Source organism: Pongo abelii, chromosome 2 (genome assembly GCF_028885655.2).
Source record: "Pongo abelii isolate AG06213 chromosome 2, NHGRI_mPonAbe1-v2.0_pri, whole genome shotgun sequence".
In the NCBI taxonomy this organism is placed as follows: domain Eukaryota; kingdom Metazoa; phylum Chordata; class Mammalia; order Primates; family Hominidae; genus Pongo; species Pongo abelii.
Genome location: NC_085928.1, coordinates 6,782,479 through 6,853,583, shown reverse-complemented (window position 1 = coordinate 6,853,583; position 71,105 = coordinate 6,782,479). Strand labels below are relative to the sequence as shown.

General features: G+C 44.2%; 2 protein-coding genes across 5 annotated transcripts; one reads left to right on the top strand and one right to left on the bottom strand.

The window, feature by feature from the left end:
- Positions 1-18,040: 18,040 nt before the first annotated feature.
- On the bottom strand, positions 18,041-37,356 carry LSM3 (LSM3 homolog, U6 small nuclear RNA and mRNA degradation associated). Its single transcript, XM_002813129.6, has 4 exons — positions 37,170-37,356; positions 34,411-34,521; positions 32,048-32,143; positions 18,041-18,361 (listed from the first exon to the last, which is right to left on the bottom strand). The coding sequence occupies exons 1-4, from the start codon at positions 37,188-37,190 to the stop codon at positions 18,281-18,283; spliced, it is 309 nt and encodes a 102-aa protein (XP_002813175.1). The 5' UTR covers positions 37,191-37,356; the 3' UTR covers positions 18,041-18,280.
- A 100-nt stretch (positions 37,357-37,456) lies between these two features.
- Positions 37,457-70,796, top strand: XPC (XPC complex subunit, DNA damage recognition and repair factor). Of its 4 annotated transcripts, none has more exons than XM_002813127.6 (16): positions 37,457-37,595; positions 42,996-43,191; positions 45,529-45,641; positions 47,699-47,822; positions 48,820-48,904; positions 50,493-50,650; positions 51,136-51,256; positions 56,253-56,342; positions 57,187-58,068; positions 59,534-59,694; positions 63,548-63,629; positions 66,994-67,128; positions 67,211-67,380; positions 67,939-68,032; positions 68,565-68,654; positions 69,786-70,796. In XM_002813127.6, the coding sequence occupies exons 1-16, from the start codon at positions 37,484-37,486 to the stop codon at positions 70,002-70,004; spliced, it is 2,832 nt and encodes a 943-aa protein (XP_002813173.3). In that variant the 5' UTR covers positions 37,457-37,483; the 3' UTR covers positions 70,005-70,796. The 4 variants fall into 4 exon arrangements, with proteins under 4 accessions (XP_002813173.3, XP_054407236.1, XP_063577755.1 ...); XM_054551261.2 differs by having other exon boundaries at positions 37,466-37,595; positions 48,799-48,904; XM_063721685.1 differs by lacking the exons at positions 68,565-68,654; positions 69,786-70,796 and adding an exon at positions 68,108-68,379 and having other exon boundaries at positions 37,466-37,595.
- The last annotated feature ends 309 nt before the right edge of the window (positions 70,797-71,105 follow it).

Below are 71,105 nucleotides of genomic sequence, written 5' to 3'. Positions count from 1 at the left end.
CGAGTCTGGACTTAGCTTTACCATCCTCTGCAAAACAGCCCTCGGGCAGCCACTATTAACCATAACTGGCACATCAGATGAAAAATCCCCTGCCATCCCAGCATCCCACACGAGTCTGTCTCCCTCTATCTGAACTGGCATGTCCTGAATCTGCCTTCAAGCCAACAGAAGAGTCCAAGTCAATGCAAAAGACCGCTGTAGAGGATGTAGCCATTTCTTGCCAGAGGCCTAAATGACGTGTGGTTTTGAGAGCCCGGAGAACAGTGGGCCAGTTGAAGACTAACGGACAAGTCAGGAAACTGAAAGAAGGCAGGAGACCAGGGTCCCAGCCCCCTGTCTGCTTCATCACCAGAACCGGCCAATCAGTGCCAGTAATTGGAAGGGGCACACGACCTGGGCTGGGCCAACCATAATGAATCCTGGGGCTTTGGTTGGCGTTTCGGGAATGAGGTAGGTGACTGAGCTGCAGAATGTCCACTGGGGGCTGCACCATCCTGTCACCACGAGGGGAACGAGGGGAGCATCTGACTGAGAACGGAGTCAATAGCAGGGTGAGCAGAGCCAAGGGACGGAGCAAGACCGATTCTTGGTGGCATCGCCTGCACTCCTGAATGCAGCCATGTCTACAGTCAGTTCCCGCTGCTCTGTTTTTTTTTCTTAAGCCAGTTTGAGGTTTTATTTTGTTGTTGTTAATTGCTAATGAAAAAGTCCTTGATACTGTCATCTATTTGTCTCCCATAACTGTTCTTTGCCTCAATTTTCACTAAAAATTATGCCTTTGGCCCAGCGCAGTGGCTCGCACCTGTAATCCCAGCACTTTGGGATGCTGAGGAGGGAGGATTGTTTTTGAGGCCAGGGGTTTGAGACCAGCTTGGGCAACATAGTGAGGCCTGTCTCTACAAAAAGTACACACACACACACACAATTAGCCAGGTGTGGTGGCACACATCTGTAGGCCCAGCTGCTTGGGATGCTGAAACTGGAGGATTGCTCAAGCTCAGGAGGCCAAGGTTGCCGTAAGCCAGCATTATGTTGTTGCATTCAAGCCTGGGTGACAGAGCCAGACCCTGTCTCAAGAAAATAAAAAAATGCCCTTCATCATTGTGGGCTGAGCATCTCTCCCTTATCTTTACCCAAATTATTACCCCCTTCTCTGCTCTTCTGCTGCATGCCGGCCTAAAGGACCTCCCGGGCTACCTGCTCCAACCACCCCCACGGCCACTTCAGGTTTATGACAGGGAGCCACCAGGTGAGCCTCTGAGTGTCTTTTAGAAAACCTCCTTCTATGTCAGGAACTTTGTATTTATTACCCCATGTTCCCTATGAAGAAATCATGGCATAAACTCCTCTGAGAGAGCAGTGCCCAGAAAATGTAGGTGCCATTATTATCCCATTTTCACAGTGGGAAAGCTGGGGCCCTGAGAGATTAAGTTGCTTGTCTAAGGTCATGCAGTTGTTCTGTGGAGCCAGGATTTAAACCCAGAGTTTCACCATTGCAGTATCCTGTCCCATTCAGTGAGGGGCCACCATCGCTGTAGTCAAGCAGCCACTCCAGCGGGCTGATGTGTGATGGCCTTCTTGTCGCTGACCACCCGCCCTTCCCGCCTTCCCATCTTCCAGCTACCCCAAATCTTCTTTATAAGGAGTCATCTACAGCTGGAGAAGAGGGAGGGTGGCCATGTTCAGCCCCTGTGCTCTCAAATGCAGGCGTGAAAACAGTCACCTGGGATGACTGGAAGTGAACTTGCTCCACAGTTATCTTTTTCAGCACACTCGGCTTCAGAATCAGCAAAACCTGGTGCAATAAAACCTGGGTCAATCTGCACTTTACTATCCTGCTATCTCTGTTAACAACCATTTGACAGTCCTACCTGGGAGGTGTGGCTGAGAGGAATCATGAACCCGGAGTTAAGACATACATCCCAGGCCTGGCCTATGGACAACTTCCGGCCACTTTCTTCTCTTTCCTCCACTGATCATCACTTTCTACATCTGTAAAATTGGGAGGTGGAGAGGTGGAGTCTGATAAGAGTTTTATTTCCCAAAGAATTTTCCATAAATTGAAAAAGAAAGAAAACATAGAAGGCTTCCCCTTCCTGGGCCAGTAATTTTGGGAATACGGTGTAGAACAAAGTTAAACAAAAGTATATTTCCTACAGGACTTCTTGGAAACCTCAGTCTGCTCTTACGCATTGTGGGTCCTAATAGGGAGGCAGACCACTTAGCACTTCCCACACTTCCGCAACAAAGGAAACCTTCCTGGGTACAGTATCCTGTGGCTGTGTGGTGTGAAACAGACTTTGGGAAAAGTTAGATGTGGTCATCTGTAGGATCCCTTTCAGCTCTGAGAAGTTAAAACTCAAAAGTGCATTATTTTGACTTAGGGCTCTGTGAGATGCTGAACTATATGTCCTAAATGATGAACAACCACAAAAATCATGGTCAGTAAAGTTAGATGAAGTTCACTTGTAATTGTAGAACTGTAGTTGCTGTGTAGCATGGATGGTAATAACCCAACAAACAGAACATTCGATGGCCTTGGGTCTTGCTGTGCAACAGGGAGCTATGCAGTAAGCCAGCCTCGCAATTCCTTTTTTGGAAATCTGAGGATATATAGATGACCCTTTCCACACCCCCAAAGCCTGGGTTGAATATAAAGTCAGAAACTCATGGTTTAATGAGGGTGCCTTAGAGACTGTCTGTTGCAAAATCAAAGAGGCTTTGAACTTTTGGAGAAGGACCAGACACAGAAAAACAAAGGTCTGTTGCTGTCCATGTTGTCTGCAGGAAAGACAAAAAGCAAAATGAGCTAACAAGCATCTCTGTGAATCCTCCTGAGGAAGAAATCAATTCCACAGCAGCCCTGATTACTAATTATAAAAATGTGCATAATGTCATTGACACTCTATTTGGGGAGTTTTCTTTATTGTTTATTTTGGTGAGTACAGAAAGTACCCATAGAAGAGAAATTAATGGATTCACTCTTGATTGAAGTCCTCCAAGTCAATTTTCACTCAAAATTGAATTTTCCCACCATGAGAGTTCCCAGGAAGCAGAGGGGTATAGGGCAAAGAGTGTGGCTTTGGAGTCAGACATTTATTCAACAAATGTGTATTCCAGTGGCCACTATGTGCCAACCACTGAGAATACAGCAGCAAACAAGAGTCAGAAATCCCAGCTGGGTGCAGTTGCTCATGACTGTAATCCCAGTACTTTGGGAGGCTGAGGTGGGAGGATCACTTGAGTCCAGGAGTTCGAGACCAGCCTGGGCAACATAGTGAGCTCCCATCTCTACAAAAAATTTTAAAAATTAGCCAGGTGTGTTGGTTCATACCTGTAGTCCTAGCTACTCAGGAGGTTGAGGCTGAGGTGTGAAGCTTGCTTAAGCCCAGGAGTTTGAGGCTACAGTGAGCTGTGGTGGCGCCACTGCACTTTAGCCTGGGCCGCAGAGCTAGACCTTGTCTAGAATTAAAAAAAAAAAAAAGTCTTTATCCTAATAGAGCTGCCACCCTGGCTCTGTTGCTCATCAGCTGTGTGAGCTTAGACAAGTCACTTGATCTCTCTGAGCCTTAGCTCATTACAGCGTGGTCACAGGATTGTCGGGAAAGCTCAATGTCAGATCTCATTTGTAGCGTGTCTGGCCCAGGGCCTGACACATAACCAGCCTTCTAGTAATGGTAGTCAGAATTCCGACTCTTGCAGCCAGAGGAGGAAAAGGGAGTTTAGATGGTTTCAGAGGGCTTCTCTCCAAAGGCTGAGCCTTTAAGGGAGGTATAGGATGAGCAGGGGCATCTGAGAACAACAGTATACCTCCATGAATAAAGCCCTGCTTTTGCTCTCTGCACCTCACCTGACCCCCCACTCTCTCCCAGGTTCACCAGCATAGACAGGTGCTGGGCTGCTGACCCCTAGGCCCCAGGCCCCTGTCCAGTTGGCTGTGCTTTCACACAGAGCCAGCTTCCCAGTCACAAGGTCAACCCCACCTGCCCTGGCCTCCTGGGTCCCCTCCAAGGTTGTGGACATGCCTCCATCCCAGCCTGGGGCAGGCATCCCTGCCAGGCGCACAGAGGCCATCAGGAGGCAGGTGGGACAGATCTGTTCCCACTATACCCAAGAGCAGCTCACTCATACCCCTGGAAGGCTGAAGACAGGGGCTCTGTGCTTGGCCTGCCACTCTCTTGCCTCCTGCCATGAGCTGCTTACCTCTACCCTCTAAGTCCAGTTCTCCATCTGTAGACAAAAGGGGTTTGATCAGACCACCCTATGGTCAGTCCCCCAGCTTCATCATTCTGCAAGGTCTAACTGCTCCTCATACAAAATGCCTGGCAGAAATTTGGAAGCAGTCAAACCTCAGTTTGCTCAGTGTTATCTCCACTGTATGAGCTCAGTTTTTCTGTCTGCAAAAAAGTGGGGTTTATAATCCCCACTTTTAAATCAAGACTATTGACACACTGGAAGGAACGTGGGTCTTGAGTCAGATAGGCTTGAGTGTGAATACTGGCTCTGCCATTTGCAAGGCAACTCTCTTTCTCTCTCTAGTGAAACTGAAGCCTCAGTTTCTTCATCTGCAAAATAGGCCTGTAATATCTCCCTTGAAGAATTGTTGAGGTAAATGAAGCAAGCTATGCATCACACCTGCACATAGCAGAGGATTAAGCCTGGGGAGCTGTTATATTGTGGTTGTAATTTACTCTAAAATGAGGGCCTGGCTAAGCTGATACCGTCCGCAGTTTCTACCACTGTGCTCACCCTCTCTGGGTTTTTGGTGCTGGGGTTCCTCCCGTCTCTCCTCAGTAACAGAGCTTCCTGTGGCTGAAAGCTACATCCAGAGGGATTCCAGGGGCTCCCAGGATTCCTTTCAGGCTACAGAGTCCATGGTCCATGCAACCCTTCCTGTTGAAAGTTCTCAAATACATATGATGTGTCCTCAAACATATAATAGCCTCCCTCCCTGTTCTCCTGGCTGTTGTGCTGTAGCAGACATAAATACCTTCTGTGTGTCATTCCAATCTCACATTTTCTCAGCCTACAGAGCCTTTTGTCCCTGCGCACTGCTGCACAGCTTGGGTTGTCTATTGAGAAGAGGATGTGGCACCAAAAGGGACTAGAATTTCTGAACCTTAGGGTTGGAGGAAAATGAGTGGTACTTAGTTGAACCCCTCTTCTGATTGAACTTTCTCTACCCCACCTTCTGACGAGGGTTTATTCAGTCTATTCTTAATTCCAAGGAAGGGGAACTCACTAAAGAGAAAGGTGGGGCATGTCATCACCCACATGGTTGCCAGTTAGCTGACTGGCTTTCTTGGAAAAATGACATTCAACAGCAACAGAAAAGCTTCTATCATGGGCAAGCCATCTGGGAATAATAGCTCCAGAGAACAATACTGTTTTCTTGTCCACCCCCTCCTCAACTCTGCACTTTGTGGTCACAAAAACATGAAGATATGACATTTTTTTCTCTAGAATAACACAACTTTGTTAATGTGTCTCTTTTATTCACCCACCCACTAAACATTCCCGTAAGGAATCTACTTCAGATGCCCACAGAGAATGCATTTCAATTCCCAACATAATGAGCCAGCTTCCAGAAGGAGGAGGAGAAGCATTTAGAGGCACAGATAAACCATACCCTCCGCCAAATACCCTTTTCCACCTTCCAACGGGGAGCTCGGAGCCATCCTGTGATGTGACTCAGTGGGGAACATTGTTTTCATTGTGCAGCTTCAGAAACTGAGGCAGAGAGGTGAAGGTCACCCAAAAAATGTGAGGTGCGAGCATGCACTAAATCCCAGGAATCTAAGACCTCCCAGCATAGTAATCCAGCCCCTAGGATAAATGTTTGTCTTGCTAGCCAGGGATATTTACTGTGGCCTTTACAGAAGGCTTCTTCAGGCTCAAGATTATAAACAGGGAAACAGGACCTGGCAATTAGTTGAGTGATTCACTGGCAGAGAAAGCTTTCAAGTAGGGAAAGGATCAATGAGGTGAAAAAAAAAAAAAAAAAAGAAACATCTTTTAAGAAGTTGTTGCCCCCCACCCCCACTACCTTACATTGTTTTAATTCTTCATGCTCGGTGTCTTCATTAAACATTTTTGAAGTGGGTTTTTATTTTGTTACTTTGTTTTGCTTTTTCTGTCAAGGTTATTTGATCTCATCTCCAAGTTAGATTACTTCTCAGGTTGAATTGAACACAATCTTTGCCCAGTGAAACAGACAGCCTTCTTGCTTACGGGAAGTATAAGCTTACGGTCCATGCAACCCTTCTTGTTGAAAGTTATATTCTCAAATACATATGATGTGTCCTCAAACTTATAATACCCTCCTTCCCTCTTCTCCAGGCTCGTGTGTTGTAGCAGACATAAATCCTTCCTGTGCGTCATTCCAGTTTCACATTTTCTCACCCCACAGAGCCCTTTGTCCCCTCCAAGAGGCCATGGAATAATAAAAAACACAACCGGAAATGGCTGAGAGACAGCGTGTTCTGTTTTGCTGCCGTGTTGAGGCCATGGACACAGGTGGGCGTGACAGCTCCGACGGAGCCACCTGAGGAGTGGCCAACTCTGCAACTTCTCTCCTTTACGCCCCTTGTTACCAGCAGTGCAGACAGCATGGGCTTCCCGGCTCTGCCATGTCCTTGCTGCATAACTTCAAGTTGGGCAAGCTTTCTGAGTCTCGGTTTTCTCAGCCAGTCCTGCTCACCAGCAGGCTCCGTGGTGGTGGGGCTGTGCCTGTGGTGCTCAGCACTGTCTTCTTAAGCGCCTAGCAGGTAACAGGCATTCGGCACGTTTCTGCTACATGAAGGAACGGAATAAGATACTCTTGCTGCTGTTGCTGGATCGTGGTGAGGATTAAATGAGAAATTATAAATAAAAGCCTAGAGTGTTTTAGATGTGCATGACACAGTAGCTCTTCCATTGCCAGATGCCTTCCTTCAGTGTCAGCACGGGGAAAAAATCCAGATGTTGCACCGAAGAGCCCCTTGTTCTGCAGATGAGCAAACGGAGCCTCAGATCTGTAGATCTGTTCATTTGTGCATTCATTCATTTCACATAGAGGGGACTATCAAGACAGAGTCTCCATGCTTATGAAGCTTACATTCTAGAGGGAGGAGACAGTAAACGAGTAGACAAATATATAAACAAGAATGGTGTCACATACTAACAAAGTGCTATGGCAAGCAAGAACACAGGGGAGTGTAATGGAGGAGGGCTGGGATTGGGGGGGTACACTGGATGGAGGACTAGGTGTGGCCTCCCTGTAGAGGAGGCATAGGATGTAAAAGTGGACCTGAATGACCAGAGGGAGAGAGTCATACCAAACTCAGGAGCAAGAGTGTTCTAGAACACTGCCTTTTGGGTGTTTGCTCTCATTGGTCTTTTTTGCAGGAAGGGGGGACATGACTTTTATTTTGACATAATTTCAGACGTACAGAAAAATTCCAAGCATAGTACAAGGAAATCTCATCTTCTCAATTCACTAATTGTTTACATTTTGCCTCATTCTCTGTCCTCTCTAAGTATACAATATACACATCACACACACACACACACACACACACACACACACACACTTTGAGAGTGCACAGTGTGAACATACTGCCCTTTCACCCTATACTTCAGTGTGTACTTCCTAAGAATAAGAACATTCGCTTACATAACCACAGTCCATATCTAATCTACAATGCATGGTTAAATGGTATCAATTGCTCCAACAATAACCTTTTTAAATTGCACATATTTTTCCAGGCCAAGGGTCACATATTACACTGAGTCCTCATGTTTCTTTAGTTTTCTTTAGTCTGGAACAGTTCCTTAGCCATTCTTTGTGTTTCTTGACCCTGACATTTTTTAAAGAGTATAGGCCAGTTATTCTGTGGGACGTCCTTTCATTTGGGTTTGCTGATATTTTCTGAGGATTAATTTCAGGTGACACCACTGTGGCAGGAACACCACAGAAGTGATGTTGTGACCCCCTTAGTGCATCACGGCAGGAGGCACGTGGTGCTGTTTGTCCCTACATTGGAGATGTTAATGTTGGTTGATTGGTTTAGGTGGTCTCCTCCGGGTTTCTCCACTAAAAAATTGCCTTTTCCCCCTTTTAATGAATGAGTGATTTGTGGGGAGGCACTTTTAGAATGTAAGTGCTCTGATCCTCACTAGTTTTAACATACTCCATCTTCTACAACTTATTACTTGCCATTGTACTGTAAGGAAGAGCCTTTCCTTCTCCCCCATTTACTTTATTTATTTATTTTTATTTTTATTTTTTTGACACAGTATCTTGCTTTGTCATCCAAGTTGGAGGGCAGTGGTGCAGTCACAGTACTCTGCAGCCTTGACCTCCTGGACTCAAGGGATCCTCCCACCTCAGCCTCCTGAGTAGCTGGGACTACAAGCACACCACCAAGCCCAGCTAATTTTTTGATTTTTTGTAGAGACAGTATCACACTATGTTGCCCAGGCTGGTCTCAAACTCCTGGGCTCAAGCGATCCTCCAGCCTCAGTCTCCCAAAGTACTGGGATTTCAGGCATGAGTCACCATGCCTGGCCCTACCCATTTATTTATATAATCATATACTTCTTTACATAACTATGAACTCATGGCTTTTTATTTTATTCATAGGTTATAATTCACTGCTATCAGACCATCTCAGATTTGACCAATGAGAGCCCTTCAGACTGGGTTCTGTGTCTTTTTACACAGCCCCACCATTCTTCAGATATTTCCTTGCCTTCTGGCACAATAAGATGTTTTGGGCTCATCTGGTACTTTCCCTACCCCAGCCCTGGAATCAGCCCTTTCTCCAATGAGCCTGGTTCTTTTGGTGTTAAAAGATATTTAGAATCCAAGATCTGGGGGCTGGGTGGGCTCCTGCCACCAGGTGTGTTACCACTTCCAGGACCTCTCTGGGGACAGAGCTAGAAAGCTTCTTGAACTCTGATGTGTATATGAGTGACTAGGAATATTGGTGAAGTGCAGATCCTCATTCACTGGGTCAGATCTGCCCACGGGGGTGCATTGGAGACTCTGCCTGTCTCACAAGCTTCCAGGGCGTGCAGATGATACTGGTCCACAAGGCTCATCTTTTGAGCACCAAGGATGTAGGACAATGGTTCTCAAAAGTTGGTGTGCATGGGAGTCACCTGGAGGGCTTGGTAAAATACATATTCCTGGGCTCTACTCCCAAAGTTTCCAATTCAATAACCTTGGGCTAGGACCTGAGAATCTGCATTTCTAATAACTTCCCAGGTGATGCTGTTCTTGCTGATCTGAGACCACACCTTGGGAACCACAAGATCTAGGACACTGGTTCCTAAAAGTGACTACACATTGGAATTCTTGGGGAGGTTTTGTTTCCGTTTTTGTTTTAAAAATGGATCTTTAAGGCCCCAGAGATAATTTAACTGGTGTAAGATGTGGCCTGGGCATTGAGAGTTTTATGACCTCCATGAGTGGTTCTGTTGCTCAACATGATTTGAAAAGATTGTTCTAGGAAGAGGTAGGAGCAAATGCAAAGGCCTTTAAGAAGAAACGAGCTCGATATTTTCAAGGAATGGCAAGGAGGCCAGTGTGGCTGGGCAGCAGTTGAGGCCAGAGAGGCCAGGGCGGGTTGAATTAGGAGGCAGTGAGATGCGTCAGGATTGTGGCTGTTACTCTGGTGAGACAGGCAGCCACCAGAGGGCTTTACACAGGGTGATGTGATCTGAAGGCCTTCACCAGGGCCTTCATCCAGCAGTTTCAAGGCCAGCTCTCCTCCTGTCAGTCAAGCGCTTTCTACCCAAAGCAGTTTGGCTTGTGATGAGTAAAGGATGAAATAGCTTCACAGCCTTCTCTAAGTGCTCCCCATACTTTAAATCTTGCCCATGGATTTTGTTCAGAGTTACTGTCCAGGGCTTTGAAACCCTTGAAGGGTAAGTTTAGGCACAGTAATAAAGTATTACATCATGGGAGAAGGACTTGTGGATGAGGGACATTCAGGAGTGCTTTGCTTTAAGAAAACTTCACATATGTTGCATAACTGTGAATATACTTAACAGTACTGAACTGCACACTAAATTTTGTTATGCATTTTTTACTATAATCAAAAATAAAAATTAAAAAATATATAGTCAATACTTTTGCCAATATCTACTATACTTCACTAACACGAAAGTGACAGAAAAAAAATATGCTGATAGTATAAAGAAGTTAAATGTAAGTTGATCAATTGATGCACATCATTTACATGTTGAACAATTCTCAAAGATGTCAAGGGGCAGGAATGATCCTTCAAGGAAAAGTAACTTAGACCAAGAGAATTTTAAAGCTTCAGGAAAGGCTGATATTCATCATGTATATGAAGACAAGCCTGCCAAGCACTGAATTCTCCAATTTGTTCATTTTTCCTTGTTCTTCAGGAAAGTCAGCATGGGTATTTCATTACCATATGGAAAACTATGTTGTACCATTAAGAATAATAGAGAATTTGGCAGGGCGCGGTGGCTCACGCCTGTAATCCCAGCACTTTGGGAGGCTGCGGTGGGCGGATCACCTGAGGTCAGGAGTTCAAGACGAGCCTGGCTAACATGCAGAAACCCCATCTCTACTAAAAATACAAAAATTGCTGGGCGCGGTGGCTCATGCCTGTAATCCCAGCACTTTGGGAGGCTGAGGCAGGAGAATTGTTTGAACCTGGCAGGCGGAGTTTGCAGTGAGCTGAGATTAGGCCACTGCACTCCAGCCTGGGCGAGTGAGCGAGACTCTGTCTCAAAAAAACAAAACAAAAAAAAAACCCAAAAATTAGCCAGGTGTGATGGCAGGCGCCTGTAATCCCAGCTACTCGGGAGGCTGAGGCAGGAGAATCACTTGAACACGGGAGGCGGAGGTTGCACCAGTGAGCCGAGATCGCGCCATTGCACTCCAGCCTGGGGGACACGAGGGAGACTTCATCTCAAAATAATAATAATAATAATAACAATAAAAATAATAGTAATAATATAATAATAAAGAATTTAAGCCAAGCCTTAAAAAAAGAAAGAATGTATAAAACTATGAGCTTGGGAAATGGAAAAAGTTGGGGACAACTATTCACTTTAACAAAATAATTCTTTCTGTGAGGCGTTGCGCCTGGTTTCATCTATGAAATAGTGTTCTTCTAGAGCACAAAAAGCACTCGACACACTGTTGCAGAAACATGACAAGCCTAGAAGAGGCCGGCTAGAGACCTTCTGCAATGCCAGGTCCAATGGTGTGATAATAGCTTGGAGATTTTGCTTATCTGCTTTATCTCCCAAAGGGCATTGCACAATATCAGTGTGCTTGGATTGGACACGGTTCATGTTCTATTTTGATTCTGGCAGTTGGTAACCTTTCTTCTAGGAAAGGGGAAATAAAACACCCCATTGGTGATATTCCGTTGTTCTGAGCATATGAGGGTGGTAAGGCTGCTGGGGGCAACTGACCAGAGGCAGGTGTGGTCCCTGGGTCATTTTTAGCCACACTCCCAGGCCCTGATATCTGGCAGGGAGGTCTGTAACCAGCTCTGTCAACCTGCCATGAGGATGACCTGCCCTTTCCCTTGGTTATTCAAGTCCCAGGTTTTTCCTGAGCGGAAGCTGACAGTGATGTCATTGTCTTGTGATATTGTCGGGGTGACCTTGTTCATGGAGATGGTTTCATCCATTTCTCTTCTACCTTGAAACTGAACTGAGAAGAACATTGCTGAGAACCACAGAGCAGGAGGGCAGAGGACCCTGCAAAGGGGAGGCTCCCCTGTTCCCTCATCTGATTCCCAAAACCTCATCATGACCAGCTGTTAGCCAACCCAGTTTGTAGCAGAACTCAGCCTGGAAAAGTCATACAGGAAAAACAATGCAAGGAGAGATCGATGAAAAATTTTTTTAAAAATGTTGTAGTAGACTCAGCAAGGCAGAAACTATGGATTCATGAAGAACAGCTTGGATCGTTGTTATAAAGACAGATAAATATTTACAGGTGGTCTTTTCAGAAAGGCATTCAGGAGGAGACGAGAAGCATCTTATTTAGAGCTGCTGGCCCAATTAAGGGAATCGAAGATGTCCTGAGCTCCGACTCCATGGCAGGACCTGAGCTCCATCCTTGATGGACATCTTTCCATCCTCAGCCCTTCTTCCTGAGGTGGGCACTGTCACTATCCCCATTTACAGAGGAGGAAACTAAGGGTCAGAGAGCTGGAGTCTGTTATTCAGCTGGGAAGCAGCAGTGCTAGGGTTCACATGCATGGCTTTTTCACTCCAAATCTGTAGGCTTTTCCTAGCACACACCAATGTCGGCTTTCAGATACTGCTACCAAGAACTCCAAACCTAGGCTCTTTTAATCAATAGCAGAGTGATCGAGCCCTTTTCCTGAAACTCACATTGTTCAAGCTCAAAGGACACTGTATAGATGAGGACTCCAAGGCCAAGAGCAGGAAAAGGGATCTGCCCAACAGGATGGCAGAATCTGGCCTCAGGCCCCAAAGAAAGCTCTGTCCACCCATCATTCAGCCACGTGCACAGAGCCAGTGCAGCAAAACCCATCTCACCTGGAGTGCGGCTTTGTTGGTGATCTCAGTTCAGCAGGATATGAGCACCACGGGAATGGTATTTTCCCTTACAACTTTCTCCCTGGGGCCTACATATTATGTAGCTATTGTGGGGTTGGAGTTCCACAAACTGGATTTCAGAGCTTGCTGGCCAGTATTAGCTCATGTTGATTGCAAAGCAAGGACTGAAGTGGAAAAGCAAAAGAGCACAGCACCACCTGGTGTTGGCAACTAAGACATGCAGGTTTAGGAGTAAAAACAACTCCCTGCATTTCCCTTCGTGTGAGGAATGGAAGCCCAGAATGGGCGAGGAGCTCGCCAAAAGTCACAGAGCACACGGTGATCGAGCTGAGTCTGACGGGTGTGATTTCCAACTCTGTGCTCCTCCCACGAGGCCTGGCCAAGGGAAGGAAAACACAGCCTTCCCCTTCCAGAATACCAGCTTGCGCAGGGTTCTCATAGCACCCGCGAACTCAGAAGACCCTTTTCTTCGAAAAGGGAAAGGACGGTGAAATGCTGGCCTGTGATCGGAAGAAGGAGACCGTGTAGCTGCAGGAGCAGCACATTGCAGGGCTCCAGAGGCTACAGCATGAGCGGCACCACTGGAGCTGGGGCACACAGTGGCCCTTATTTAGGCTTTAGAACTAGATTAGCCTGGACTCGCGGTGGCCTCAGGCAAATCTATTTCACTGTCTTGGGCTCTTCATCCCCTTCTATGAAACGAAGGTGCTGAATGACGCCTGGACTTCCGAGGTCTCAGACTTTTGGCTCAGTCTTCCCATGCTGACTGGCCTCCCTGCCGACCCTCCACCAGGAAAAGCCTCATCTTAGAGCCTCTGCGCGGCCTCCAGTTTCTGGAAGAATGCTGTTTTGCCAAATCCCCTCGGGGCCTGTTCCCTCCTGCTATTCAGATGTCCGCTCAAATGTTCTCTGCTGAGACAGACCTCCTCTGAGCCCCGTCCTCCCTCACCCCCCACAACACCATGTCACCTCCCATCTCCTCACCCACTTCAGGTCCTTCCCAGCTCTTAGCATCGTGCACATAGTTGGTCTTGCTCAGGCCTCTGTGGATAGATCCTGGCACATAGCGGACATCTGAAAATAACTTTCAATGGAACAAATCAAGTTATTTCAACTTCACCATTCTCCTGAAAATTATCTGGGGAGGAAAAGAGCAGGGACAGTTGGAATAAGCTGAAGGAGTGGCCTCCCAGTGCCCCTTCCACCTCTTTGCCTCTGACCCTGGTGTCAGTGATTTGGCAGTAACATCCCAGCACCACCCTAGCCTGCTCCTAGGGCCACTTTCCAGCCCTTACAACTGACCTTAGGACAGAAGCTATTTGTCTAGCTGGTACGTGACACAGCAGGGACTCGCAGCCAGGCTTCTCTGACCCCGCTGCACTGCTAGACCCTGTATGTTCAGTTTTCCACCTCACTAAGGGTCACTCTGGGGCTCGTGTAAACTCTCAGAGCCCAGATCCCTGCAGCATTGCAGGTGGGTGGGATGAGCACCAAGAAAACATTCCTCTGGAGTAATCAATATCAGAAACTGCAATGGGGCATGCTGCCTCCACATCCAGGACATTTCTAGAAGCAGCCAACAAAATAAGAACCTACATGCTCTGGTTTATTAAAATTGGGCAATGAATTTAAAAGGAATTTAAAGCATTTGGCCTTATCTTCCTCATTTCTTGGTATTAGTTTTCTATGTAAATTAATAACTAGTTAGGTATCTAGAGTTGGCAAATACTGATACTTTCAGGTAAATGGTAATGGGGAGGATGGCCACGAGGGTAAAAAACCGGGCAACATTGTCCAATTGTGGGAAGGAAACCACAAGTGTCTGGAAAACAACGTGCAAAGTTCACCTTTTTTCAAACTCCCATTTGAACCTTCCATCCACAGTGCTGATCACAAAGTCCTGTTGCACTAGTCTTCTTGTTATTTAAATATTCATCCAACATTTATTGAAGACAAATTCTTGGCCAGGCCCTGTGCCAGGGGTTGTGAATATGGTCTCTGCCTGTAAGCAGCAATTTGTCTCATGGGGCTTAGTGTTCTTCAGTCCACTCTGTTCAACTACCCTGCCCTCCCCAGAAGCTCTGAGGACCCCCCAATACCTACCCCCAGCTTAACAGCCCTCTTGTGTTACAGATCTCCTACCTAGACCCCTCAAGAGGACTCGGGCTACCATCAGGCCCAGTCAACCAACAAATCTGAGCTCCACCCATACTGATCCCCACATAGGTTGCTCCAGAACCTCCTGGATTCCAGAGCAATAGCTTAAAGTCATAGTGTCAGTCTGAGGTGTGTTCCAAGAAATTTGTTACTAATAGGAAAGTACCAAAGGGATTTATTTTTCTATAAGTTGGGGCAGACTAAAAGTTTTCCTGTGTAATAGGCATTGTGTCCAGCTCCATTTCCCCTTCCCTCTGGTTTCCTTTAGAGAACGACCCCTCCTTCTACACTCAGACCATACAGCTCAGGTGGGGATAACCTTGCTCTTAGTTCCAGGAATGGGCGTGTGACTGAGGCCTGGCCTATCAGAGCCCCACATTCTCATGGCCGTAAAAACCAGCCCACAGATGGGCACAGGGACCAAGCAAGGAGGATGAGACCACTTTAGCTGGAGGGCAGGTAGGCTGGAAGTCTGCATCCGCTACAGGGAAGAGCTTGCCCACGAATGAAATCCACGTAGTTCAGCAGAGCTGAGTGACAGAGAAACATCAGCTGTGCTTCTTGATCTAGCCAGGATGACTCCTGGAACTTTTATTAATTTTCTACATTGAACACAGCTGAGCATTACTCACACCTGACATCTGTTCAAACAATGGAACATTTCTCCCCTTCTGGCAGCAGGCTAAAAGCAATATGGGCAATAGCTAAGTATTATTTGAGACAGGGTCTTATTATGTTGCCCAGGCTGATCTCAAACTCCTGTGCTCAAGTAATCCTCCCGCCTCAGTCTCCTTAGTGGTTGAGTTTACAGGTGTGCGTCACTGCACCCAGTTTAGTTGATTAAATAAAAGGGTGTGGGAAACCACTTTCTGCCTCTTGGTGTGAAGAGGGATAGTACTCTAGTTTGGGCAAATCTTCAAAAATCACTATTGGAAATTTGAAAATCATCCATTTGTAGCTAATGATTAAGTTTAACTTGGGATACTCAAGTTACTTTTCATTTTGGGCACATTTCATCTCAAAGATGTGGTTCCATATTTTGTCCATTTTTCTTTGTGGGAGGCAATGGCAATTCATATCGGCCTCCCATAAAACAACCAAGACCGGGATCCAGGCATGATACTTGCTGAAGAGGCTTCCCTTAGGCTAATCTGACACCTCATTGCAGAAACCACCAGTCACCAGCTCCAGTGACCACTGGCCATCCAGCTGGCTGGAGCCGAGTGCTCTGCAGACTCAGAAGTCCAAGGCGTGGTTCCCAGGGGCCCTCACAGCATAACCCCTCAGTGGACAGCACCCCGCAGAAGAAACCTCAATGTGGACCATGGCAGGGCCCTGCTTGAGCTGTCTCTGTTGTGGATTGAGTCCCAGCTCCAAAAGGACTCACACATTGCCTCCCCTCCCTCCATTTCCTAACACATAGTTGGCTATTCTGCAGTTAACCTTTTATTGTCCCTCCCCTTGTATCTTAGCAGCTAGGAAATGAAGTGGGTTGGTATGTTTTAGTTGTGTGTGCATATGAGAGTAACGGTGTCAGATATTAAGGTTCATGGATTTTAGAAATGTGTATAATCAAGTCCTCACAGCCAAAAGTTTTAGTGTAAACTATCAGTTCCAGGAGAAAAAGGAGAAAGATAACTAAGAATGAAGAGAACAAAGTGTCCAGGAATTCAGTGTGACTATCAGAAACCACTAAAAATGAATACAGTGCTGGGGAGAACTGCAGACTGGCAGAGCGAAGCCAGATGGCCTGTCACCCCATGCCGTAGTGAACACCAGGAGCCAACAGACTGCCCAGAGCCAGGGCCTTGGCACCACACCCCCACCACAGGCTCACACAGGTAGGAGGCAGGCAGGTTCTATCTTGCTGCCACGTATTAATGACCACAGGTGGCTTGAGGTCTTTGAGGTTGTTTCTTCTAACATTCTGCAGGAGGGAGTTCATTTTTCAATAGTGAATGGGCTGCTGTAAACAGGTTATCTCCTGGGACCACTACAGCTTAAGGACAAAGCGTGGGGATGGCACAAGTGAAAGGAGGGTGTCTCTCCTGCCTCCTCACCTAAGATGAAGCCTCCATCAGCTCACCCACACTTGTTTTTCTCTTCTCCATGAACTTGCAGGGGCATGTACCATTAGTAAGGAAAATAAAACCTTTTAAATGTTTACTGAAAGCATCTTTCTTGCACAAGGCTTAAAGTACTGTGCATTTGTGAGCATATCGTGCTTGATAATGAAAATGCACACACATTCAGCTCATTTACAGACAAACCATCCACAAGTTGGATTTTCTACATTTCAAAATGGAATGACCATAGCGGAGGATTTCAGGTTCTAAGCCCTGTCTTGATAAAGTTTGAGATCGTAACACGCTTTTACTTTCTTTAGGTTTTAAGCATTATGTGCTGACTGAAGCTAGAAATAAAAATAGCTTTGCTTTCAGCCAATTTCTGCTTTACTGTGTCACTGAGACATGTTGTTTGAGACCCTCATCATTAATGGCCGGTGATCCAAGAGTGGAAAAATGGTTTGAGTCATAATTATAAGCAGGTTATGATCAAGCTGAACGTCTGACCTTAGAATTAAATCAGGCCAGAGAAAAGAGAAATCATGCTTTGCTGTCTTCTATTGCAGGGTTAATGTTTACAATGTCCCTCTGCCCCTTTCTCCCATATTTGGGTGCTCTTCCCCATGCTCCTACTATGGCATCCTGCATGTGCATGATTCTATCAGCACTAATCTTACTGCCTGCAATTGTTGGTTTAAACATCTGCCTCCCCAGAAGACTTGAGGGCAGAAAACTTTTTTTTTTTTTTTTTTGACATGGAGTCTAGCTCTGTTGACCAGGTTGAAGTGTAATGGTGTGATCTTGGCTCACTGCAACCTCTGCCTCCTGGGTTTAAGTGTCTACTGCCTCAGCCTCCTGAGTAGCTGGGATTACAAGTAGGCGCCACCACGCCTGGCTAATTTTTATATTTTCAGTAGAGACAGGGTTTCACCATGTTGGCCAGGCTGGTCTCAAATGCCTGCCCTCAGGTGATCCACCCGCCTTGGCCTCCCAAAGTGCTGGGATTACAGGTATGGGCCACTGTGTCTGGCCCAGAAAGCATTTTAATAAAACTCTGGTTCCCAGCACTCAAACCTGGTGCCTCAAACACAGTAGGTGCACTGCAAATGTGTGCTAAGTGAAGGTAAGACATGTGCTCACTTTAATTCACAAGACAGAAGACTGCACTAAAAAAAAACCTACGAGGAAACACCAATTTAAAGAAAAAAAAAATCAGTAAAATATCTGTGAGAATAATGGAGCAAAACAAGTCCTGAAAGAGTTCTGCATCTTGGTGGTCATATTTATTGGAAGAGCTTGAGAAAAATGAAAATACCATTTAGCTTAAGAAGTTGTGAGTTATCTGCAAATCAACTTATTTCAGGAGTGGAAGAATCCCCAGAATTATTTCTTAATATCAAAATGTATGCAGGTTTCTCTTGTGAATGTTTTGTACTTTTAGAGAGGCCACTGTACAAAGTCTCCCGTTTTCCATACAGGACAAATTATTTGTTTCAGCCAACTCTCAGTGGAGGGGCAACCAGGACAACGCCATCTCCCCGGACAAAGAGCATTGGAATATTCCGTTTCGTTGACTAGAAGAGAAAAAAAACAGAACATATTTATACAATTGTGTATTACTGCTTATTGTTTGTGACAGAAATGTTAAAAAATGGATTCACCATGACACAAAAAAATTGGATTAAAAAACCTGATCACTTCCCTTGGTAGCACCAAGAACCAATCTATCAACTGCTTCCTTTCGACAATTGTGGCAGAGACTGGAGCTACCCATTAAAACTCAACTCTCCTCCTCCTGGGCACACAGCTGGACTATGTTTCTTATTCTTCCTTGCAACCAGATGTAGCCATCAGATTGCTTTAACCAATGGCAAGTAAACAGAAATGACAGGACTATATCCAGACTGACCCAGAATGCCCCTCTGCAGTCGTTCCTCTAACACTAAATGAACTACGATAATGGCGAGAGCTCAGGGGATGGCAGAGCCACTGATAGGCGAAGCCTGGGTCCTTGACTTACCACCTGGAAGAAAGCTATTGTGCAGACCTAAACCCCACCAGGGCTGTCATATGGGCAACAGATCAACTTCTACTTTGCTGAGCCATCATGTGTTACTTCTGTGTGCTACTGTGGTCACACATATGGAATAGATACCTTGAAGCATGAGCTTAGTGGTCAGGCCTTGGGCAGTAGAGAAACACATGAATGTTCGAAATCCTAATATTATGCCTTGGCAAAATATTAGATAAAACTTGGAATGTAGCCCAAGGGGCTCCTAAACTTACGAGCTCTGGGAGAAGAGGCTGGAAAAGCCAAATGTTAGTAGGTGTTGCTGTTAGCCTAATGCATTTAGCAGGGCAGTAGAAGAAACAGAAAAGCTTAGGCAAGAACTAGTTGGTTTTCAAGCAGAGATGAAAAGAAACAGGATTCACAGGGTTAGAAAAGCCACTGGCTTTTAGACCCCAAGTTACAGAAATAAGTATGAAAAAAGGCTTTGAGAAACAAGGCCCAGTAAAATTTCCCAGGTAAACAAACTCAGCCCTGAGGCAAAGATCAGATTAAGGGTGTTGTCTTTCCACCCAAACTTTTGTAGCAAATGGCCTCAAAGTAGTCAACATTAATTTCAGAAAGCAGAACAGGGGTGAGAAACTGAAGAAATAAAGCAGTCCTATAAACTATGCCTAGGGAAGAGCTTAGACAGGTTACTGGCCCTTTGAATTGTTTGGATGTAAACAGCTCAGAAACCTATGTTCTAAGTTTTTAAAGAGATTGCATTGCCAAAGAAACCATAAGCCTGGCTAAAAAAAACCTTTGACTATTTGAGTCTTCCAGCATAATAGAAGTTGGCTCTGAAAGCTCTGCAGACCCCATTTAGGGTTGCCAGATTTTGCAAATAAAGATGTAGGATGCACAATTAAATTTAGTATAAGTTCCAAACATTGGATGGGACATATTTGATCTAATCGAGGGATTTCTGCTGCTACCAGGACAGGGAGCATTCACGCCTTCCCAGTGGGATTCACCACTGTTAGGGACCAGTAACTGTCTTATGTTTCTCATTCCTTCCTTCTCTGGGAAGACAGTTTTTGTGGTGGATATCCTGTCCCTGCTGTGTTTATCATGAATGTGGGAGGGGTAAATTATTCATCTTCTTTGGGGATAGGTCTCTGTACAAGTGACCACATGTGGTCTGACAGAGAGAACCGAAAGTCACGTGGCAGTCCTGCACCCTGAGCTGGATATCCTGCTTGCATCCTTTGGGGGTTGAGATGTGTTCTGTCTGGGAAGGAGGATTCTGCAACACCCACTATTGTTGATCTCTGCAGCAACTTGGCCATCAAACTCACAAAGCTCGGCCGGGCGCGGTGGCTCACACCTGTAATCCAGCACTTTAGGAGGCCGAGACGGGCGGATCACGAGGTCAGGAGATCGAGACCATCCTGGCTAACACGGTGAAACCCCATCTCTACTAAAAATATAAAAAAAAATTAGCCGGGTGTGGTGGTGGGCGCCTGTAGTCCCAGCTACTCGGGAGGCTGAGGCAGGAGAATGGCGTGAACCTGGGAGGCGGAGCTTGCAGTGAGCCAAGATTGCACCACTGTACTCCAGCCTGGGCGACAGAGTGAGACTCCGTCTCAAAGAAAATAAATAAATAAATAAACTCACAAAGCTCAAGATAGCCAAGGGCACACAGCTTTATACAAAGGAAACACAGCACATGCCAGCTGGGCAGCGACAAGTGTCTCAGAAGTCTTTACAGCATTCCACGGATTCTTCTCTAGCTACCCAAATGACTGCTTAGTTAGCAGGTGGGTGCAGGAGCCACCCTGGCTTAACTGCGCCAAGCTCCACACCAGAACCAGTATCTTTTACAGCAGTTCCATAAATGTGGCTTCACAGTCACCAAGGAGGGGACACACTCCACTACAAGGGTTGCACTGCTCTCAGGGAAGACCATTGCTATGGGCTCCTAACAGTATTCAGAGTTCATTCACAGTTCTCTCAGTTCAGATGCAGTTTACAAACCAGGGGCGCTTTTTAAAATACAGCAATATTTTTTATTAACACAGCTGACATTCCAATTTTATCTGTTTCTAGGGAAAATGAACTGGTAAGTTAACCCATGGTCATTTTTCCATAAATAATTTTTTTTTTAAAGCCCTTTGCTCACAGGTATATACAGACACTGGTTGCCAGCGGGGACAGACTATGGCAGAAACTGCTAGCTGTTCATAAAAATTCCTTCTTCCTTCCTGGGCACACAATTCTACTATATTTCCCAGGCTCCCTTACAGTTGGCTAGGGTCATATCACTGAGTTCTAGCCTAAAAAATTTAAGAAGAGGTGTAGTACCTCCAGGCTGACTCATAAACTTCTCATGTACACTCCACTCCTTTTTGCTCCCACTGGCTGGATGTGAAACGACGACAAAAGACTTAGGGGTTGGTGGAGCCACAAGACACAAGGAGTCTGGGTTCCTGAATGACTGCGTGGAGGAAACCTACCTAGAATAATTATGTCATTGAGAAACAAACTCCAGCAGTGCAGAACCACTGCACATCTGTGACTCTGCTGAGCCAGTACATGTTTAGGGGGTACCTGTTACCACAGTCTAGCCAACACGAACTAATATGCCCACAAGAGTATACTTTCAACAACCCATGTGTGAGGAATCTCCCCTGGGCTGTCTGGTCATAACACCCAGGCAGGAGATCTGGCTACAGATAAATAATTCCTGAGAAAGAAGGCGACTCTAGTACAAGGAGTTCAGTGTGTAAACTTAAGTGCTCTAGGTTAAAAAAAAAAAAAAAAAGGGATGCTATAAACTCAATATCAGAGAAAAGTATTAAATTTTCTAGTACTGGTGATGAATTTCACCCAGAATTTTTTTTTTTTTAAGTGTGCATGTGTGTCCGATAGGTGACAAGGCTTGGATCTGCAGTCCTTGCAACGAAATAGAATCTTGTGTTTAAAAATTATTGAGTCAACCTGCAATGAAATCTGAAGTCCACTCATATAAACATTTAAAGTGCCCATTATGTGTCAGGTACTATGATAGGCAGTAGACACAGAGAGATGAATAAAACATGGACTGTCCTCCTAGAATCTCCATTCTAGAAATAAAAAGAGAGGAAGTATGAATTTATTCTGCAGGTATACTCCCACATAAGAAAAAGATAAAATTGAGATTTCTCCTCTCTGGACAGGGCATCTCTGTAAAAAAGGCAGCAGCCCCAGTCAGGGGCTTATAGCAGACTTAAACGTCTCTGCCTGACGGCTCTGAAGAGAGCAGCGGACCTCCCAGCACAGCGTTCGAGCTCTGCTAAGGGTCAGTCTGCCTCCTCAAGTGGGTCCCTGACCCCCGTGTATACTGACTGTCGGCTCCCAGTTGGGGCCGACAGACACCTCATACAGGAGAGCTCTGGTTGGCACCTGGCAGGTGCCCCTCTGGGTTGAAGCTTCCAGAGGAAAAAACAGGCAGCAATCTTTGCTGCTCTGCAGCCTCTGCTGGTGATATCCAGGCAAACAGGGTCAGGAAACTCCAGCAGACTGGCAGCAGAGGGGCCTGACTGTTAGAAGGAAAGAAACAAACACAGATGTGCTAAAAAGGATTAGCACATCTACTCAAAGACTCCATCTGAAAGTCACCAACATCAAAGACTAGAGGTAGATAAATCCACAAAGACGGGGGAAAAACCAGCACAAAAAGACTGAAAATTCCAAAAACAAGAACGCCTCTCCTCCTCCAAAGGATCACAACTCCTCGCCAGCAAGGGAACAAAGCTGGACAGAGAATGAGTCTGACGAACTGACAAAAGTAGGCTTCAGAAGGTGGGTAATAACAAACAACTCCAAGCTAAATGAGCATGTTCTAACCCAATGCAAGGAAGCTAAGAACCTTGAAAAAAGGTTAGTCGAATTGCTAACCAGAATAACCAATGTAGAGAAGAACATAAATGGCCTGATGGAACTGAAAAACATAGCACAAGAACTTCGTGAAGAATAAACAAGTATCAATAGCTGAATCCATCAAGTGGAAGAAAGGACATCATGATTGAAGATCAACGTAATGAAATAAAGACAGAAGACAAGATTAGAGAAAAAAGAATAAAAGGAACAAACAAAGCCTCCAAGAAATATGGGACTATGTGAAAAGAACAAATCTACATTTGATTGGTGTACCTGAAAGTGACGGGGAGAATGGAACCAAGTTGGAAAACACTCTTCAGGATATTATCCAGGAGAACTTCCCCAACCTAGTAAGACAGGCCAACATTCAAATTCAGGAAATACAGAGAACACCACAAAGATACTCCTCAAGAAGAGCAATCCCAAGACACATAATCATCAGATTCACCAAGGTTGAAATGAAGGAAAAAACGTTAAGGGCAGCCAGACAGAAAGGTCAGGTTACCCACAAACGGAAGCCCATCAGACTAACAGTGGATCTCTTTGCAGAAACCCTACAAGCCAGAAAAGAGTGGGGACCAATATTCAATGTTCTTGAAGAAAAGAATTTTCAACCCAGAATTTCATAACCAGCCAAACTAAGCTTCATAAGCGAAGGAGAAATAAAATCCTTTACAGATAAGCAAATGCTGAGGGATTCCGTCACCACCAGGCCTGCCTTACAAGAGCTCCTGAAAGAAGCACTAAACATGGAAAGGAACAACCAGTACAAGCCACTGCAAAAACATACCACATTGTAAATAACATTGACACTATGAAGAAACTGCATTAACTAATGGGCAAAACAACCAGCTAGCATCAAATGGCAGGATCAAATTCACACATAACAATATTAACCTTAAATGTAAATGGGCTAAATGCCCCCAATTAAAAGAAACAGACTGGCAAATTGGATAAAGAGTCAAGACCCATCAGTGTGCTGTATTCAGGAGACCCATCTCACATGCAAACACACACATAGGCACAAAATAAAGGGATGGAAGAATATTTACCAAGTGAATGGAAAGCAAAAAAAGCAGGAGTTGCAATTCTAATCTGTGATAAAACAGACTTTAAAGCAACAAAGATCAAAAGAGACAAAGAAGGGCATTACATGGTAAAGGGAACAATGCAGCAAGAAGAGCTAACTATCCTAAATACATATGCACCCAATACAGGAGCACCCAGATTCATAAAACAAGTTCTTAGAGACCTACAAAGAGACTTAGACTCCCACACAATAATAGCGGGAGACTTTAACAACCCACTGTCAACATCAGACAGATCAACGAGACAGAAAATTAACAAGGATATTCAGGATTTGAACTCAGCTCAGGACCAATCAGACCTAATAGACCTCTACAGAACTCTCCACCCCAAATCAACAGAATACACATTCTTCTTGGCACCACATCACACTTATTCTAAAATTGACCACATAATTGGAAGTAAAACACTCCTCAGCAAATGTAAAAGAAAAGAAATCATAACAAACTGTCTCTCAGACCACATTGCAATCAAATTAGAACTCAGGATTAAGAAACTCACTCAAAACCGCACAAATACACGGAAACTGAACAACCCGCTCCTGAATGACTACTGGGTAAATAATGAAATGAAGGCAGAAATAAAGATGTTCTTTGAAACCAATAAGAATGAAGACAAAACGTACCAGAATCTCTGGAACACATTTAAAGCAGTGTTTAGAGGGAAATTTATAGCACTAAATGCCCACAAGAGAAAGCAGGAAAGATCTAAAATTGACACCCTAACATCAAAATTAAAAGAACTAGAGAAGCAACAGCAAACAAATCAAAAGCTAGAAGACATGAAATAATTAAGATCAGAGCAGAACTGAAGGAGACAGAGACACGAAAAACTCTGAAAAAATAATCAATGAATCCAGGAGGTGGTTTTTTGAAAAAAATCAACAAAATAGACCACTAGCCAGACTAATAAAAAAGAAAAGAGAGAAGAATCAAATAGATGCAATAAAAAATGGTATAGGGGATGTCACCACTGATCCCACAGAAATACAAACTACCATCAGAGAATAATATAAACATCTGTATGCAAATAAACTAGGAAATCTAGAAGAAATGGATAAATTCCTGGACACATACACCCTCCCAAGTCTAAGGCAGGAAGAAGTTGAATCCCTGAATAGACCAATAACAAATTCTGAAATTGAGACAGTAATTAATAGCCTACCAACCAAAAAAAGTCCAGGACCAGACAGAGTCACAGCTGAATTCTACCAGAGGTACAAAGAGAAGCTGGCACCATTCCTTCTGAAACTATTCCAAACAATAGAAAAAGAGGGAATCCTCCCTAACTCATTTTATGAGGCCAGCATCATCCTGATACCAAAATCTGGCAGAGACACAACAAAAAAAGAAAATTTCAGACCAATATCCCTGATGAACACTGATGCAAAAATCCTCAATAAAATACTGGCAAACTGAATCCAGCAGCACATCAAAAAGCTGATCCACCATGATCAAGTCAGCTTCATCCCTGGGATGCAAGGCTGGTTCAACATATGCAAATCATGTAACCCATCACATAAACAGGACCAATCACAAAAACCACATGATTATGTCAATAGATGCAGAAAAGGCCTTTGATAAAATTCAACAGCCCTTCATGCTAAAAACTCTCAATAAACTAGGTATCAATGAAACATATCTCAAAATAATAAGAGCTATTTATGACAAACCCGCAGCCAATATCATACTGAATTGGCAAAACCTGGAAACATTGTCTCTGAAAACCGGCACAAGACAGGGATGCCCTCTCACCACTCCTACTCAACATAGTATTGGAAGTTCTGGTCAGGGCAATCAGGCAAGAGAAAGAAATAAAGGTATTCAAATAGGAAGAGAGGAAGTCAAATTTTCTGTTTGCAGATGACATGACTGTATATTTAGAAAACCCCATCATCTCAGCCCAAAACCTCCTTAAGCTGATAAGCAACTTCAGCAAAGTCTCAGGATACAAAATCAATGTGCAAAAATCACAAGCATTCCTATACACAAATAACAGACAAACAGAGAGCCAAATTATGAGTGAACTCCCATTCACAATTGCTACTAAGAGAATAAAATACCTAGGAATGCAACTTATAAGGGATGTGAAGAACCTCTTCAAGGAGAACTACAAACCACTGCTCAAGGAACTAAGATAGGACACAAACAAATGGAAAAAGATTCCATGCTCATGGATAGGAAGAATCAATATCATGAAAATGGCCATACTGCCCAAAGTAATTTATAGATTTAATGCTATCCCCATCAACCTACCACTGACTTTCTTCACAGAATTGAAAAAAACTACTTTAAACTTCATATGGAACCAAAAAGAGCCCGCATAGCCAAGGCAATCCTGGGCAAGAAGAACAAAGCTGGAGGCATCACACTACTTGACTTCAAACTATAGTACAAGGCTACAGTAACCAAAACAGCATGGTACTGATACCAAAACCGCTATATAGACCAATGGAACAAAACAGAGGCCTCAGAAATAACACCACACAGCCACAACCACCTGATCTTTGACAAACCTGACATACACAAGCAATGGGGAAAAGATTCCCTATTTAACAAATGGTGTTGGGAAAACTGGCTAGCCATATGCAGAAAACTGAAACTGGATCCCTTCCTTATACCTTTTTCAAAAATCAACTCAAGATGGATCAAAGACTTAAATGTAAGACCTAGGACCATAAAAATCCTAGAAGAAAACCTGGGCAATACCATTCAGGACATAGGCATGGGCAAAGACTTCATGTCTAAAACACCAAAAGCCATGGCAACAAAAGCCAAAATTGACAAATGTGATCTAATTAAACTAAAGAGCTTCTGCACAGCAAAAGAAACTATCATCAGAGTGAACAGGCAACCTACAGAATGGGAGAAAATTTTTGCAATCCATCCATCTGACAAAAGGCTAATGTCCAGAATCTACAAAGAACTTAAACAAATCTACAAGAAAAAAAACAACCCCAACAAAAAATGGGCAAAGGATATGAAAAGACACTTCTCAAAAGAAGACATTTATGCAGCCAAAAGACATACGAAAAAAACCTCATCATCACTGTCATTAGAGAAATGCAAGTCAAAGCCACGATGAGACACCATCTCATGCCAGTTAGAATGGCAATCATTAAAAAGCCAGGAAACAACAGATGCTGGAGAGGTTGTGGAAAAACTGCAATGCTTTTACACTGTTGGTGGGAGTGTAAATTAGTTCAACCATTGTGGAAGACAGTGTGGTGATTCCTCAAGGATCTAGAACTGGAAATACTATTTGACCCAAGAATCCCATTACTGGGCATATACCCAAAGGATTATAAATCATACTACTATAAAGACACATACATATGTATGTTTATTGCGGCACTATTCACAATAGCAAAGACTTGGAACCAACCCAAATGTCCATCAATGATAGACTGGATTAAGACAATGTGGCACATATACACCATGGAATACTGTGCAGCTATAAAAAAGGAGGAGTTCATGTCCTTTGCAGGGACAAGGATGAAGCTGGAAACCATCATTCTCAGCAAAATATCACAAGATCAATAAACCAAACACCCCATGTTCTCACTCATAAGTGGGAGTTGAACAATGAGAACACATGGACACAGGGAGGGGAACATCACACACCAGGGCCTGTCGGGGACTGGGAGGCTAGGGGAGGGATAACACTAGGAGAAATACTTAATGTAGGTGACAGGTTGATGGGTGCAGCAAACCACCAGGGCACGTGTATACCTATGTAACAAAACTGCACGTTATGCACATGTAATCCAGAACTTAAAGTATAATTAAAAAAAAAAGAAAAAGATAACATTATTTACAGCAGAATAGGTTTTACTAGCAAAATATTGGAAATGGCTATCTGTCCAACAACAGGAAAATAGTTAAATTATGGTACCTCTATACAATGAAGTACCATAAAGCTAAAAATGAAAGCACAAGGAAGCTATGTATGAAAGGGAAAGAGCACTGTGATTAAAAAAACAGGGGAAAGGAGAATAATTAACATTCATTAGCATATGCGTAAAGACACGAGATTCTCAAGAAACCAGTAACAGTGCTTATGTCTGGGGGTGGGGTATAAAGATGATGAACAGAGGCTGGAGTGGAAGACATTTTACTACACTGTGTTCCTTTCTGCATTTCGTAACTTTAAGACTGTGTGAGTCTAGTATCTATTCAAAAAGTTAAATTAAAATGGAAGCAATTTAAAATGAGTAAGAAAAGAAATATGTGTTAAGTACTATATGGTGATATGGACCATATGGTCTCAGCATGGACCATAAAGAGTTAGTTCTGTATGAGGGAGCAGGTCTAGGGCTGCTCTAATATGAGTGCCACTAGTCACAAGTGGCTCATTAAATTAAAATTAAATAAAATTGAATGTTCAGTTCCTTAGTCACACCAGCATCCATTTCAAGTGCCAAATAGCCACATGTGGCTCATAGCTCCTGTAATGACAGCACAGACAGAAATTTTCACTACTGCGGACAGTTCTATTATTACAGTGCTAATCTAGAGAAAGGTCTAGAAGAGCCATCTAATGCTGTAGAAGGCCTTCGGGCAAGCAGAGGGCGCAGAGGGCTTAGTTACAAAAGGGCACAACGTCCCCAAGAGAAACTGTCTGGTGAGCCAAACTACGAGGTGTTCGGTGAAGGAAGGTAGTACACATGATGGACAGCCGAAAAAGTAGGCTGGGTCAAATAACACACACTATTCACAATCTGTAAAATGGAAACTCCAATTATGGAGGACCAAGAATCAGAAGAGTAAGACTGACTGCTTTCCATCTTCCCATTTATAAGTCAGCAGTCAAATTAATTATTTAGAAGTCAATTATGTAAATTATAGGGGGGGAAAAAAAAACCCAACAACCCGATGGCTTATGGGTCACCAAACATACTGTTTTGGTGATAACGTTGATGTTCATTAGTTATTTCAATAGACGAGAGAGACAGCAAAATGTAAAATGGGCCAAGGTAAGAAACTATTTAGTCTGGTTTCCCATCTTGGAGAGGAGTAACAAGAGCACACAGGAGAGTGAAGTAGTTGTTCTCCATGGCACTGAACCAGATGCAGACACTCTCCATAATATCACTGTCTTTCCTTTCTATGTCTATAGTTAATATACATTTACACACTAAAGTATTCTCGGTCATCCAAAGATTCAATTTTAAATGTTTTACCCAATACATCATGGCAATGTGAAAAAGAACTCATTAACTAAACAGACTTTGCTTACCGTTCTGCAGCTGCAACTCTAGGCGCAAGAGAGGCCACATGCATGCAGCACGCGGTGTTCAGGAGCTAACCAGCCCCAGTAGCCTTTCAAGGCAGCAATTAATCTTAATGGAGGTCAGTAACTACTGAGACTCTGTTATAGACACTCCACCCAGAGAAATGCACATGTGCACAGACACATAGCACCTTCAAACAGTTTCAGGAGGAACCGCACTTGGAGCAGACTACTAGGGATGACAGAGGTGGACCCTGCTGTTAGTTCACTGCAAACATGGAGTAAATGGCAGAGTTCCCTTCTCTGTAATAGACACCACAGTTGAAGAGTCATTTCTGTCACAAGCAGAATTCAAGACAAGAGAATTAAAATGCTTATGAAGAGTCTACTCTCATGGTAAAATTCTTATGTTAATAATGTTACATGAATAAAGCAGAATATTAAAGCCACATATTCCATGTTTTATCATATTTATCATTTGTAAGCTTAGTTGAGCTGAAAAAGGATAAATTTTGCCAATTAAACTATGACACAATTCTTTTTTTTATCACATCACCTGTAAGATGCAATCAGATTTTTGAGATGCTAAAATTTAAGAAAAAGTGCATTTTAGTACTTATGATTGTGTCTATGTTAAGAAAACAATAACAACCACCAAACAATAGTTACTAAATGAAATTCCTAAAGGGGAAAAAAATGCAAATTTTAAAAAATGCTATTCTTTCTTGGAGAAATAAGCCAGCAAAAATACATAAATGAAGTAAAAATTAAAAAAAAAGAAAAAAATGCTAAATGTTTACACTTAGAAGGAGAAAGAACACTAGCAAAGGAGTCAGGTGTGGTCAGAGAAAGGAGGAAAGCCAGGATAAAGCAGAACTACAAAATCCAATAAAGGCTAACATTTTAACAGTTATAACGTGCCTGTCACTAATCTGAAGGCTTTTCATGTAGCCCTCAATGAATCCTCCACAGTTGTATGAAGTGGGTCCCATTATTATTTCCATTTTACAGACAAGGAAACATATCCACAGACAGGTTAGGTGAGCTGGCTCAATTAAAAAGGTGGTAAGCAAGGGAGTCAAGATTTGAATCCATGTAGTCTTGTACTCTGAGCCCACATTTTAACCACTATGTCCTGGCAGGGTCAGAAACTGTCTTTCCAAATCTTAAAGACCTTTCTGCTACAGCCTGGCACAGTGGCTCACACCTGTAATTCCAGCACTCTGGGAGGCCAGGAGTTCGAGACCAGCCTGGCCAACATGGTGAAACCAGTCTTTACTAAAAACACAAAAATTAGCTGGGCGTGGTGGCACATGCCTGTAATCCCAGCTACTTGGGAGGCTGAGGCACAAGAATTGCTTGAACCTGGGTGGTGGAGGCTGCAGTGAGCTGAGATTGCCATTGCACTCTAGCCTGGGTGACACAGTGAGACTGTCTTTAAAAAAAAAAAAAAAAAAAAAAGACCTTTCTGACAAGATCATTGGTGATACTAATAAATGTGATTTTTTTTTAAACAATGAACAAATAAATAAAATGACTCTGCATAGCTCAGTGAACTACTATTTTCTAAAGAACCAGTGCCTGATGTAACCAAATCATGCATGAGTAAAAGATCCAGTTGAAGTGCAAGGCAGATTAATGAATTTTCACCTAACAAGAGTACGAAAAGTTTACTGTTACCGTTTCAGATTCCAGACGGCAAATAATCTTTGACTGACTACCACTTGTTCAGTTTGGGTGTAGTATCAAAGGTGGAACATCCACAAAACAAACTCCTTCCTTTCCAACTACCTATCTGTGTGGTCAGATTTGCTTCAATTACAACATCTCATGATAGATTTAACGCAGAAAAAAGATATGAGAATCTTCTAGCTGTCATCGATTAAGTGGGGCATTAAAGAGATTTGCAAAAATGTAAAACAGACATTCCTCATTAAACATTTTGTTTTAGAAAATAGTTATTGTTCATAAAAATGTTACTTACAGTAACATGTGATAGGTTTTTTTTTTTTTTTTGAGACAGAGTCTCACTCTGTCCCCCAGGCTGGAGTACAGCAGCACGATCTCAGCTTACCGCAACCTCTACCTCCCAGGTTCAAGTGATTCTCTTGCCTCAGCCTCCCGAGTAGCTGGGATTGCCGGTGCCTGCCGCCACAGCCGGCTAATATTTTGTATTTTTAGTAGAGGCAGGGTTTTGCCATGTTGGCCAAGGTGGTCTCGAACTCCTGACCTCAGGTGATCCACCTGCTTCAGCCTCCCAAAGTGCTGGTATTACAGGCATGAGCCACTGCGCCCGGCCTTTTTTTTTGAGACAGCGTTTCACTCTTATTGACCAGGCTGGAGTGCAATGGCACAATCTCGGCTCACTGCAACCTCCGCCTCCAAGGTTCAAGCAGTTCTCCTGCCTCAGCCTCCCAAGTAGCTGGCATTATAGGTATATGCCACCACACCAGGCTAATTTTTTGTATTTTTAGTAGAGACAGGGCTTCACCATATTGGTCAGGCTGGTCTTGAACTCCTGACCTCAGGTGATCCACCTGCCTCGGCCTCCCAAAGTGCTAGGATTACAGGTGTGAGCCACCACGCCTGGCCAGGTTTTTTTAATGAATAAATATTTTAAAAATTTTTCAGTTTCAGTTTCTAATAAATTAAGTATTAACAGATCAAATCCACAGAAAATGAAAGAACACTGTCCACTATTACTGTTACACACTACTATACATAGCTACCTTGCATTATTGTATCTCACTGAATCTGGGAACCCTATGAGGTAAGTGGTAGTATTCCTGTTCACCAGTGAGAAGTCAGCTAACTTAATTCCCTTGCCCAAGGTAGCCCAAGTAGGAAGTGGTCAAGCCGGTACTGGCAACCAGGTCTGTCAGATGCCAGAACCCTTGCTTTTAATTGCTGTGCTCTACTGAGTCCATAAGTAGTTGTCAAAACATGACAGGCTTCCCATAAATATGGGTTAAGCTGTTCGAGAGAGAACAGCTGATATTTGCAAAGCAATGAATAGAATTGTATGACTTACTTTATATATCTCTTCATATGTTTCTTCATCAATTTCTATAGTAGTCACAGTTTCTTCCACATCTCCCAAGATCATATTTAAATGTTGATCATAAGCCTAAAGTGGGAGGGTATAGAACCAAAAAATTTAATAATCAAATTACAAAAATGATAAAGGCTTAACAACATGCAAATTGCTCAATTACAACTAAGGCATTTGATACTTACATCACAAGCTTTTACATGCAAATAAAAAGTAATCCTACTGTACTAATATACTGTTTCTTCACAATTCATTTCAAATGATTACTTAATTGACCTGATAAAAATATAAAACTGCTTATATGGCCAAAAACAAATTTACTCCAAATCACTTGAAATTATTTTTAAAGTCTCCACCCTACTTGTTATCTAAGGCAGTCACATCATTTATAATATTTAATTATGAAAAACAGCAGATTCATCTTCATCATTTATCAGTAAACATCCTTCAATTTCACCTATAACAATGTGACAAGAAAAATACAGTAAAGAAGATAAAATCGTTTGTTTACTGGTAAGATAATGGCATTGCAGTCTTCTAAAGGCACACGGTAGACCACATGTCGCAGAGAGAAAGTAAGTAGAGCAACACCCTGCCCATTTCTAACCTATCCAGAACTTAAATGTGTTTAGTACCTGTGGGCTCAATCAATAAATGTTGCAGCTAAGATATTCAATCCAAGCTCCAAAGTTCATTCATTTTACTAAAAGGTGCACTTTCTGGGACCTTGTTCAGAACTCAATTTTACTTCTAACAACGTGTTACATGGTTCGCCTGCTCACATCAAAATAAAAGTTACTTGTCAGCCATGTGGGGAACTGCTAAACAGGGCACACTAACAAGAGCAAACATGTATAACTGGGAGGCACAAAACAAACAAAGTTGGGGCCATTTAGGATAGAGACCATCAAGTTTACACAGGGAACTGAAGAAGCCTCCAAGAGCCACAAACTTAAGTAATTAAACTCAATTCCATTTGTATTCCCAAAGCTACCACTATTCCTTTCCTGGAGTCTCTATTCCTTTAAGGCCAGCTGTAGATTGTCTCCCTGGGTCCCTATTTCCTTTCCAAGCCCAGAGGTTCTTTATCTTTAGGTTTTGTGGAAGGTGGAACCACAGTACTTAAGAGTGGGGCTCAGGTCAGACAACCTAGATTCAAATTCTGGCTCTCCCTTTACTGTCAAGTGACTGTACCTTTCTGAGCCTGAGCTTCCTACACTGCAAAGCAGGAATAATTAGTATGTATTATCATAGGGTTGTTATAAAGATTAAATGAGATATCACACACAAAATGCTTAGAATAATAGCACCTGGTCTATAATTAATGCTGAATAAATGTTAGCTATTTTTAATCACTTTAGGGTAGAGTAGCAAGACTAAAAACAACACACTTAGGAAAGTAACAAGTCATTAAGGAGAGGCAAAACCTTCAGGGTACTCTATGAACAAATGGGATTATTTCAACGGACCAATTTTACAGATATTTTGCAGATAAGCACAAAGAAATATGTAAAAAAATGCTTACTGCAAGTATTTATGTATTTGTAGCAAGAAATGAAAAAAAAATCAATCACTATCATATACAGAAGCCTAGGTAGTCATTAAAAAGAATAAAGGAAAATTAAATGCACTCATGATCAATAATTTCCCAGAAAGATTAAGTGAAAAAAAAAAGGTGCTGAAAAACACGTATGGCAAGATCCACGTTTTGTAGAGGCAGGGTGTACACAACGCAAGTATGTGCATATGTACATATATGAGTGTATATGTGTAAACATACAGAAAAGGTAACCCAATTTTTAAATTTTATTTTTTGTAGAGACAGGGTCTCTCTATGTTGCCCAGGCTGGCAACACAGAGAACTCCTGGCCTCAAGTGATCCTCCTGCCCCAGTCTCCCAAAGTGCTGAGATTACAGGAATGAGCCACTGCACCTGGCCAAGATAATCCAATTTTTAGTAGTGATTACCAGCAGAGGAAATGGGATTTCACTTTTTACTCTATATATTTTTGTGCTGTTTAACTTTTCATAATAAAACACATACTTGTGTTTTAAATTTAAAAAACATTTAAGAATGGAGGACAAATAAATATTATTTACAAATAAACAGAAGAGAAAAATGAAGGCAATAAAAATGTTCTATAATAAACGTATTTCTATTAAAAGAAAGAATGTTAAAAATGTGAATACATGCCGCTTTATTTGGCTTATGGAAATATGGGTGACTTTCCACTACCCTCTCTTCCTTCAAAATACCCTTTCACTCAGGACAGGTTTTACATTTCAAGGGAGTGGAGGTAGGAAGGAATCTGATTTCAAGGTAACTTGATAAATTTACTTACATGTAATCTGCCTCGAAGTTCTCGGTCATTTCTCATTTTCACATAAATTCGCTCATCTAAGCTGAGCCTGATAAGATCCAGGGGCTCCTCTACAGTGTTGGTAGTTTGTTGCTGATAAAAGAAATAGGCTTAGTAATGCAGTACTAGAGTTAGAGTAGTGCTTAAATCACTGCTATGCTGTGTGACCATGGGCAAGTTATTTAACCTTTTTCTGCCTCAGTCTCCTCATCTGTAAAATGGAGATAATAGTGTCTACCTAATACTGTTTTTTTGTGAGGCTTAAGTGATATACATGAAGGCTTAGAACAGAGCTTTTCACATAGTATGTGCTATATAAATGTAGGTTAAAACACACACACATGAGAAGGAGTTACACAGCAAAATAATCATGACTATACTTTGTTCCCTCAAAATCCAAACTGCCTGACCCAATTTCAGGGTATAGGGTCTCAGGGACTTTAGCTTTATCTCAAATATTATGTAATCATTAGAAAAACACTCACTTAATACGTACCATACACTAGTCAGAATGCCAAGTAGAGGTGTAGGTTTATGGGAAGATTATGAATTCAGCACAGGTTGAGTTTAGGCTGCCAACTGGCCAGTAAGATGAATATATTTAGTAGCCAGTATAGAACACTGGTTGAAAGCACTGGCTTAGCGGGACACGGTGGCATGTGCCTGTGGTCCCAGCTACTCCAAGGCTGAGGTGGGAGGATTGCTTGAGCCTGGGAGGTGGAAGTTGCAGTAAGCCAAGATCGTGCCACTGCACTCCAGCTTGGGCAACAGAGTGAGACTCTGTCTTTAAAAAAAAAAAAAAGCAAGCAAGCAAGCACTGGCTTTGGAATCAGGCAGTCCGGGTTTAACTCCTGGCTGTGACCTGACACTTATGAACTGAGATTAAAAATCAGGCCATCTGTAATTCTTAGATTCTTCATTTGTAATTGAGAAATCCACAACCTTCTTTCCGGGTTCTTATGAGGATTAAACTAGTTAATGCATTTAAAACAGTGCCAGGAAAGCAGAAAATATTAATACTTAGAAATGGTTCCTATTGGCCAGGCGTGGTGGCTCATGCCTGAATCCTAGCACTTTGGGAGGCTGAGAAAGGCAGATCACCTGAGGTCAGGAGTTTGAGACCAGCCTGGCCAACATGGCAAAACCCCATTCTCTACTAAAAATACAAAAATTAGCCGGGCGTGACGGCACACGCCTGTAGTTCCAGCTACTTGGGAGGCTGAGACAGGAGAATCGATTGAACCCAGGAGGCAGAGGTTGCAGTGAGCTGAGATTGTGCCACTGCACTCCAGCCTGGGCGAAAGAGTGAGACTCCATCCAAAAAAAAGAAAAGAACAGAAAAGAAAAGGAAAAGAAAAGATTCCTATTAATATTATATTATTAAAGAACTGCTGGAAACATTGGTTTTAGAGGTAGGGCTAGGATGACTTGGGGTCACCCACATGGAAGGGATGGTTGCAGCCGCTAAGAGTTAGAAATATTATTCAAAGAGAGCTTCTTCAGTAAGTACACAAGGCCAGTGGAGGAAGGTAACTGAATTCGTAACAGGCTCTGAAGATTCAAAAGGCCTGATGAGAGAAAAAAAATTACCTAACTCAACTGGTCCCTATGTCCCTCAGTTCAACAGGTGTTTGTTAAAGGATCAGATAACCAACTGTTAGATTACAATGATAGAAAAGTCACAATCCCCACCCTCAAAGAGCTCATTCTAATGTGGAGAGGCATACAAATAATTATAATACTGTAAGAATATGCACATGACAGAGCCCTACTGCTACCTAAGCCTCTGTCTGGGATGCCCACTGTCTGCTCTTTTCATCCTGTAGCTTTAAATATTGGCTTTTCAAAGAGGCTTCCTCTGATCATCTAACTCATTCACTCAAATATTCGTTGAGTGTTTCCAGCACTGTTCTAAACCCCAAAGACAAAAGAATGAACAAAACAAAATCCCTGCTCTTATGGCACTTACATTCTAGGGGGGAGAGATACACATTAAACAAAGATGCATACAATTGATATGAAAAAATAACACTCTATGAAGAAAAATGAGGCAGGGTAAGCAGAGTAGCGGGAGTGCTATTTGGGCAGAAGTCCTCTCTGAGGAGGTCAGATTTCAGTAGAAAGTTTAAGTTGTGGCATGATCTCCAAAGATATTTGAAGAAGAAAAAGACCAGGTGAAAAAGCTTCTAGGACCATCTGTTATTCTGCATACCAGTTCCTTGTTTCCTCCATAGCACATCACAGTTCCTGTAAGTCTTACATATTTATATTTACTTTTATCTGTTCTCCTCGCGAATATAAACTCCAAGTAATGGCAAGTATCACTTATATGTCGATGTCAGTGTCCCTGGCCCTTAGAACAGTGTCTAACCATACAAAGCTGATGTTCACTCTATCTGGTGAATGAGTAAATAATTGTTGCGCTCAGTAATGATAACAACTCCTAACTTTATTATCTGGCTTTCTATTGGAATCCTAACAGCTCCGTGAGGCAGGCAAGGATAATCTACAGCTTTAAAAAAATGAAGCGAAGAGTGTGAGAATAGATCAGGTGGGCTTCTAACAGGAAAGGATCTCAGGGCCTGCGGCAAAATTCGGAGGGGGTGGTTACGGAAAGGACGGGGCGGATTAGGCCATGGTGACTTGGAAAGAGGAGGCACGACTGGCCATTTTTCCTGAGTCTGGAAAAATCGGCCTAGTACAAGAAGCTGCTTCGAGCGACCTCCTTAAAATACACTCACCTGGTCTACGTCGTCCGCCATGTTTCAAACCCTGCGCCCTTTCCCGCCTCTCGCGAGAACACAAGAGGGACGCCGATCTCCGGAAACGTGAGGATACAATACACCGGAAATAGAGAGAAACCTGTTGTGCTCTTTCCTGCTTCCCGCGGTTTTTTAGTGGCCACGGGTATGGGGTGGAGCTTCCTTTAGGGGCGTGACTAGGCCTCCAACTAAGGGGCGTGGCCACACTCGCCCGCCTCGGGGCGGGGCCGGTGTTCTAGCGCATCGCGGCTGGGTGCGTCACTCGCGAAGTGGAGTTTGCCCGGACAAGCAACATGGCTCGGAAACGCGCGGCCGGCAGGGAGCCGCGGGGACGCGAACCGCGCAGCCAGAAATCCAAGGCCAAGAGCAAGGCCCGGCGTGAGGAGGAGGAGGAGGAGGAGGAGGGTGAGAGCGAGGCCCAGCGGGCTTCGCGGGAGACGCCGTCGGTGGGCGGAGGAGGCCCAGAGGCAGGGCGGGAGTCCAGACGCGGAGGCCTGGTGGAGGTTGCTGCGCGCGTTCCGCGCCGTGGGGGCAGCCCGGCAGGCCGCGGCCGGCCCTTCCCGCTGTCCCCGCGCCTTTGTCCTCCGCACACAGAGCGGTTTCCCGCAAACCTCGCCCGACCCAAGCTCCTGCGTAGCTTTTTTCCCGCTCCCCGTTGTCCAGAGGATACAGATGTTCAGGGTTGAACGCGGAGAAGGCAGTTATTTGTGTCCCAGGAAGACAGACGGACGGACCAGGACGTAGAGTGATGCGGTGTACTGACTCCCGAATGATAACTTCAGCTGCGTCTCACCCAGAGTTCCACAGTGGGATCCCACCGGACTTCCCCTCATGGATATTGGATAGGCTTCTTATATTCGTCATGGGCAATGCAGAGCTCATGGTTTTCCTCTTTAAATCTATGCTTTCCTCCGTTTTTCCAGTCTCAATACTTCTTATAAAGCAAAGCCCACCTTTTTCTTAGGTCCACACATCCAGTCCGTCAGCAAGTCCAGTCAGTTCAGCCTCAGACTATTTCAAATTTGTCCACTTCTCTTCATTTCCATGACCACAGCCCCTGTCCAAGTCACGATCACCTTTCAGTTGAGTGACAGCAGTTTCCTCTTTACTGGCCTCCCAGCTCTGCATCTAGCAACCCAAATAATCTTAAAAAAAAAAAAAAAAATCATGCCATGCTCCTGCTTTAAACTCCCCTTGGTTTTCCATTGCTCTTAGCTTAAAATCCAGTTGTCTTATCCTGGCCTACAAGATGCTACATGTTTTGGCTCTTGCTACCTCTCCTGTTTCTCTTACCACTTGTTTCCTTGCCAGATACCCTCCTTATTGGCCTCCTTTCTCTTGCTCAAATATGCCAAGTTATTTCTTGAGCCTTTTCCTTTGATATTCCTTCTGCCTAGAGTGACCCCCCATGGCTTTTGCCAGGGCTGATTTCTTCTGTTTCTTCAAATCTCAAGTCAGACATTCCTTGAGCAAACTAAGGTGGTCCTTCCCAGATGCCCTGCGGATACTAAAACCTGTGATGTTCAAGTACCTTATATCAAATGGCCTAGTGTTTCCATGTAACCTATGCACAGCCTCCGACATACTTTAAATCATCTCTAGATCACTAATAATACTTAATACAATGTAGATGCTATGGAAATAGTTGTCATGCTGTATTTTTAAAATTTGTATTTTTTTTCCCGAAATATATTCGTCTGTGGTTGGTTGAATCTGTGGATGCGGGGCCCGTGGATTGGTAGGGCTAAGTGCTAAATAAATATTTATTTTTTATTTTTTTCGAGACAGTGTCTCACTCTGTCGCTGAGGCTGGAGTGCAGTGGCGTGACCCCCGCCTCCCAGGTTCAAGCGATTCTCCTGCCTCAGCTTCCTGAGTAGCTGGTATTACAGGTGCTTGCCACCATGCCCGGCTAATTTTTGTATTTTAGTATAGATGGGGTTTCGCCATGTTGGCCAGGCTGGTCTCAAACTCCTGACCTCACGTGATCCTTTCGCCTCGGCCTCCCGAAGTGTTGGGATTACAGGCATGAGCCACTGTGCCTGGCTAGTAAATATTTTAAATAATTGTAAAATGCAGGCTGTGGAAGGAATTTCTGGGTCTCCTGAAATAACTGGGTAGAAGATTAGGTAACCGGCAAAGGCTATCACACTAGATTGTGTTTCTATACGGATTATAAGTTCATCATCCATTAGGAAATAGTGAAATGGCAATAATTCCTAAACTTAGGAGGTGATTTACCTCGTATGTAATATTATGAGTTCCATTTTATTCATTCATGTACTCATTCATTCAAATAACTTCTTTTGAGTATCTATTATGTGCTGTACATGAATGAGGTGACATGAGAGATAAACATATCTTGGAGGGTCATAGAGTAGTGTTGACATGACATTTACATGTAAAACATTCAAGGCAGAGTGTGCTACATATTGTGGAAGAAGGTACAAGGCTTTATAGCTTCCAAAGGATTAATCAAGTTTGACTGGCGTGATCGGGGAACGCTCTTTGAAGTAGTTTGATCTGTGATTTAAAGGATGGTTGCTATTTTAGCAAGGGGTTACAAAAAGGGGCTGGTATTCTAGTGAGAATGTAATTTGGATATATGGCAATTGAAAATTAAAGGTTTTAATCTGATGGAAATGCTACCTGCATTCTTCCCAGCCCAACACTTCACCTCGGTTCCAGCTTGGTAGAGCTTCAATTCTTAGTTTTATGCACTTGGGTGAATTGTTTTGGACAAATATTTTAGCCCTTCTGAATTTCCTCTATGAAATGTAATAACTGCCTTGCAGGGTGGCTGTGAGTTTTCAATGGGATAGCATATAAAGCCAAGAGCTTTAGCTTTACCCATGTTAGATAATTAGTTGGGCTAGCTGGTGTCATTCAGCCTAAACGGAGGTAAGGATGCACCCAAGTTTACTCTGCTAGCCAGAGGAGCTAGCAGTCAGTTCCCAAGGCAGCTTCCAGGATCTGCAGAGTTACAAACTTTGTTGTGGTTTGGTGGTTTTGTGGGGAAGCATAGACTTAGCAAGTGTGGTTTGGGCTGCAGATGACAATAATTTGGTGACTATCAGTGTAGTTTCTAACACTGTAATAGTGTAGGTTTTAATAGCACCCCTGTACATGCAAATGAAGGTGATACTTGGCTGCTTTTGACAAATAGGAGAAAAGAAAACAGGCTTCCACAGGATTTCCTTTGTGTTACTAAAGCACCTCTGGTTTCTTTTCATTTCTTCTCTGTGTTAACACCTTCAGGGATATCCATTAATTCCTTCAACAGCTGTTTATTGAGCGCTTACTATTTTCAGGCACTGTTCCAGGTAGTAGGATAATAGTAGTGAACAAGATAGATGAGGCACCTGCTCTCATGATTCTAATCTGGAGGGAGGGGTAGGTAGAGCAGTTAAGTTAAAAAAAAAAAAAATGGATTCACATGATGATAAGAGCTATCACCCTGTGCTAAGACTGCTGTGATAAAACTTATTTGGGTACATAGCAGAAAATGCTTCTATAGATGGAAAGAAAAACCCTCAAACTTATATGGGACTGGGGAAGAGGCAGCTAAATGGGAATCAGTGTCAAGGAAGGCCTTTGTAAGGAGGTGGCATTTTGAGGCATTTAGTGTAATTTTGAGCCATTCGTAGGAAATTCTGGGGAAAAGAGTTGTAGGCAGAGAGAACAGTGTGTTTAAACACTCTTAGGAGGGAATGAACTTGGCCAGTTGGCTGGACGCAGTGAGTGAGGGGCTGGATAGGAGAAGTGAGCAAGGGCCTGAGCTTGGATACCAAGCTAAGGGGTTGGAATTTTATTCTGAGTGCTACGAGTTGCTGCTGGAAGGTTTACTCCAGTGTTCTTATTAAATCCCAGTAGATGGGCAAGCGGACCACAGTGGTAATTCCTGCCCTACCGAAAGAACGCTGAACTCAAGGAGGCTGGTTAGGCATATTAGATAACTCAAGATTTTGGAGAGTCCTGGAAAAGAGTCTCTAGATGCTTAGGGACCAAAAAAATAGCAAAGAACAGAAAGTCATCCATATTTCTGCCGTCCAGAAATAGCCACTGTGAAATAGTGGTCTGTTTCCTTCTGTTCTGTTTTTACATAGCAGAAAGCATACTGTAAAATCAGCTTTGCATGATTAACGTTACATCATATATCGTTTTTCGTTGTCTTAAAGGATGACTCAATTATGTTTTGTTGTGTGGCTCTGCCATAAGTTACTTAACAATTATCTCATGGTTGGACATCAGATTATTGTTAGATGCTTTTGAATACTATGAACATCCTTTTGATTCAGTTTTTGTGTTTCCTTTTTCCCCCTTTCCCTTTTAACTCCTCTACTTTTCTCTTCAAACAGAAATAAAAGCTGTGCTTTTCAACCAACTAGAAAAGTTTGTGATGCCTCTGAAGTATCCTCCTACGTGCATTTTTTTAGATTAGTAGAAATTGAAGTGTTTAGCATCTTTGCCTATTATTAGAGGGCTGACTACCATTGTAAGATCCAGAAATCTTGATTTTAGGGGCACTCTCCTCAAACTGTCAAATCTTCAGCCTCTGGCCTTGGAATAGGCAATCTGTTCTCAGATTTGAAAAAATTAATTTTGAAATAATTTGTACTTCAAAATATTTCCTTATTTTTTGGTTTCCATTACAATGTTTAAAAATGGCAATGCATAAATTCCTTTTTTATAAAACATTTAAAGAAAGAACGGAATCATTGATTTATCTAGCATTAAAATAAATGCTCCTTGGATATGAATTTTATTAACATTTAATCATGATTTCATTTAGATCAGAAGGGGAGTCTTTTTTCCCTCATGCAAAAGTATATTCTTGTGGAATATAAATACCTATCCAGAGAGTCAGCGAGACAAACAATGAAAAGACTGAATTATTAAATAATTTTATATTTTAGGTTAATATTGCAATCCCTTTTAGAACCTCAATAAAAGGTAGAGTATTTTTATTTTCTAAAATTAATTGAAGCAGAGTCATGCAAAGACAAAAGATTTATTTCAGATTAAAGATAATTTGTGTGAATATATTTGCAAAATAGAAAACTATCCTTCCCTGCCATATTATTTATTAAAATTAATCTATTAATATAATTATTATATGTAAATAAACCATAATTTTAGATACCCCAATTTGACTAAAACCAGCAGCTTATGCATTTTTTATTTCCCTTTAACAAAAAAATAATTATTTTAAGAAAATACTTTTGAATTATTGCTGTCTTTTTCCAACTGTAAGTTGCTGAGGTGGTTGGTATATGAGTGCCATTTGGGTTACATTGGAAAGGTTTCAGAGCAGTATGTGTTTTGAGCAGTTTGGTCTTGAAGGTTGGCAGAAATGTAGATTAATAGTAATGATGTTGTGGTAAAACTTGGACATGTTTATGTACTTAACATTTTACTTAAGAGGAGTACATTATCCCTAAGACAAACAATTAGTTTTGGCAGATAATAAATAGGGTGCTAATTAATGGATGTTGTACTTTCCTGGCAGGAGGTTAGCTGACATTTAAAATCTGGAAGTTAGGTTTTATTTGAGTCCTGTGGTATTTTCTCTAGTCATAGAAGAAGTAAAGTGCTGATAAAGGAAGATGGTTTTTACTGTGAATATAGACTAGCCACAGGTGGGAAGAAGCTGAGAGCTGGTTGCTGACCAGACAGGGGATGGTGAACAGGTGATGGAGATGGGGTTTGGAGACAGGTCATAGAGCCGTTTTATGCCCCTGCCCATAAGCTGCACTGCCTCCACCTTTCCTTCCACCCCTCACCTCATGTTCTGTGTGGTCACCTAGATGCCTTTGAAGATGAGAAACCCCCAAAGAAGAGCCTTCCTTCCAAAGTTTCACAAGGAAAGAGGAAAAGAGGCTGCAGTCATCCTGGGCGTTCAGCAGATGGTCCAGCAAAAAAGAAGGTGGCCAAGGTGACTGTTAAATCTGAAAACCTCAAGGTTATAAAGGATGAAGCCCTCAGCGATGGGGATGACCTCAGGTGAGATGCCTGCAAAGCTTTGTCTCGGGTCTTGATTTTTCTCGTCAGAGAATTGTCAGTAATGAAAACCTCTGTTCTTACTTGTCACTGGGGTCCATGGAAGATTGGATCTTTAAACTCTTCTAGGCACAACTCAGACCAGTAAGAGCTGGAAACTTTTCAGATAAGAACAGTGACAGCGTGCAGAAAGTGATTTATTCATGCTTCCACAGCTGGACAGTGGCAAAAGCAGGAGAACCCAGGTCTTCTGACTCCTGGTCCAGTGCTCTTTCTACTACACAAAAATATTAGATATATACAAAATATTTACCTGCCATTCCAGCTTTATCTCATACTACTGTCCTCAAGCACACTCTTCTCCGGCCCACCTGAGCTACTCGTCATTCACTGAACACATTCTCGTACTTTCTGCACCTGCATTGTGCTCATGGTATTCCCTCTACCTGGAGTGCTTGCTGGCTTCCATCTTGAAGATGCACATCTGAAACCACCTACTCCAGAGGCTTCACTGATTCTTCCCCCTTCTCTCCTCTGATTTCCTGTAGCGCTTCTAGGGAGTGTGATATGTCTGCCAGTTATTGTTACCATGCCACATACCCAGGCTTACTACCCTGTGACCTCTCAGGGGGCTGGAGCCATGTGGGGTTCATTTTCATATGCCCTGTAGCATTGATTGCAGGGCCTTTTATCTGGCAGAAACTGAACAAGTATTTTTGCAATGAATGAGCATTTATATTAATATGTTGTGAACAATGATTATGAGCCCAGGGAACACTTGATTTTCTGCCTCCTAAGAAAGTTGAGGGGTGGGGAGAAGAGGAAGAACAGAGGGATAGTTTTTCATTTGCCTCATAAACAAATCCTCACTGCCAGTATCAGCTTTTCCAGCAGTTTCTAGTCCTGGCATGGGAGAGTAGTCCAGTAGAGGGCACAGGAAGGGACACGGGACAGCATGATGATTTTCTGCCATGGTTCATCTCTTCTCCTTTTCTTTAGACTTCCCTTCCCTTCCCGTCCTGTCCCGTCCTGTCCCCGTCCTGTCCCCGTCCTGGTCCCATCCTTAAAGGAGTCTCGCTCTGTTGCCCAGGCTGGAGTCTAGTGATGCAATCTTGGCTCACTGCAACCTCCGCCTCCCAGGTTCAAGTGAGCCTCCTGAGTAGCTGGTACTATAGGCGCCCACCACCACGCCCAGCTAGTTTTTGTATTTTTAGTAGAGACGGGGTTCCACCATGTTGGTGTTGAACTCCTGACCTCAGGTGATCTGCCCAGCTCAGCCTCCCAAAGTGCTGGGCCTACAGGCATGAGCCACTGTGCCTGCCTGGCCTTCCCTAGGCTTTTCTGAAGAATGCCTCTGAACTTACTGCTTTCCAGTTGCCTCCCCTCACTAGTTGAATTCTATCTCCAGAGACATATACATAGAGATAGGCCACGATACTGCCAAGGAAAGCTCTGGGTCCCCCTTTCCCTCTCCCCTGAGCATTGACTGTGGTCATTTCTGCTATGTTCATTCTAAGGCGAAATTTTTATTGCTGGTATTTTGAGAGAAAGTGGTACTCTAAAAAAAGAGTGTATTATTAGAGCTCAAGATTGATGATTGGTTATTTTAAATGTTTATGCCAAAATCCTAGATAATATTCTCACTTGGTACCAAGTGCCAAAGTTTACACAAGTTAAAAGTAACTGGATACTCTAGACATATTTTATATATGAATTTGCAGAAATATATTACGTATCAGCAAGTACTTAGCCTTGAGCCATTGTTTAGCCGGCTACTTATCTATGTTAGTATATACTTAGCTAGCTAGCTGTCTATGTCTCGTTATTTATGACTCACCTATGTGTAGTCACATCCCCTGCTTGAAATTAGAATGTTACGAACTTCAGTCTCCTTACATCATATTTCTTAAAGATGGAAAAGAAGTCTGAGTAGGCTTATAGTAGGATATGTAAATGTAGATTTTATTCTGTTCTTTCTGGCCTCCAACTGCACATATATCACACAGATATCACAGTTCTGGAACTCATGTTATTATTTTGGCGTCTTCTAATTTTTCCTTGTCATGTCCAGGCACAGCTATGTTTTCTTTCACACGATCTAGATTGTGGGTTTTTTGACAGCACATCTGGTATTAATTAGACAGATGATCGGAGCACATCTTGATGAGATTTGGAACACATGTTGATGGAGGAAGTGAGGCTCAGAGCTTACTAATCATCTTTAAATAGTTGCAACAGATTCTCAATAAATAGGAGGGGTTTTAAAAATTCCATTTAGCTTGAACGGAACACTAGGATGTCTGAGCCTTCTTTATCTTCCTTCCTGTGGTCTTTACACAGGGACGTTCCAAGTGACCTCAAGAAGGCACACCATCCGAAGAGAGGGGCTACCATGAATGAAGACAGCAATGAAGAAGAGGAAGAAAGTGAAAATGATTGGGAAGAGGTTGAAGGTGAAACATTTCTTTGTTTTCAGAACTGTTTGGTTCTGTTTGTTTTTTTGGTTGATTCTGTTTGGAGTCAAATCACTAATTGCAATCCTTTTGTTTTCTTTTGAGCTAATTAGACCACAGATAAGGTTGTACTAGGGACTTGCTTTGATATATATGGAAAGACTCATGGCCAGGTTACCAAAGAAGGCTGTTTACTCTCTTCCTCTGGTGACTGTCACTGGGGTAGATATAAATAGAGAGGCAGCACTATTTAGGAGAAGGAGCACAGGCTTTGAAAGTAGTTAGAACTGGGTTCAGCGCTCAACTTTGCCACTTAGGTAGCAGCGTGAGTGAGTAATTTAATCTTGAGCAAGTAACTTCACCTCTCTGAACTGAGTTTTCTCATTGGTAACACTCTGTAAACACTGAATGTTTAGCGTGAGCCATTCACGGTATAGGCTGTAGGATTATTGTGGGGAAAAGAAAGTTTGCAAATATAGTGGGCCTAATGTATCATACACTCACAGTAAATACCAGCTAATGTTATCATCCCTGATTCCTTCTATCTGGCCTGACTTTTCCTCACCTTTTTATTTTGAAACTGTTCAAATTTATAAAAAGTGAAAAATGTAATATATGTCCTCTTCACCTAGGTTCATTAACATTTTGCCACATTGAATGTATGTTTCTCTCTGTAAATATTCATTGTGGAACCATTTGAAAATAAGTTGTAGATATTCTGATATTCCACTGCTGAATACTTCAGTATGCATTTCCTAATAATTAGACATTCTCCTGCATGACAAAATGCCCTCGTCACACCTAAGAAAATGAAAAATAAGTCCCCAATTGTTATAAAAGCATCCTTTATGACTGTTTCTTTTTCCACACCAAGATCCAACCAAGCCTTGTATTTGGTCTTTATGTCACTTTACTCTCTTAATATAGAGCAGTAGTTCCCACCCACCACCTTGTTTTGCTTTTCATAGCACTGCCTTTTTTGAAGGGTCCTAGTCTTTTGTTTTATAGACTGTCACATGTTCTGGTTTTGTCTGATAAACAGTCACACATCTCATGGTGTTGTTAAACTTGTTGCAATATCCCTGTATTTCTTGTAAACTAAGTCCAAAGACGTGATTTAATTTTGATTAAACTTTTTTTTTTCCCCAAGAATCCTTCCTAGATGATGCTTTAAACCTCATCTTGCATTGATTAAGCCACCTCTAATGTCAGGTTGTTCCTCTTCTAGTCATGCTACCTTTAAGCTAGCTGTACTACCATGTCCTTTTGACATGGCCTCATTAGTCTTTGAGAACATTTTTGTTCAGCTTATACTTTTCTTGCTGTAGACTTGAAACCAGCTTTTTTTTCTTCAAGAAGCTGTGGTTCATTTTAATACAGATTCGTGTATAGAGACCAAGATCTGGCATTAGACGCATTCTTTGCCAGTGAGATGTCATGGCTTCTAGGCCCAGAGCCTCTTTTAAGGAACTTTTGCTAATGAAGTTTTCAATTCGATCCAGTTCAGCAAGTTCAGTCCTTTTCAGCTACTGTATACAAGCAATGTAGCGGGTGAAGAGATGAAAAGGATATATTTCTTGTCACTTACAAGTTTTATAATTGAGAATGAAAGATGGACACCTGAGTCATGACTCTATACAAAGCAAATTGTGCTGATTGTTATTGTGGTAATACAGAATACAGAGAAAAGGAGATTTTTCTCATTTGGGTTTTTTTTTTTAAAAGAGTTTTAAGTATATACATACGTGCATGAGTGTCAGCTTTTTGATAGAGGGGTCTGTATCTGATTCAACCCAGTATCTCTATGCTTTAGGTCCCTTATCTAAAGACTGCCTGGGTTGTATGGGTTAAATGAGACACATGAATATATAACACTCAGCACACTGCCTGGCACATGGTAGGACTCAGGGCAGGGCATGCCTAGGGGTCTCTGTGGGCTGTCTCCCTCACATTCATGCCTCACTTCCTCCTTCCCAGCAGAACCTTGATTCTGTTCAGTACAGTAGCTATTATTATTGTTATTACTATTACTGATTTTTACAAATGTTTGTTGATAGAACTTACTGAGCCTGTGCTGGGTGACGTGAGAGAAAGTACAGCCTTCTCTCGATCTCTTCTGCCTGTGAAGCCAGTGGAAATAGAGATTGAAACGCCAGAGCAGGCGAAGACAAGAGAAAGAAGGTAAGCTTAGGCCCTTGCTTCTAGGCTCCTGTCACATGCAGTAGGCAACAGCTGCTGCTTAGGAGAACTTTGGAGAAACTTGTAGGGGATCAGAACTGAGTATCAAAGTGGTCGAGAACCTTGGGTCAGGAACCTGATTTACCTTTAGAGATTTGAGTGAGACACCTTCGTGTCCTGGCTGGGGTGGGGGGATGAGGAGAGGGAACTCCTGTGTGCCAAGGATTGAGCAGGTCTTCCGTTATCTTACCTAATCCTTAGAACAGTGTTATGAATGAGGAGCCAGAGGCTCAGACGCTAAGTAATGTTTCAGGAGTCACTCAGCCAGTAATGGAAGAGCTGAGACCTAATCCTTCTCATTGACTTGGCATTCACATTTTCCCCACCATGTCACGCTGCAGGACTTGAGGCAGTGCCCACCATGGTAGGGAGGCCCTATCCTTCCCAGCATCCTGGAGTACCTCTGCAGCCTCTGATGGCTTGGGAATTCCACTGTGCGATGGGCACATTACTAGGCACAGAAGAGAGAGATAATACAAATAATTCAAGAAGTGTCAAGTTGTCTTGAAGATTCATGGGATACAGACTGAAGAAGAGATTTTACACTAGAACAATGTCACATAAATGACGGTGTGTTAATTTAACATTAATAAAGGTAATGGTTGCTAAGGAGAGAGTCAGTAGTCAGAAGAGTTGGACAGCCAGAGAAGACTTCCTGGAAGAAGTGAGCTTTGAGGCATGTAGGTGAGGTATGATCTGCTGCTGGTCGAGAGGAGGGTTATCTGGGTACAGAATGTCCCAGGCCAAGGTTTGCTGGTGAGAAGGAGCCAAAGAGCCTGCAGGAAATAGCTGGCTTGCAGATGGACTTGAGTAGCACAGCCTTGTGTAGGGAAACAGGGAGAGTGATTCACTGTCATCTGAGGAGAAGAAATTGCCTGGGGGAGTGGAGTCTGGTTTCAGTTCCCCCCTTCATTCCTAGATTTTTCACTATGTGTTGCAGTGAAAAGATAAAACTGGAGTTTGAGACACATCTTCGGAGGGCGATGAAACGTTTCAATAAAGAGGTCCACGAGGACACACACAAGGTAAGGGCAAGGAATGATGGGGAAGGACTCTTCCTTGTCGGTGGAAAGAGCTTGTGCTCACCGAGGCTTTATTTCTGGCTTTGCTGCTCACTCTGTGGCCATGGCAAGTTTCTTACTCTTTCTGAGCCTTTGCATCCTCATCTGGAAAGTGGGGGTAGTAATAGTGTCTGCCTTGGAGGGTGGTTGTGTATTATAGGTAAAGTAACTTGCATCACGATGCCTGGCATGCAGCGGAAGCTAAATAAAAAGTACTTGCCTTCCATCTCTCCTTTCAGCCATTTAATGTCATTAATTCTAATCCCAGCTGCAGGCACTGGCTTTTGACTTTAGCTGACAGTTATTGAACACCTGTACACACCTAGGAAGGTGCTTGGCATGGTGGGGATAGAGACTTGGATAAAGCTTATTTCGTACAATTGAGGAGTATCTGATCTCTAGATGGAACAAGGACTTCCAAATAGAGAAACTCAAGACTATGCCTGAACAGTGAAAGAGATCAGCTTGGGGAAGGCTGTGGAGCTGGGGAAGGCTTTATGTAGGGGAAAGGATTAGAGCCGGGTCTAGGAGAAAAAGTTGAAGACTCTACCCAAGTTGTGGAGGGGACGGCGAGGTGCCCAGCTCACCTGCGTGTGTGGAGTGTGTAGGTGTTGGGGGGTGGGGGTGAAGGGAGGGTGGGCTTCGGTTTCCCTTTGATGGATGGTGGGCTGCCAGAGATGATAGTGATGGGATGGGTGAGTTGCTTTGTGTGCAGCTGCTGCAGAAATCTAGAGGTGCAAGAGACGGTGACGAGGTTAGAGAGGGGTCGCCTCCCTCACCCAGGCGTGGGGCACGAAATGAGACAGCTGTGTGCCTTTCACCTCTTGTTGGGTGCTGGAGGTGAAAGAAAGGGAAGATGACTCTCAGGTTTGAGGCCTGAGTGAGGAGAGAGAGGCAGCACTATTGATTAAAATAGGGAGGCTGTTAGTGGGGGAGGAGGAAGCCAATGTTGAAGGGAAAATGAAGCAAAGCAGTGTGTGAAAAGAGGGGAAGAGGTCATATAATCATTTCAGTAGGTGGATGAAGAGTGGGTTTTGGGGTCAGGAAGGGCGAAGATGTGGAGCCTGTGACAGAGAAGTTTGGGCTCAAACACGCAGAGAGGTGGCGAGAGCAGCCCAGTGAGCCCAGTGAGGTGTGTCCCGCCGGCTTCCACAGGCTTCCAGCAGTCTCACCAGCTCCACCCCACTTGCCTTGCCTTCTGATCTCGCGGAGCAAACCCCAGACATGGCAGCATTTCATCCAGAAATCTTTCAGTATGTATCTCTAAAAGACAAGACCAAAACAAAAACAGTTTGTATTTTGAAAACAAAGCAATTGTATTTTGAAGCTTTGAGGTTTGATGATTCCTTTGAAGGAATGAGTATACAGAGAGAAAAAGAGAGGGTCAAAGACAAGCTTAGGAAGTGGCTAATACTAGTATTTTTATTTTCTTATATGTAGAAATGGCAACACATATTTCTTGCCCACAGGATGTCTTGACTTTGGCAGCAAAAGTTCCTCCTGGTCTCCGGCCTTCCTTCCATGCTGCCCCTTCCTCCTTTCCTCTTCACAGGTTCACCTTCTCTGCCTGCTAGCAAATGGTTTGTATCGAAATAACATCTGCAGCCAGCCAGATCTGCATGCTATTGGCCTCTCCATCGTCCCAGCCCGCTTTACCAGAGTGCTGCCTCGAGATGTGGACACCTACTACCTCTCAAACCTGGTGAAGTGGTAAGGCCCTCCGCTTGTCCTGCAGAGCTGGGGAGTGTAGGATTTGTGTTTCTCTCAGAGGCTGGGTTCAGGTCACTTCCACAGACCTTCCCTGAGGTGGTAACTATGTATCAGGTGGTGGGCATGGCATTGAAGATAGAGAAATGCCAGGTATGATCTTGCCCTGGTAGAGCTGCCAGACTGGTGGGGAGACAAATACATACCAGGTAATTACAGGATGGCATGAGGAGTGCCCTGGAAGGGGTGTTCTGGGGACTGCAGGCTCGTATAGCAGGGGTGCTTTTCTCAGCTGGAAGGTCTGGGAAGGCTCCCCAAGGAGGTAAAGTCTGAGCTGGGTCTGCAGTGATGATAGGAGTTAGCTAGATGGGCTGGGGAAAGTAGAACAGAGGCAGGTGGGTCTCACGATTCACTCCTTCTTTTGATTTTCTTGGCTGGAAATTCTTTGCCCTGACCTCTGACACAAGGAATGCCTGCTTTCTCCCCAGGTTCATTGGAACATTTACAGTTAATGCAGAGCTTTCAGCCAGTGAACAAGATAACCTGCAGAGTACATTGGAAAGGAGATTTGCTATTTACTCTGCTCGAGATGATGAGGAATTGGTCCATGTAAGTGATTCCTCCCAGATCACTGTTTTTTATCAGTACTGTTAACTAATGATAATGGCAGCCATGTGCCAGATGCCATTCCAGGTGTATTACCGACGCTACCTTATTCAGTCCTCATAATGATGTTGATAACTGCTGAAGCCCAGAATAGCTACATGATGCCTCTAAGGTCTTTTCCTTGGTGAGCCTGAGAATCGAGATTGGGATCAGAGTCTGAGTGGAGGGCCTGTATGCTTTCCTCCCTATCGCCTCTAGTTCTGGTGTACCAAAAAGCCCGTAGTTTTTGGTCAGATGTGCTAGAAATATTTTCATTAATTTTTCCAATTTTGTCTTCAAAAGTCCCAAGGAAATGTTTTTTCAAATTGGTTGCTGGAAGTCCTTGAGAACGTGTTTTTGTACCTCACATTTGGGTGTTGACACTGGCAGGCAGCAGTGCAGTGAGGAGGGTTCTGTCCATAAAAAGGAATCATGATGGCAGAGTGCTCCAGGGACAGGCAGGCTTTATCAAATGCCTACAGGCACCTGTAGGTAAGGCTCTTTCTGAATAAGATGAAAACAGAGATGGAAATGTGGTTTTATCCCTAGAAGATTCCTATTAATCCATACAGTTCAATCTGGGAGTCCCAGATTCTCTGTTTGGAGAAAAAGATGGTTGACATCTTTAGTTCTCTTCTTCCATGTTGGCTTTAAAAAGTCTAAGATATTTGGCAAGGCTGATAATTATGTTATAATATGCTGCCAATTTTTTTTTTGTTTGTTTTTGTTTTTGTTTTTTGAGACAGTCTCTCTCTGCCGCCTAGGCTGGAGTGCAGTGGTGCGATCTCTGCTCACTGCAACCTCCACCTCCCGGGTTCAAGTGATTCTCATGCCTCAGCCTCCCAGGTAGCTGGGATTACAGGTGTGCACCACCATGCCTGGCTGATTTTTGTATTTTTAGTAGAGATGGGGTTTCACCCTTCACCCTGTTGGCCAGGCTGGTAACTCATTAATATTTTAGTATTATCCTCCCAGACTTTGTTCCTTTGTATGTGTGTACTTATGTATTTGTTTTGTTTATTTGTTTAAGCAAAATAGGATCATACAGCTTTTAAAGAGGGGATACAATTCAGTGACCATTTAGTACATTTACAATGTTGTGCAACTACCACCTCTCTTTCCAAAATGTTTTTGTCATCCCCAAGGGAAACCCTGTATATACCCATTAAACTCCCCATTATTACCCCCCTGTCCCTGCTCATGGCAACCACCAATCTGTCTTGTGTCTCTGTGGGTTTACCTATTCAGGATATTTAGTATAAAAGAAATTATACACTATGTGGCCTTTTCTGCCTGTCTTTTGCTTAGCATAATGTTTTCAAGATTCATCTGCATTTTAGCATGTATCAGTATCAATACATGGTTATTAATATTTATGGCTGAATAATATTCCATTACATGTATATACATTTTCTCTATCCATTTATCCATTGGCAGACATTTAGTTTCCACCTTGTGGCTGTTGGGAAGAGTGTTGTTAATAATGTCTGTACATATATTTATTTACATACCCTGTTTTCAGTTCTTTTGGGTATATACCTAGGATTGAAATTGCTAGGTCATATGTATATTCTATATGTAATTTTTGGAGAAACCACCAAACTGTTTTCTGCAGTTACTCTACCATTTTACATTCCCACCAGCAATGAACAAGGATTCCAAATCTTTAACAACACTTGGTTATTTTCCGATGTTTTGATTATAGCCATTATGATGGGTGTCAAGTGATACCTCATTGTTGTTTTGATTGCATTTCTCCAATGACATGATGATGAGTGTCTTTTCATGGGCTTCTTGGTCATTTGTGTGCCTTTTTTGAGGACATGTCTGTTCAAGTATTTGCCTATTTTTTAATTATGTTGCCTTTTTGTTGATGATTTGTAAGAGCTCCTTGTATATTCTGGATATTAGTTACCTGTCAGATACATGCTTTGCACATGGTTTCTCCCATTCTGTAGGTTGCCTTTTTACTTTCTTGATGAAGTCCTTTGATACACAAAAGTTTTGAATTTTGACGAAGTCCAAGTTACCTATTTTTCTTTTGTTCTTTTTGCTTTTGGTGTCATATCTAAGATTCCGTTGTCAAATCCAAGGTCATAAAGATCGACCCCTGTGTTTCCTTGTAAGAGATTTATAGTTACTGCTCTTACATACATTGTGAGTTAATATTTGCACATATCAGGTAGGTGTTCAATATCATTCTTAAGCATGTGGATATCCATTTGTCCCAGCATTATTTGTTGAAGAGACGATTTTTTCAATGGGGCTTGGATGGTCATGGCATCCTTTTCAGAAATCAACTGGCCATAAATGTATGGGTTAATTTCCAGCCTCTCAATTCTATGCTGTTGGTCTACATGTCTGTTCTTACACCAGTACAACACTGTTTTGATTACTATAGCTTTGTAGTAAGTTTTGAAATCAGGAAGCCTCGGTGTAACTTTGTTCATTTACAGTGTGCTTTGGTTATCTGGGGCCTCTTGCAATTCCATATGAATTTGATGATCTGTTTTTCCATTTCTGTGAAAAAGCTGTTGGAATTTTGATAGGGACTGCACTGAATCTGTAGATTAATTTGGGTACCATTGCCATCTGGTTATTAGGTCTTCCAGTCCATAAGCATGAATGTCTCTCCTTTTATTTTTGTCTTTAATTTCTCAGCTGTATTTTGTAGTTTTCAGTGTACAGCCTTTCACCTTAGTTAAATTTTTTCCTAGGTACTTTATTCTTCTTGATGCTCTTGGAAATAGCGTTGTTTTCTTAATTTCTCTTTTAGATTGTTCATTGCAAATGTATAGAAACACAGCTGATTTTGTGTTGTCTTATACCCTGCAGCTTTGCTGAATTCATTTATTAGCTCTACTAGCTTTCTTGTGCATTCTTTGAAATTTTCTATGTATAGGATCATGCCATCTATGAGATAATTTTACTTCTTCCTGTCCAGTTTGCATGCCTTTTGTGTCTTTTTCTTGCCTAATTGCTCTGGCTAGGACTTCAAGTACAATGTTGAATAATGGTGGTGACAGCAGGCATCCTTGTTTTGTTCCTGATAATTAGGGGGAAAGTTCTCAATCTTTGACCATTAAGTATCATACTAGCTCTGTGTTATCATGTTGACTCAGTTCCCTTCTATTCCTAGTGTTCTGAATTTTTTTTTTTTAATCATGAAAGCCTGTTGGATTGTCTCAGATGTGTTTTTCTTTGTCAGTTGAAATGATCCTCTGGATTTTCTTTCCTTCATTCTATTAATGTATATTTAATTGATTGATTTTCTTATGTTGAACCATCCTTGCATTCTTAGGATAAGTACCACTTGGTCATGTTGTATAAGCCTTTTAATATGTTCAATTTGTTTTTTAGTATTTTATTCAGGATTTTTGCATCTATATTCATAAATTGGCTTATTTTCTTGTGATGTATTTGTCTGGCTTTGGTGTCAGGGTAATGCTTGCCTCATAGAACAAGTTAAAAAATATTTCCTTTTCTAATGTTTGGAAGAGTTTGAGAAAGATTGAGGTAAATTCCACTTTAAATGTTTGCTAGAATTCACCAGTGAGGTCAGCTAGTCCTAGACATTTCTTTGTTGGGAGGTTTTTGAGTTCTGACTCAATCTGTTGTTACAGATCTGTTCAGATTTTCCATTACTTCTTGAGTCAGGTCTGGTCATGTGTATGTTTCTGGGATTTTGTCCATTTTCTCTATGTTATCTAATTTGTAGGGATTGTAGAGTTCTGTAACCTGATTTTTTTCCTCAGCAATGTACATTGATAGATTTCTTACTAAAGGTGGTGACTGTGTATGCTTGGATAGCACTAGACTGTTTCCAGAGTCCTGTCACCTGTGTTTATCTTGTCTAATCCTCTTTAGAGTCCTGTGAGGAAGCCGGGGCAGGGATTATTCTAGATGCAGAAATCCAGGCTTAGGGAAGTCACTCAGCTAGTGGTGAACACTTAGTTATCCAGACTTCTGGACCTGTGCTCCTGTGCCATGCTGTACAATAAGAAACTGAGAAATTAATACTGGTACAATGCCATCAGCTAAACTACAGACATTATTTGGATTTTCCAAGTTTTCTCACTGATATCCTTTTTCTATTCCATGATACTAGTTTTGCATTTAGTCATCATGTCTCCTTAGTCTCCTCCAGTGTGTGACAGTGTTTTGGTCTTTCCCTGTCTTTCATGACCTTGACACTTTGGAAATTTTTAGCTGCGGAAGAAACAAGGCAAAAGCAATCATTTATCTCACCATAACAATGGCTCCTCACACCAGACTTTCTCCCGAGGCTGTGGCAGTAATCAAGGAGAGATGCTGGGACCTGGAGACCAGTGTAGGAAGGCCTTGCCTGAGTACATTATCACTGTTGCCGTTGGAGGTCAAGTCCCCTGAGGGGCTCCCAGACTTCCAAGTTAACAGCATTCAGAGCTGCAGACTCAGTTAAAGATTCAATGTGGGGAAAAATGGAAAACAGGGAACAGACTTAGGTGATCTGACGATAATGATACTTTCTACTTCTTCTTCCCAAAGTGGTATTTCATTTTATTATTTTAGTCACAAACGCAACACATATTGATTACAGAACAATCAGAAGATAGGTAAGCAGAGAAAAAAATCCTGTAAACACCCATAACCCAATATATGGATGCTTTTTCAAATATACATGTATGTCTAAATTTATGTATACATATTTTTCTTATAAAAATGTAATCACATCGTACTTTTTAAAGGAAAACTTCTATTTTCCTTTAATATATGATGAGCATGTTCCTGTTCTTCTACGAAGATAAACTTCTGCATCATCATTTTTAACAGTGTCTGGAGTTTCCGTCGCCTACTGTTAGACAGTCTGGCTGTTTCCAGCTTTTCCCTGTCTTGAACAAGCACCATAACAAACAACACTGAACTCATTACATCTTTAATTACTTTCTTAGGATAACTGTGTTCTTCCTTTTCATCATAGATATTCTTACTGATTCTCCGGGCTCTGCAGCTCTTGACCCGGCTGGTATTGTCTCTACACCCAATTCCTCTGAAGTCAGCAACAGCAAAGGTGAGGTGCTCAGGGCTGCCAGAGAAGAGGAGCAATTGACAGGAAAGTGTCACACTTAAAAAAATTGATCATTATTATATTTTTTAAGAGCTGGTATTCACGGAGTGTGGGTTCTTTCGAGCCTTGCACATACGCTGTGTTAGGGAAGACTTGGGCACATGAGTGGGTATCTAGCAGCCTGAACTTCATGTGTGCAGAGTGGCCTGTGAGAGGCCTCGGCCCAGTGCTGCTTTTGTTTCTGTTCTGTAAATTGGGTGGAATGGTGCCTGTCCTTGCTTGCTCCGTGGAGTGCTGATGAGTGAAGCATTGTGGGTTTTGAGGTGGTCTGGGTTAGCTTCAAGAAGCTAAGTGCTGTACTCATTGGGATATTGGCATTGTCTGAAGCCTGGTTGTCTAGGAGCTGATTTTCATAATATCTGTATTCTTAAAACTACAACTGTATTAAGTCCATAAGTATTTGTTTGCAAAATGCGTATGTCCAAGGTGGGTAGTAGTACTGCTGAGGAAACTGAAACTCGGAGGTTAAGTAATTTACCTAATTTACATAACCAATAAGAGTTAGAACTGGAATTCAAACCCATGTTTGGCTGTCCAAATCCCGTGTTCTTTTCTCTTTACAGTTAAGGTGAAAAGAATTATACTGTGGCCTTACCTAAGATGCTACAGATTTTAGCCAATACATGCATACAACCCTGAAGGATAGCTGGTTGATCACTCTCTGAGCTGGGGACATCTTGATGTATTGGTTCTCTAGCTGGTGACTTAACCCTATGTACAGGATTTCTATCATATCATTAGCAAAAGAGGGAAAAAAAAAAAAGCAAAATTTCTTATTCTGTTGAAGGGAAAGAAACCTTCCAAGGAGAGATTGACTGCGGATCCGGGAGCCTCCTCAGAAACTTCCAGCCAAGTTCTAGAAAACCACACCAAACCAAAGACCAGCAAAGGAACCAAACAAGAGGAGACCTTTGCTAAGGGCACCTGCAAGCCAAGTGCCAAAGGGAAGAGGAACAAGGGAGGCAGAAAGAAACGAAGCAAGCCCTCCTCCAGTGAGGAAGATGAGGGCCCAGGAGACAAGCAGGAGAAGGCAACCCAGCGACGTCCGCATGGCCGGGAGCGGCGGGTGGCCTCCAGGGTGTCTTATAAGGAGGAGAGTGGGAGTGATGAGGCTGGCAGTGGCTCTGATTTTGAGCTCTCCAGTGGAGAAGCCTCTGATCCCTCTGATGAGGATTCCGAACCTGGCCCTCCAAAGCAGAGGAAGGCCCCCGCTCCTCAGAGGACAAAGGCTGGGTCCAAGAGTGCCTCCAGGACCCAACGTGGGAGCCATCATAAGGACCCAAGCTTGCCAGCGGCATCCTCAAGCTCTTCAAGCAGTAAAAGAGGCAAGAAAATGTCCAGCGATGGTGAGAAGGCGGAAAAAAGAAGCATAGCTGGTGTAGACCAGTGGCTAGAGGTGTTCTGTGAGCAGGAGGAAAAGTGGATATGTGTAGACTGTGTGCACGGTGTGGTGGGCCAGCCTCTGACCTGTTACAAGTATGCCACCAAGCCCGTGACCTATGTGGTGGGCATTGACAGTGATGGCTGGGTCCGAGATGTCACACAGAGGTACGACCCAGCCTGGATGACAGTGACCCGCAAGTGCCGGGTTGATGCTGAGTGGTGGGCCGAGACCTTGAGACCATACCAGAGCCCATTTATGGACAGGGAGAAGAAAGAAGACTTGGAGGTAAGGCCTTGGCTGCCAGGGGCTCCAAGACCCAGTCAGGTTATTAAAATTATTCCTGCTTTTGAGCACCTTATATATGCCCAGCACTATGTTGGGTGTTTTTAATGGGTTGTCTCATTTAATTGTCACAGCCATATAAAGTTGGGTTAGTTGCTGCCTTAATTTTAGTGTAAAAAGTTGTGGAGTTGAAGGATGAACTGCCGCGGTGTTTGAGCCCAGGTCTGTGTGGCTTTGGAGCCTGTATACTTTTAGTTATTGCCCAGTTATAAATTTGGAGCTTTAAAATAATTTATGCAAGTAATATAACTCAGACTGAGTGAAAGAAGGACTAACCCATGGATATATTCTCCCCCATCCCCCATCAGGCGTGAATGTAAAGATGAATGTGCAGACACCCCTCATACATAGAACACTCACCTCCTGGGAAAGAGGGGTCTCGGAATGAGACAGTATCTTCAGTCTATTGAGAAGGCAGACCGGGAGGCAGAGACTTCCAGGACGTAACAGCTATGTCACTTGATCCTAGAACCAGCACTGACACCAGGAAGAGTGCCCGAGCCGCCTGTGTGTACGGCAGTGGTGGTGTTGAGTGGAACTTGCCATTTCTACACAGGAACATGCCCACATTTATGTCACAGGTTTATTTCCAATCACTCAGGATAGGTAAATTGCAGATTTATTAATCATTTCCTATAGGAGTGCAATGCATCCCATATTGAGTGTTTGCTCCAGGGGTGTTTTTGGTTCATTTTACTTAGTAATGACAAGTTCAGTGGAAATTATGCAGATGGTATCGTAACTAACCTACCTAAAACTCAGTGGAAGCTGAACGTGCAGCGTCCTCTCCTACTCTCAGCAACTCCACATTGCCAGTCCTTACTAGTCTGTTGGAGTTTTTGAAGACATGCCAAGGGCAAGCCTTAGAGAGCCTGGTGAACAGGGTGACTTACAGCAGTGAATTGCCTATTGAGAAAAGAGCAATCTTAGAGAAGGGCAGAGAGAACACTGTCATAGTGGACGAAGAGAAAAGTCGCAGGGTGAGAACTGCTGCTCTCAATTTCCTGTGAGAGCAGGCAGGTAAGGTCACGCTCTAGAAGAGGATTGTCCCTTTGAAATAAGACCTTCTCACTGAAGAGCACTGTGTGTTTTTCTTCCTTGCAGACCTTTAACAGAGCAGGCACTGATCTGCTGGGGCTGGGTTAGGTGTCTAAGCGTTCAAATAGGTTAGACAACTTTCTGAAGTTGCCACAAGCCACAGATTTATTTGATTCTTTATAGCTTTTGATTGATCTGTAACCGACTTACTGGCCGGAGCTGCAGATGCGGTGTTACAAAACCATTAGTGTTCATGAAACCTTGGCTTCACCATCTGTTGTCAGAACAAGTTAGTCTAAGGATCATCTCCCTCAAACCTCATTTCCTCTTCTAAATAACATGCTCAACCTTGTCTGTCTGGCCTTTGCAGTTTCAGGCAAAACACATGGACCAGCCTTTGCCCACTGCCATTGGCTTATATAAGAACCACCCTCTGTATGCCCTGAAGCGGCATCTCCTGAAATATGAGGCCATCTATCCTGAGACAGCTGCCATCCTTGGGTATTGTCGTGGAGAAGCGGTCTACTCCAGGTGCGTGAGGCAGCCTGGTTGGCCTCAGGGGCTTCCTGATGGCGTGGGATTAGCAGCCTTTTTCCTAGGCAAGGGGTGCTGATGGGAGCTCATCTGACTGGACAGCATTCTCAGGCTGAGCCAGTGTGCGTGTGCTGTGTGTGTGTGATGTGTAGGAGAGAAGAAAATTTGAAAATTAAAACAGGGATTAAAAGAATGGCAGGGGAAAAAACAGTTACAAGGGAAAAGAAAATACAAAGTAAGGAAAATAAAATTTAAGATAGGGCAGTATAAAACACACCCCACAACTATAAGTCAAAAACATACAAAAGGAAGGAATAAAGGATTTGATTATGAAAGTTAAAAGTGAGTGGATTTTTCATGGGTACAGAGCCCTGTTTGGGATGAAAAAGTTCTGGAAATGGATGGTGATAATGGTTATACAATGTTGTGAATGGACCTAATGCCACTGAACTGCACACTTAAAAATGGTTAAAATGAGCCGGGCGCAGTGGCTCACGCTTGTAATCCCAGCACTTTGGGAGGCCGAGGCGGGCGGATCACGAGGTCAAGAGATCGAGACCGTCCTGGCTAACACAGTGAAACCCCGTCTCTACTAAAAATACAAAAAATTAGCCGAGCATGGTGGCGGGCACCTGTAGTCCCAGCTACTCGGAGAGGCTGAGGCAGGAGAATGGCGTGAACCCGGGAGACGGAGCTTGCAGTGAGCCGAGATCATGCCACTGCACTCCAGCCTGGGTGACAGAATGAGACTCCGTATCAAAAAAAAAAAAAAAATGTTTAAAATGGTGTATTTTATGTGACTGTGTTTTATACCACAGTAAAAAGAAATAGCTAAAAAAAGAGTGGAATAAGAGCAAAAAACGAATAAAATATATATAAAATTAAAATTGAAAAATGTTAATACAATTTTGAGGTAAGAAAAAAATAGAAACAGGAATTTTGAGAAATGGGAATAAAAAGCAAGTAAAATAAGTGATTTTAAAAGACCTGGGATGTACAAGACCAAGAAATAGGAGATGTTCTTAATAAATGAGAAAACAGGAAGGTACAGAAAAGAGAAAAAGGAAGCATAGGGAAACTCACATGAGAGTGGGCGATTTGAGTCCTCCCACTGGGGATGACTTCCTGCTTGTCAGCCCCCCATGGGTGTCATACTGGACCCTCTCTTCAGGGCTCTGCCCTGTCTTGGAGCTTTCTGTTTCATGTCGGGGGGCATGACACCCTGGGCAGGGGCAGGGCTTTGCTGTTCTGGGACTTTAGCACCCAGCAGTCAAAGGCAGCAGGGGGCCTGGGCTGCCCTGATAGAGGCTTCCTCTTACGGGTATGTACGGGTAGTCGGGAGAAAGCCTGTTGGGAAGAGAATGCCGGCGTCGTCCAGAGGCACCATGTCAGTGATAGAAGGAAGCATTAGAGGTGCATATTTATTGATTTATTTTTTATTGTGGTAAAATATATGTAACATAAAATTTACCATCTCAACCACTTTTTAAGTGTACAGCCTACAGCATTAAGCACATTCACACTGTCATCCAGCCATCACCACCATCCAGCTCCGGATTTCTTTTCCTCTTCCCAAACCAAAACTCCGTCCCCATCAAAAACTCCCTATTCCCCTTCTCCAGCCCTGCACCCACCATTCTCCTTTCTGTCTCTGAGTGTGCCTGCTATAGGGACCCATGTAGGTGGAATCATGCGGTATTTATAGTCACATTGTGACTGGCTTATTTCACTTAGCCTAATGGCCTCAGGGTTCATCCATATTGTAGCATGGGTCAGAATTTCCTTCCTTTTTAGGCTGATCCTCCGTTGTGTGGGTGGACCACATTTTGCTTGTGCCTTCATCCATCAGTGGGCACTTGGCTTGTCTCCACCTTTTGGCTGTTGTGAATTATGCTGCTGTGAACATGGGTGTGCAGATAGCTCTTCAAGATTCTGCTTTCAGTTTTTTGTTTGTTTTTTTGCATATACCCAGTACAATTACTAGGCCAGATGGTAATTCCCATCATTTTTTTAGGAACCACCTTACCATTTCCACCGCAGCTGCACCCATTTTACATTTTCACCAACAGTCCACAAGGTCTCCACTTTCTCCACATCCTCACTGACACTTGTTACTTTCTGTGTTTTGGTAATAGCCATTTTAACTGGTGTGAAATGGTTAGAAGTTCACATTTATTCTGAGAGGACTGTGTCCATTTCCCTGCTGTTTTCCTTAGGAAGATGTCCAGATGCTGCCTGTCAACCCCTAAGACCCCTTTTTTACCCGCTCCTGTCTGAAGACCATGACCATGACATAGTCACTCCTCTGGGCAGTCAAAGATGTTCCGCCCCCAGTGGGAACATGAGTGGAGCTTTGAGCTCTGGCAGGTTGGTGCTACTGGCAGAAGCACTGCTCTGGCACACAGGAAATGTCTGGTCCTCCCAGCAACCATGTGCGGTAGAAAGGACGAGCTCACTGTCCCTAGTTGATAGGTGAGGACACAGATGCTCCTTGACTTAGGATGAGGTTGGATCCCCATAAACCCATTGGAAGTTGAAAACAGGATATCCTAAGTTGAGAATGCATTTAATATACCTAACCTGCCGAACCTAACCGGACCTCATGTAGGTGGAATCATACGGTATTTATGGTCATTTTGTGACTGGCTTATTTCACTTAGCATAAAGTCTTCAAGGTTCACTCCCGTTGTATGTAGCATGGGTCATAGCTTAGCTGAGCCTCCCTTAAACGTGCTGAGAACACATTAGCCTACAGTTGGGTAAAGTTGTCTAACACAAAGCCTATAATGAAGTGTTGAATATCTCATGTAGTTTACTGAATACTGAAAATGAAAAAGAGAATGGTTGTATGGGTACTTGAGGTACAGTTTCTCCCAAGTGCATATTGCTTTTGCATCATCATAAAGTTGAAAAATCTTGAATCAAACCATTGGACTTTGGGGACTGTCTGTACTGAGGCTCAGGAAGGTAAAGTGACTTGTCCAGGTGGCCCAGCCAGGAAGTGGCGCAGGCAAGGTTCAACCTCCATCATTGTGCTGTGCTGAAATTCAGCCTCAGATTCCTCAGATTCCTGGGTAGGGGCCTGAACCTGCACTAGGAGGAAATGGGTTGCCCTTGCTCATTGAAGCTGCTCCCTGGACAGAGTGAAGGGGTGCAAACTAACGAGATGGGCGTGCCTTATTAAAAATGGCTTGGCAAGGGAGGGGTTGAGCCTCATTGGAAAGTAGATTTGCATGGCTTTGGTGAGCTCTTAGCTCTGGAGGAAGAGTGAAGCCAGAGGAACTTTGCCTGCAGGAATCATTTGACTGTTCCATGTGCATGTGTCTTGATTCTGTGATAGCTTATTAGTTTATTATAGTTGGCTTCTCTGCAGCCTTCCTTTGGGTTCACTGCCCCCTCTTCTGGACACTTCCCTCCCCGACATGGTGTTAACAGCAGATCAGAGCCTCAGCAGGTGCTCGCTTGGTGGTGGTAGTAAATGTGAGTGTGCCTGTGCACAGCGGCCTTTACCCCAACCTGATAGTCTACAGCTGGAGCTCTCACAGGCTCTGGATAGCAGAGGAGAAGAAAACCTATGAAGGGGAGAAGTGGTGGAGGCAAGGCATGAAGGCTGCAGAGTAACTCCATGCAGATTAGGGTTTGTAAGTGGACACATCCCCCAAAAGACAGGCAGTCCACGTTCACGGCTGTTTGCCTAGCACAGCTTCTCTGGGCCCCCTAGGAGCCCGGCCTGCTCCAGGGTGGCAGAACCTGAGGAGGGAGCCTGCAGGGCCGCACTCTCCACTGTCCTGCATTCCCGCAGCGGGGCTGTGGACTGAGTTTGCCTTTGTATCCTGTGTTGGTTCCGCAGGGATTGTGTGCACACTCTGCATTCCAGGGACACATGGCTGAAGAAAGCAAGAGTGGTGAGGCTTGGAGAAGTACCCTACAAGGTAAGTGGAGCTGGGGGTCCCTGCAGGGAGTGGTGACGCAGGACTGTAGCTGAGTGGGAGAGCTGGGGGCAGAGAAGTGATGATGAGGAGCCTCCCAGTCCTGCCCAGGATCCTGATTAGAAATGTCTCACTTTCCTGGCTTAAGCAGGATTCAAGGAGGAGAGAAATATTTAAATTGTCTTATTATTAAGACATTTGTAAGAAATGGATCTTCCAAAACACAAAAGAAATCTAGGCCAAAAAGTAGGCCTCAGACTCCTGTTGTGAGTTCAAAGGTTCTACAGGTTGGAATTGAGTTACTGGGTGGTCCTGGGAGGTCAAAGCCCTGCTTTATAGCAGCACGTTCTCCAGTCAGATTGCCCTTCTGTTTGGCAGTTCACTGAGCATTTTGCATGTGTGTGATCTCTGTTGCCTCAAAAGCCATAGGAATTGGCATTATGATGCCCATTTTACAGATGAGAAAACTGAAGCTCAGGGCAAGTGACTTGTCCAAGTCCCCACAGTTAGTAAAATGGCAGAGCAGAGCCCAGGTGAGAATCCCAGGCTCTGCCTTAAAGCCAGTGCTCCTTTCACACTGTGCTGCGGCACTGTTAGGCTGGTTGCTCTTGAGGAACACGAACCGAGCGAGGCCGCACAGAGACTATTCACAGGACACACAGTTCCGTACGACCAGAAGTGTACAGTGGCCAATCACAGAGACCATTTACTTCCCGTCAGACCCCAGGAGTCCTTGGGGGTTGCAAGACTCCGGGAAGGAGTGGGGAGTGGAGGGGCCTCCGCTTAGTGGGAAAGGCTGCAGGCACTGGTCGCAGTCACTGCCAGCAGCAGGCTGGAGTGGGTGATGCCCCCTGCCTGGGCCTGCAGGGTTGCTGAGGATTTTCTCTGCACCATCTCACCTGTCTTTCATGCTGGAACCAGCATAGCAGTGTCCAGTTGAAATGTAACATGAGCCACACATTTAAATTTTTTAGTAGCTACATTAAAAACCAAAAACAGGTGGAATTTTAACATTAAAATATATCCAGATATATCTAAAATACTATTTCAGCAGTGAGAAATACTTTAAAGTGTTAATGAGATATTTAAATCCATTTTGTTCCTAAGTCTGTAATCCTCTGTGTATTTGACTTTCTGTACCTCAGTTCAGACCAGCCACATTTCAGGTGTGCAGTGGCCACATGTGACTGGTGGCTGTCATGGTAGCACACAGTTCTGGAATAATCTCAAATCTCTCAAATTTACCCCTTGTTCTGATCCCCATCACCCCAGCTCCTGCCTCAGTATCTTTTGCTTGGGTAACAGCCACAGCCTCCTTCCCAGCCTGAATCCATTCCCCCGTCAGTCACTAGGCTCTTTCTGTGCATCTTGGCCATCCTTGCCCAACCCTGGCCAGCGCCTTTTAGTCCGAGTCCCGCACCCTTCCCATGGTGTACAGTGATGTTCTGGTGCTCACTGCCTCTGCATTCCAGAGGACTTCAGAGGCCCCAGGTCCCAGTGTTCTCTCACCTCTGTGCCCTGTGGGATCCAGCCCTGTTCTCTTGGGCAACCCCTTGCCCCTTTAAGCCTCTGCTCAGGTGGGACTTGTTCTGAGCAGCCTTTCTTGCCTCCACTGTCCTCAGGGCTGAGCTCCCATTCCACCCTGTACTCTTGACACTGAGTTGTAGCTGTGTCTCTTTCCCCGCAGGAGCCTGAGCTCCTAAGAGCAAAGACTGTCCCCGCTGCATCCCTCCTTCATGACTGGGTCATGGCCTGGTCTCCAAGAGATCCCAGTGGAAGTTTACTGAACAGTGCTGGGTGAATAGCTTCTCAGAAAGGGATGGTTGTCAAAACTCAGAGTCCCTCAGTCCCTGAAGCAGTGACAGAGAGGGTGCGCCCAGAGACCGTGGCAGGAACGGACATGAGAGCTCGCAGGCCACCCCCAACCTGGGGAATGGTTTTTCACATTTTTAAAGGGTTATAAGAATGAGAAGAATAAACAATATGTGATGGAGGCCATGCTTGACCCTTTACAGAACAAGCTTGTGGGCCCCTGCACTAGAGGAAGTCTGTATGCTGAGGCCCAGGGGCCAGCCCTCAGCCGCACGCCCATGCCTGGCTCCTCTAAGAGTTACGTGACTGTCCTTGCCGGTCCTGTGCCCCTGTCACCACTTTACTCCCCAGGGAAGATCTTGGCCTTGTCCACTGCACGCTGTTGGGGAGCACGCTGGGGGTCCTGAACTGCCAGTGCTTTCCAGGGCGTGTGAGTAGACATAGGTTACATGTTGAGACACAGGCTCTACTGATGGACAGTTACCTGAATTGTAAATCCTGGTTCTTGTCACTTACCAGCCATCGGCTCTTAAGTGACTTTTTCTCTCAGTCTCAGTCACTGCTATCAGTGATGACAGCACAGAATATAGGCTAGTGGATGAAAGTGCAGGCTCTGGCCCTTATGAGCTGTGTGACTTTAGGCAAATCATTTAACCCATCTGTGTTGTTCATCTGTAAAATGGAGACAATAATAAGACCTACCTTGTGGGTTTGTTGAAAAAATTAAATAAGTTAATAACATATAAAGCACTGAAGACAGGCTGGGCGCAGTGGCTCATGCCTGTAATTCCAGCACTTTGGGAGGCCAAGGCAGGTGGATCATTTGAGGTCAGAAGTTGAGACCAGCCAGGCCAATATGGTGACACCCCATCTCTACCAAAAATATAAAAATTAGCTGGGCGTGGTGGTGGGTGCCTGTAGTCCCATCTACTCAGGAGACAAACACGAGAATCACTTGAATCCAAGAGGTGGAGGTTGCAGTGAGCTGAGATCACACCAGGGCACTCCAGCCTGGGCAACACTCCGTCTCAGGGGAAAAAAAGAAAACAACCACTGAGAATAGTGTCTGGGACAGAGAACACTCCATAAATGTTAGCTAGTGCTTGCAGTAAGAAAAGGGGAGCAGCCGGGCACGGTGGCTCACGCCTGTAATCCCAGCCCTTTGGGAGGTTGAGGCAGGTGGATCACCTGAGGTCGGCAGTTCGAGACCATCCTGGCCAACATGGTGAAACCCCCGTCTCTACTAAAAATACAAAAATTAGCCAGGCGTGGCAGCGGGCACCTGTAGTCCCAGCTACTCGGGAGGCTGAGGCAGGAGAATTGCTTGAACCCAGGAGGCAGAGGTTGCAGCGAGCCAAGATTGCACCACTGTACTCCAGCCTGGGCGACAGAGAGACTCTGTCTCAAAAAAAAAGGGAGAAAAAGCACCCCAGGTGGTAGGCGTGTTGTGAGGGTTCACCAGGTATGAGGCATGCAGCACTGAGCATGGTGCCTGGCCCAGTGCTGAGGAACTGGATGCCTTTGTTGTAAACTGTGGCCGTGTCCTCTGGTGCAGATGGTGAAAGGCTTTTCCAACCGTGCTCGGAAAGCCCGACTTGCTGAGCCCCAGCTGCGGGAAGAAAATGACCTGGGCTTGTTTGGCTACTGGCAGACAGAGGAGTATCAGCCCCCCGTGGCCGTGGACGGGAAGGTAAGGGCAGCATCAGAAGGGCTCAGGACCAGGCTGCCTTGTTCCCCTGCTGGCCAAATCCTGATGTGCTCACCCGCCACAGGTGCCCCGGAACGAGTTTGGGAATGTGTACCTTTTCCTGCCCAGCATGATGCCTATTGGCTGTGTCCAGCTGAACCTGCCCAATCTACACCGCGTGGCCCGCAAGCTGGACATCGACTGTGTCCAGGCCATCACTGGCTTTGATTTCCATGGCGGCTACTCCCATCCTGTGTGCGTAAGGGGCCTTCGATGGAGGCTAAACAGAGGGATGGGGAGGGGTGGCTCCAGGGATGGGGATGGAAAGCTGGCATGGGGCTGCTGGGAGTTGAGGCCTGGTGGCTCCAATTTTCAGGATGTTACACTGGATTTGCAAAGTCAGTGCTTTACCAAATCTGGCTTCCCTCCAGAGGGAACAGAGCCAGTGAAACTGACATCCTAATGCTGGATTAAAATATTCTTCCCAGGTTCAGGGACTCACAGGCTAGTGAGCAAACAACAGTCAGCATCCTTCCTGGGCAGCTGCCTGGTTAGTGAGCTCTGTTCTGTGATGGGCGAGGCTGGATAGGGGCTTTCACCCCAGCTTTCTTAAGCAGAATCTGGGGAGGAAGAGGCAGTGCCAGTTTCCACAGGCCTCCCTTCTGCACAGAGGGTGTGGGACACTGGCTGACCCGGGACATCCTTCAGGACCCCTGGTGCTCAGATGTGGCCCACTGTCTTCCGCAAACGGGAGGGAGGAGAGGCAGAGCAGGCAGCAGGCTTGAGGGTTGACATCACGTTGTGTCCCCACAGGACTGATGGATACATCGTCTGCGAGGAATTCAAAGACGTGCTCCTGACTGCCTGGGAAAATGAGCAGGCCATCATCGAAAAGAAGGAGAAGGAGGTAAGCGCATAGGCAGGACGGAGGGACAGCAGAAGCGGGAAGCAGCACTCAGCGGGTGGCCTCTTCCCTTCCCAGGCCGCGTCTGTGTGCTCCCAGGCTCTTCCCAGCCCTCTCTGACATCATGGCAGGCACCCGAGGGAGCGAGCACTGAATGCAGCAGGCTCCTGCCCACCCTGCAGACTCACTGTTACTGTCCCTGAGGAGCCTGGGTCCGGGCTCTGGGGTCTACTGCCCCTGCTGCCCACACCTGCCTCTGTCTTGAATCGCCTGTGTCCAGATTCTGGAAGACCTCACCCACTAAAGATTTTGGAGTCAGTAACGATTAAAAAGTTGTCTGTTTTTGTGGCTTTCAGGTATAGTATATCACTTTGTAAATCAGATGAATTTTTTGGAAGTAAGACTTGGTGTGAAGGAGAGGCTGTATCTTAAAGTGGTGTATATATCTGTCTTTATGTTCACAGTTTCCATCTTAATATTTTTCCTGAAAATGTCAGTGCTTAACACTTTTCTCCCACTTCATTTTTGCCTGCAGAAAAGGGAGAAGCGGGCTCTAGGGAACTGGAAGCTGCTGGCCAAAGGTCTGCTCATCAGGGAGAGGCTGAAGCGTCGCTACGGGCCCAAGGTCAGTGCAGGTTCTTTGCAGAGAAGACAAGCCCAGGGTCAGTTTCTTGGAGATGCAGCTCAGAAAGGCCTGATCCAGATTCTGCCCCAGCATCAAGTCAGGGATAGCTTTGTGTTAGGACACCTCACAGTCGTCTGTCTCTAAGGCTACTTGTTTTTACCTTGTTGGGAGAGGTGTCCCTGGAGTGAGGCCTCAGCTGGCTCTTCTGCCTAAGCCCTGTCCCAGTGTCCCCGTTTCTACTGTCTGCATGAGCGATGCCATGGGTCTGATTTGGCGCTGAACACATAGGGAGGGCCAAATGTCCTGCATTTGGTGCACCCTTCCACCTTCCAGTGTTCCTAGTGCCTGTGACCATCCTGCAGGCCTGCAGTGGCCCGCTCAGTACCTCTCTCACAGCACCTGCCATGTGCCAGGCCAGGCTTGGACACAGGTGTGAATTTGACATGCAGCCTTCAAGGGGGCCCCTCCCTGGGGCAGACGGACCCTAGGCCCAGTTTCATGGTGTAGTCAGTGCTGTGTCAGACAAAGCAGAAACTGCTCTGGCATGTTTTGTTCCCTCTCTCCAACCCTCTGTGCTGCCTGTTTGCCTTTCAACAATTTTTTGTCACGCTCCTCATTCCAGTCCCTCTGGTGGAGAAAAGCCCTTCATCTGGCTTTATGTTCTGACCAGCTCCTTGCCGCCTTCTCCATCCAAACCCTCCCCAGCCATCCCAGCTGGCAGGGAGTGCCGCCTCAGATCCTAGGGCTCCGAGGGCTGAACTGTGCATCTTGCCCGTTCAAGACATCATGTGCTTTTGTCCAGAAATGAGGTAGCAAATGCAAGGCACGAATCACAGGCATCCCCAGATGAGGCAGTGTGCTCCTAGAGGGCAGCTTCCTGCCCGGCCATCATCCTTGTGTTCCCCAGCACTCAGCTCATAGCAGGTGCTCCAGTGTCTGCTTGGATGCACCCCAGGCTGGGAAGGCTCAGTAAGAAGGGTCTGGGCTCTCTCCCCACCCTGTCCCATGCCCTTGTCCTCCCAGAGTTACAGAACTTAGGGCAGGCTGGGAACTTGCTGCCTCTTCATGGGGCTTCCTGGTATCTGATTACTGACCCTCGCCTATGTCCTCCCACCACTGCCACCTGTCCAGAGTGAGGCAGCAGCTCCCCACACAGATGCAGGAGGTGGACTCTCTTCTGATGAAGAGGAGGGGACCAGCTCTCAAGCAGAAGCGGCCAGGATACTGGCTGCCTCCTGGCCTCAAAACCGAGAAGATGAAGAAAAGCAGAAGCTGAAGGGTGGGCCCAAGAAGACCAAAAGGGAAAAGAAGGCAGCAGCTTCCCACCTGTTCCCATTTGAGAAGCTGTGAGCTGAGCGCCCATTAGAGGGGCACCCACCACTTGCTGCTGCCCCGCTACAGGCCCCACACCCGCCCGGGCATGCCCAGCCCCCGGTAGTGGGGGCTTCTCTGCTGAGAAGGCAAACTGAGGCAGCATGTACTGAGGTGGGGTCAGGGGAGACGAGGCCAAGCTGAGGAGGTGCTGCAGGTCCCGTCTGGCCCCAGCCCTTGTCAGATTCACCCAGGGTGAAGCCTTCAAAGCTTTTTGCTACCAAAGCCCACTCACTCTTTGAGCTACAGAACACTGCCAGGAGATACTCTCCTGCCTCCTAGACCTGTTCTTTCCATCTTTAGAAACATCAGTTTTTGTATGGAAGCCACTGGGAGATTTCTGGATGGTGGTGCATCCATGAATGCGCTGATCGTTTCTTCCAGTTAGAGTCTTCATCTGTCCGACAAGTTCACTCGCCTCGGTTGCGGACCTAGGACCCTTTCTCTGCAGGCTACTTACTTCCCCTGAGTCAGGCTTACTAATGCTGCCCTCGCTGCCTCTTTGCAGTAGGGGAGAGAACAGAGAAGTACAGGTCATCTGCTGGGATCTAGTTTTCCAAGTAACATTTTGTGGTGGCAGAAGCCTAAAAAAAGAGCTAAAATCAGGAAAGAAAAGGAAAAATACGAATTGAAAATTAAGGAAATATTAGTAAAATAGATCAATGTTAAACTAGATTCTATTCATTACTAGATAAAATGTATAAAGCTCTCTGTACTAAGGAGAAATAACTTTTATAACATTTTGAGAAAAAAATAAAGCATTTATCTAAAGATTTGGCTCTATATTTTCTTTCAGATTTTTTTTTTTTTAACAAGGGGTCTGTCTTGCGCAGGCTGGACTCCTGGGCTTGAGTGGTCTTCCTGAGGGCTTTGCCTCAGCTGGCCCTCACAGCCACCGTGTATGGTGGAAAGGCATTGTTCGGGAAAACAGTCCCAGCTCCTCAGGACTGTAGGCACCCACACACCACTGCCTGTGCCCAGCTTCTTTCAGATTTACATCGGCAAGAACACCCAGGTGACAGAGCAATTTATTCATATGTTGAGACAGCATGAAAGATTCCATTTTGTTTTCAGGGAGGC

Coding starts and splice junctions, on each gene's coding strand:
- LSM3 (XM_002813129.6), bottom strand. CDS start 37,190: ATGGCGGACGACGTAGACCAG. Junction 34,522..37,169: donor TGGCGGACGACGTAGACCAG/GTGAGTGTATTT, acceptor TTCTTTTATCAG/CAACAAACTACCAACACTGT. Junction 32,144..34,410: donor AACTTCGAGGCAGATTACAT/GTAAGTAAATTT, acceptor CTCCCACTTTAG/GCTTATGATCAACATTTAAA.
- XPC (XM_054551261.2), top strand. CDS start 37,484: ATGGCTCGGAAACGCGCGGCCGGCAGGGAGCCGCGGGGACGCGAACCG. Junction 51,257..56,252: donor ATGATGAGGAATTGGTCCAT/GTAAGTGATTCC, acceptor TTTTCATCATAG/ATATTCTTACTGATTCTCCG. Junction 67,129..67,210: donor CCGTGGCCGTGGACGGGAAG/GTAAGGGCAGCA, acceptor CACCCGCCACAG/GTGCCCCGGAACGAGTTTGG.